This window comes from Saccopteryx bilineata, chromosome 3, assembly GCF_036850765.1.
Source record: "Saccopteryx bilineata isolate mSacBil1 chromosome 3, mSacBil1_pri_phased_curated, whole genome shotgun sequence".
Lineage (NCBI taxonomy): Eukaryota > Metazoa > Chordata > Mammalia > Chiroptera > Emballonuridae > Saccopteryx > Saccopteryx bilineata.
Window position 1 is genome coordinate 230912110 of NC_089492.1, and position 64409 is coordinate 230976518.

General features: G+C 40.7%; 1 protein-coding gene across 1 annotated transcript; it reads right to left on the bottom strand.

Moving 5' to 3' along the window:
- Nucleotides 1-14099: 14099 nt before the first annotated feature.
- CTH (cystathionine gamma-lyase) lies at nucleotides 14100-37331 on the bottom strand. The gene is made up of 12 exons (XM_066268898.1): nucleotides 36970-37331; nucleotides 34164-34245; nucleotides 31443-31538; nucleotides 29452-29561; nucleotides 27277-27408; nucleotides 23364-23421; nucleotides 22673-22750; nucleotides 21410-21562; nucleotides 20790-20911; nucleotides 18662-18714; nucleotides 15138-15276; nucleotides 14100-14516 (listed from the first exon to the last, which is right to left on the bottom strand). The coding sequence occupies exons 1-12, from the start codon at nucleotides 37135-37137 to the stop codon at nucleotides 14496-14498; spliced, it is 1212 nt and encodes a 403-aa protein (XP_066124995.1). The 5' UTR covers nucleotides 37138-37331; the 3' UTR covers nucleotides 14100-14495.
- Between the last annotated feature and the right edge of the window lie 27078 nt (nucleotides 37332-64409).

Consider the following 64409-nt stretch of genomic DNA (forward strand, 5'->3'; position numbering starts at 1 on the left):
ACCCCCTCCAGGACAAATCGTCTTTCTGGCTTTCTACCATTCCACACTCCAAATAGACTCTGGAATGTAAAAGCAAAGGGAGACAAATTATAAAGCATGTTCAGAGGAAATAAATATGACCTTAATACAGAAATATACACAATGGGTTAGCTGGGGGTTTTCTTCCTGTACCTTTAAAAAAATGTTTAAGGAAATTTTTTAGGATAAAGAAAGCACACGAAATGTGACTTCACAAATGGCTTAAAAGCATTTCTCTCTCTCCTTCACAAATCACTCCCCTTATTAACTTCAGTAATAATTTATCTTCTTGGTAAACTGTCTTATAGATTTCCTTCCACATCGGTTTTGATTCTACAACCAAAGGAAATATTACTAGGGCACAATGGGACTATCCTTGGAGTGGCAGCCAACCTCCCACGTCATAAACACCAGATGATCCATCTCTTTACCAAGAGTCAGATGCAGAGAAAAAATTATGCCCTGAGGGAAGATGTTCATCTTTCAACAACAAAAATATTCAATAAATCAGTATAGATGCCAAAACTTACTAGCTCATAAAAACCGCTATTTCATGTTTAATAAATTTGTGTTTTGTTGTTGTTGTTTTATTCACTACATTTCACACAAAATTCACCATTCACGCCTCCTGGCTTTTTTTCCTATGAATAAATATGCTCTCAGAAGTAACTGTAGCATTTTAGATGATGTTGGTGAACGAAGAGTCTATTAGGCAGAGAAATTAGCAAATGTATATTTATTTCTCTAGATCTTAGAAGGGAACCAGTTGAAAAACACCAGGACAGAAATTGTCAAAGGTCCTGGAAGTGGGAGAGGACCAGCTGAGTGACAACAGAAAAGCTCTGAAAAAACTGGATGAAGGTCTTCCATAATAAAAACAAATAAAAATGGAGAGCTGAGTTCTATTAGAAGTAACTAGGACATCATTAGAAGTAGAGGTGATGAAGTTACAAGTAGTCTATATCATGTTAGCTTAAATATTTAAGAAATATCTTTTTATGTATTTATTAGTTTATAGTGGATGTATAGTTAGTGGTCATTTTTCACAATATTATTTTTTTCCATTGATGGAATAAATGTAAGAAGACTGGTACTGGAGTCATTTTTGAAGACCCCCAATACAAGTATTTTTTTTCTTCTTTTCCAAGTAAGAGGAGGGAAGATAGAAAGACAAACTCCCAAATATACCTCACAGAGATCCACCTGGCAACCCCCTCTGGAGCTGATGCTCTGCCCATCTGGGGTCATGCTCATAACCAAGCTATTATTAGCACCTGAGGAAGAGGCTCCACGAAGCCATCCTCAGCACCCGGGGCCAATGCCCTCGAACCAATAAATCCATGGCTGCAGGAGAGGAAGAGAGAGAGTGAGAGAGGGAAAGAGAAGAGAGGAGAAGCAAATGGTCACTTCTCCTGTATGCCTTGACCCAAATCAAACCTGGGACATCCACAAGCTGGGCGGATGCTCTACCACTGAACCAACTGGCCAAGACCTACAAGTAAGTAATTTTTAATAAATAGAATCTAAATTTAAAATACATACTGTCAACCAATGGTTGTTGGCTAATTCAAACGCCAACAGGAATCTCCAATCTGGGGTGCAGTGAGGAAGAAAACTTTATTTAGTGCAAATAACTCAATGGTAATAGAGCCTGCCTGTGAAAACAGCACTGCTGTGCACCAGCTGCACAGTGCTACAGTGCAGCTGTGAAAACAGCAGGCTGTGCAACAGTTTAATGAACACAGCACAGCCCTGCGGCTGCCCCAGGGCTGGCTGCTCTTCAGCTAGGCAGCTCCACAGTGGTCCCTCCGCTCTGCCCTGCTTCCCGCGGAGCTACACTGGGCTGCACTGCTCAGCTTGGCTCCAGTGAGATGTCTTTGGTGTTCCAGCTCCACAGCTCTCAGTGTGTTGCGAAGATTTATTTACTATCCTGCCTCAGTGTATCTTAATAAGATTTATCATAGCCAGAGATGGTACATGATAGGTTCCAGAAAAAATATGTGTGGCTCAGAGAACAAACACTCTTGAGTCTTTATGATTGTGATATATTAATTTCAAAAAGGTCTCCAATTATTTACCCCACTCCCTGTATCCATACCCTTTGCAATGTGACTTTCAGTTCTTTCATAAAAAGGTGGGATCTGTTTTCCCCCTCCATAGATCTGGGCTACCCTTATGACTTGTGTTGGTCAGTAGAACGCATTGAAAGTGATGCTGTGTCAATTTTTGACGAAGGTCTCCAGAGGTGTTTACTCTCACTTAGAACCCGCCCCTGCTCAGTTAACAAGTCTGAGCTATCCTGCTGAATGACAGGAAACATCTGTAAAAGATAGAGTTAATGCTGAGTAAAAAAATTAAACAAAAATATCTACTGGCTTGGCTCAGTGGTAGAGCGTCAGCCTGGCGTGCAGAGGTCCCGGGTTCGATTCCCGGCCAGGGCACACAGGAGAGGTGCCCATCTGCCTCTCCACCCCTCCCCCTCTCCTTCCTCTCTGTCTCTCCCTTCCCCTCCCGCAGCGAGGCTCCATTGGAGCAAGGATGGCCCAGGAGCTGGGGATGGCTCCTTGGCCTCTGCCCCAGGCGCTAGAGTGGCTCTGGTCGCAACAGAGCGATGCCCCGGAGGGGCAGAGCGTCGCCCCCTGGTGGGCATGCCGGGTGGATCCCTGTTGGGCGCATGCGGGAGTCTGTCTGACTGTCTCTCCCCGTTTCTAGCTTCAGAAAAATACAAAAAAAAAAAATATCTACTAGGTGCCTGGCCTGTGGTTGCTCAGTGGATAGAGCATTGACCTGGTACACTAAAGTCACTGGATTGAAGCCCTGGGCTTGCCAGGTCAAGGCACATATGACAAACAAGCAAGCAATGAACAACTAAAGTGAAGCAACTATGAGTTGATACTTCACATTCCTACTCCCGACCCTCTGTAAAATCAATAAATAAAATTTTCAAAAAAATATGGGTATTGATAAAATTTGAATTTGAGTAAACAGAAGTGAGAATTAAGAAAAGTAGAATATGACATTTATTTATTACCTTGCATTTACAAATCATCTTAGACATTTTGTGAGAAAATTTGTATAAATTTGCTATAATTATTTTGTGTAAATCAACAGTACACTTTGTGTATATTATAGTTGTATAGGTTATTTGATTTTCCCTTTTATATATTTACCAAATATTATCTCCTAAAATCAATTATCTGGAAGAATGATTAAAACAAGAGAGAAATTAAAAAAAAAAAAAAAAAGAGGTTCCTAAAGTAATCTCTCCTGGCAACTGAGGAGGATATGTTTATCTAAACACAGACTGACTGACAATATAATTTATTGGATGTGATTACTGAAATATGTGATGTGATTAGTGAATATGTCTCATCAGTGACTTGTTTTCTCTGATATTAGGGGCATTTTGGTTAAATAGTGCCCCAAACCCCCAATGAGTTAACTGTAGTTTCCTGTTTCTGACACTATATTAATAAAACTCTGGGCACTAGACTAGAAATACTTGAAGATTTAGCAAGGATTATTCATCAGTCTTTTTGAAAACAATCAGAAAAACACATTATCACAATTTCTAGCAACTTCATAAACATTACCAGTTTGAAAAAGTAAAAATAACCAGAAGAAAAATGGATTTTGAAGTTTCATTTGCAATAGCAAAGCAAAAATGTAGTCAAATTTTATTATAACTGATTTGAGGTGTGGAGAGACAAGCTATATACTTCTCTCCTATAGATTTTACATAAAACTGGAAGGAAAAAGAAATCACTCTACATCACTTCTAATACAGCCTATGTGGAGACTAAGAAACAAGACTAGATAGATATCAAGATAGAGACGGGAAATGGGCCCGGGTATTGGATTCTAATGAGCTATCCAAGCACTTTCAAGTCCCTTCTCAAAATGTGCTCTTTCAATAACGAGCCCTTCTGTCCATTTGTTAAAGCAACAATATAACTCCCTGGCCTGTGGTGGTGCAATGGACAAAGCATTGACCTTGAACACTGAGGTCACCGGTTCAAAACCCTGGGCTTGCCTGGTCAAAGCACATACAGGAAGCAATTACTGTAAATTGATGCTTCCTGCTTCTCCCCCCTATTTCTCTCTTTTCTCTCTCTAAAAATATAAATAAAATTTTTAAAAAAGAAGAAAAACAATATAATTGTAGTATTAACAGTCACTATTTAGGGAATGCTTAGTATATGACAGACATTGTGCTAAGTACTTTATAAGTATTCTATCTGTTATTGTTCAAAATAATTCCAGGAAGTAGGTGCCATTATTATCCCTATTTTGGAGATGAGAAAAACAGACAAGAGATGAACTAATCTGCCTAAAGTTACATGTGAAGAAAAACCAGGATTCAATTTAGGCCATACAGCTCTAAAGGCCATACTAGTAACCCTATTCTGTATTTGAAAAAAAGGATGATGTATTCTAGAGGTAATTAATATGTTACAAATAATAGGAAGTATACCTCACAGAATTACAAAATATGTGATCTTACTAGTTAAAATAATTACAGTTCATAAACAGTGATGTGCCACATAATGATGGACCATTACAGGTGTTCCCATAAGATTATAATGGAGCTGGAAAATTAGTGATGCTGTAACACTGTAGCACAATGCATACATGTCTGTGGTGATGCTGGTGTAAACAAAACTACTGCATTGCCAGTTGTACAAAAGTGTAGTACATACAATTATGTACAGTACATAACACCTGATAATATTAATAAATGACTATGCTACTTAGTTATTTATCTCCTATAATACACTTTTTAATCATTATTTCAGAGTGCATTCTTTTCACTTACAAAATAAACAAGGTTTTGCCATAAAATAGTATACCATGTTACACCAGAAACAACCTCATACATCTTGTGTTTTCAAAAGACCTTGATTGCAAAATTTTCTCTTGTGCTTGATTTAATCTCCTGTTGTTTTGTAGAGTGACATGCTATATAGGTTTGTAACCTAAGAAAATAGGCTATACCATATAGTTTAGGTGTGCAGTAGACTACACCATCTAGATTTGTATAAACATACTCTGTAATATTTGCATGACAAAATCGCCTAATGATGCATTTCTCAAAATGTTTTTTTTTATCTTTAGGCAGCACATGGCTGAAATTATATCAAAACTGTGCCTAGAACAAGTCCACATTTCTGATAATACATTTTCCAACAGATTGGTAAATGAGGAGTAGAAGGATATCCAGATCTGAGTGTTCTAATTTTTCTTCTCCATATAGACTTATTTCTTTCTTGAATTTAGAAAATCTGGCCTCTGACATTCAAGTTAAAAAAATCAAAATCACTGTTTCAGACCAGTTCTTTTAACATTGTGTCTAAATAGGGGAAACCAAAGTGCTGTCTCTCCAAAAGTCTTGTCTTGTTTTTGTTCATTATGAATTTCCATAAAATAAGAAAAATGTTAAAATTGAATGGTTGTGGTAGGCAGAATAATGTCCCCCTCAAAGATGTTCCTGTCCTAGCCTGACCAGGCAGTGGCGCAGTAGATAGAGCATCGGACTGGGACACGGAGGACCCAGGTTTGAGACCCCGAAGTTGCCAGCTTGAGCGTGGGTTCATCTGGTTTGAGCAAGGCTCACCAGCTTGAGCCCAAGGTTTGCTGGCTCAAGCAAGGGGTCACTCGGTCTGCTTTAGCCCCCCCCCCCCAACCCCCCAACCCAGTCAAGGCACATATGAGAAATCAATCAATGAACAACTAAGGAGCCGCAACAAAGAACCGATGTTTCTCATCTCTCTCCCTTCCTGTCTGTCTATCCCTATCTGTCCCTCACTCTGATTCTCTCTGTCTCTGCCACAAAAAAAAAAAAGATGTTCTTGTCCTAATCTTCAGAACCCATGATTATGTGACCTTAAATAGTAAAAGGAAATTTGCAGAAATGATTAAGGTCAAGGGCCTCGAGATAGGAGGTCACCTTATCATCAAAGCTCAATCTAATCATATGAGCTCTTAAAAGTAGAGAATCTTTTCCAAATAAGTCAAACAGATATGATTTTTTTTAAAAAAAGGAAGAGAAATTCAAAGCAGGAGAGGGACTTACACTGTTGCTGACTTTGAAAATGAAGAAAGAGGGCCATGAGCCAAGAGATGTGGTGACCTCTAGAATCTGAGAACAGCCTTCAGATGACAGCCAAAAAGAAAATGGAGACCTCGCCCTACAACTGGAAGGAACTGAATTCTCCCAGACAACGAAAATGAGCTAGAAAGTGAATTTTCCCTTAGAGCCTCCTGAGTAGAGAACAAAGCCTGGCTGATAATTCCTTGATTTTAGTACACACACACACACACACACACACACAATTTGTTTTGTTTCTCTGGAGAACCTTAATAAAATATCAAACCTATAAATAAAGTAATATTATTATGTGTAACTTGTAAATGCGAAAATATAAAGATAGGTAAAATTTTATTACCCATTATAAGTGAATTATTCTTTCATTTCAGTATCCGATGGGATGCTTTCAGTTAATAAGAGTTAATAAGACAATAAAAGAAAAACCGGCTTAAAGAAAAAAAGAGGCGGAGGAGGCAGCGGCAGGAGGAGGAGGAAAAGGAGGAGAGAAATGTGCTGGCTTGTGTGACTGTACTGGCATAGGTCTAGGCTCCGAGACAACTAGATCCACATCTCAAAAACAGCACCAGGGCCCAGTTTCTGTCCATGTCTCAGAGACGCTTCTCCCTGGTTTCGTTCTCAGATGGGTGTTTCCCTCATGGTACAGAGATGTCAGTAGCAGCTTCACATTATATATTTGCAGATTCAAATCAAAAGGGAATGAAAATGCATCTTTTCTGATCATCTCATAATAGTTCTTAGATGCACTCTAAGTGGTCTGGCTTAGATCAGGGGCTCACTTGGAACCCTCACTATGACAAGAAGATAGATATATAGACTGATTTAGGTTAATCTGAGCTCACCACTAAAGCTGCCCACCAAAACCAGTAATCAATAATAGAGACAGGGAAGATTTCCACAGGGCACATGCTGCCTGAAGATGGTTCAAGGGGTGCCAGGCAGTCATAACAAGAGGTGGCCACTCAAATTGCTTAACAAAATCACTCATTGCAATTTGGTTATTTTGCTTTTTACAAAAACTTTTAATTTTGCCCTTTCATTTTCAAGAGTCAAAACATAAGAGGACACCTGGAATTTAATATTTTTCCCTGATAAAATTTTCCAACATGAAATATGTATAGCAGTGAATTTCCTTTTTTGTCTTCTTTAAGACAAGAACAATCTCACACCTTTCCATCAAATTTCAATGATCATTATTGCTATTTGGTGATGATTAAACTTTCAAACTTGCTTTTATATTTTCAAAATACTTTGTGATCATTGTATTAGCCACCACACACGGGCCAGCCAGATCCTCTGGCATTCTTTCTCAAATATTCAATTTTAAAAAATCCTCATAAAGTATCAGTCTGGCATGCTGATGTCCCGGGTTTGATTCCTGGTCAGTGCACACAGGAGAAGCGACCATCTGCTTCTCCACCCCTCCCCCTCTCGCTTCTCTCTCTCTCTCTCTCTCTCTCTCTAATGAATAAATAAAATCTTAAAAATCTATCCTCATCCTGTTGACTGAAGCAGCTTGTGGTGGGCGAAAATGAACACCACACCCCCTCCTCCCTTCAACCAGGATAACCGTGTTACTGCTACCAAGTAACAACGGCAGAGTGCTCTAAATCTAGACCACAACAGAAGTTGGATGGACAATTTTTACTTGTCATGATTCCAATACTCAAAACACTGTATGTAATTTAGAGAAAGGACTCAAAGGCATGCACACAGAAATTTTACAATGGTCATTACTGAGCAAAACATACAGCTTAACAATGACTGAGCACCTATTGCACGCATACTTTACATGTGTTACGTCACTAATTCTCGAAACAACTCTGTGACACAAACATTTTATCATCTCATTTTACTTAGGAGGATAGATAGTGAAGCTTACAGCATTTAAATAAGTTGCTCAAAACATAGCTAGGAACATCTGTGCTGGGTTTTGAACTCAGAAAATTTGATTTCCACTTTTCTATAATAGAAGCCTGTTTTAAAATCCTTCATTCCAACTCCCTTAATTCACTAGAAAAAGTCATTTTTGCAAAAAGAAGATGTTATGGAAGGAAGGAAAGAAAGCAATTTCATCATAGTTCAATAATTAATCACATTATAACCACATTTACTTTTCTAGACTAGGTTGAAGGTGGTTGGATATAAATGGACAGCATGATTTACTTGCAGGGAAAGCAGGAGTACACCCTGTATGCTGTAGTCAGCATCAGGTCCCCTTTACAAGGTTAGGGCACTCATCCTTCTCCAGAAAACTGCTATCAGTTTAGAAATGTCTTAGAAATGATACGAAGTAAGTAATAACTTTTTTCCCCATCTCTACTGACTCTATTTGCTTCATAATACAACTACAAACTTAGAAAAAAAATAAGTATGATAAAAAATGTAATAGCTCTTGACCAGGTGGTGACGCAGTGGATAGAGTGTCAACCTGGGACACTGAGGACCCACGTTTGAAACCCCGAGGATGCCTGTTTGAGTGTGGGATCATAGACATGACACCACGGTTGCTAGGTGGAACCACTTCACCATGGAGGTTACCCAGATCCCTACCAAGCACCACCACCTTCCCTGTCCCTCCCTAGCCCTAGTCCATAACTAGTAATCGAATAATACCTAAATATAAAAAGGCAACCATCTTCTCCCCAACTCCACAGGGCATTTATTTCAGAAACCAAACCTCAAGCAGACCAAGACTAAACTTTGCTAGACTATTCTTCAAAATAAAATAAGCTTTGTAACTAAAATATATGTCCCTTTTATAGAGTCGCTGTCCTATTCCATTTCCAAACTAGAAAGTAGGGTTTTCATTATGATAGCCTTGATTACATAATAACAATTCTCAAAATTTCAAGAGAGTGGCTTGCTGATCTGCTTGAAAGTTCCTGTACTGGGATAAGAATGGTGCACTGGAACAGTGGAATGGGAGGATGGAAGCCTTGAGTTCCTGCCCTGGTTCTGCCGGTTATTTGTATTAGCTTCTCTGTAGATGATGGAGTATATCTGTACCTGCTAATTCAACAGGTAGGTATGAGATAAACTGAGCTAATAAAAAAATATCAGGGCCCTGGCCGGTTGACTCAGTGGTAGAGCGTTGGCCTGGCATGCAGAGGTCCCGGGTTCGATTCCCGGCCAGGGCACACAGGGGAAGCGCCCATCTGCTTCTCCACCCCCCCCCCTTCCTCTCTGTCTCTCTCTTCCCCTCCCGCAGCCGAGGCTCCATTGGAGCAAAGATGGCCCAGGCGCTGGGGATGGCTCCTTGGCCTCTGCCCCAGGCGCTAGAGTGGCTCTGGTCGCGACAGAGCGACGCCCCGGAGGGGCAGAGCGTCGCCCCCTGGTGGGCGTGCCGGGTGGATCCCGGTCGGGCGCATGCGGAAGTCTGTCTGACTGTCTCTCCCCGTTTCTAGCTTCAGAAAAATACAAAAAAAAAAAAAAATTCAGATCTGGACTTTTTCTGATGAAGAAACCGAGAGTAAAGTATTAAAAACTAGTAATGAACTTAGAAGTCTCTAATGCCAGTGCTATGCTGTATGTGTTCTGTTGAAATATCAAGAACATTTGCAGCATCAGTTCTCAATGGAAAAATTTTAAATTCATTTAGGAGCTGTAGGGCAACATTGAATCAAACATGATTTTAAAAATATACATATATCAATCGTTCCTTCAAATAATTTTCAATTTCTGCCCTAAAACCTTTTTTTTTTTTTTTTTTTTTAGTGAAAGGGACAGACAGGAAGGGAGAGAGATAAATATCAACTCATAGTTGTGTTACCTTAGTTGTTCATTGATTGCTTCTCATATGTGCCTTGACTGGGGGGCTCTAGCTTAGCCAGTGTCCCCTTGCTCCAGCCAGCGACTTTGGGCCTAAGCCAGTGACATTGGGCTTCAAGCCAGCAACCATAATGTCATGTCTATGATCCCACACTCAAACAGGCATCCTCGGGGTTTCAAATCTGGGTCCTCAGTGTCCCAGGTTGACACTCTATCCACTGTGTCACCACCTGGTCAGGCGCTATTACATTTTTTATCATACTTATTTTTTTTCTAAGTTTGTAGTTGTATTATGAAGCAAATAGTCAGTAGATAGATGGGGAAAAAGTTATTACTTACTTCGTATCATTTCTAAGACAAGTTTCCTTATTTTGAATCAGCAATACTTCCATTATCCCTTGATTAATTTGGTTTAATCATGTTTACCCTCTTTTTTTATGCTGAGTAGTATTTCATTGTATGATATGCCTCTTTTGCATGCACTCACCTATTGATGGACATTAGGGTTGTTTTTCAGTTTGAATAAAGCTGCTATGAATATTCTCACACTAATCTTTCTATGGACATACACTAACCTTCTCTTGGATATATACCTGGGAGTGAAACTGTTAGGTTACAGAGTAGGCATGTTTAACTTTATTAGAAATTCCTACACCCAGTTTCACATTCTTTTTATTTTTAATTTTATTTTAAAAATTAAATTTAATGGGGTAACATTGGTCAATAAGAATATATAGGTTCCAGATAAACATCTTTTTTTAATTGATTGATTGATTTTAGAGAGACAAGAAGGGAGAGAGGGAGAGACAGGAACATCAATCTGTTCATGTATGTGCCCTGACTGGAGATCGAGCTGGCAACCTCTTTGTTTTGGGGCGATGCTCTAACCAACTGACCTAACCAGCCAGAGCTCCACATAAATATCTTTATAACATTTGAACTGTTGATTGTGTTGTGATCCTTTTTATTTCTCTTGATTTTGACCTCCTAAGAGAAATGTCTTATGCAGCATTTTTGTTCCCTTTTCTCTTCTTTCTAAAGTGCATTATAAGCTTTATTTCCTCTTATCTGATATTTTCTTCAGGCCCACCTGAGCAATCAAGTAATCATTATTTTCACTTTATAAAATATAGGATATTAATTAGATTTCCATCTTTACTTAAAATAAATCTGTGGTTACCAACTGTTTCCTCTGTAGAATTTAGGTCATTTAAGGCTACTTACTGTGCTGTTAAAAAGGATGTCTTAATTTAAAAAAAATATTCTAGAGTCTATTGTTATTTTTTTATTTATCCCTTACATCTCAGAACTAGCAGTTTTGGCACAAAATTATAAAATAATGGACCATCTTCTCCACTTTACCTATAATAAGATTCACTAGAACTAAAAAAAAAGTACAAGGAAGAGTACAGCCCCACTTCTTTTATTACATAACTTGAAATTAGCCAGAAGTCAACTACGAATAAGCTCTCAGGAACAAATACATGAATAAATTGAGTTGCCAGCAAAATGAGCTTGTTATACTTCATTGGCTCCATAATAAGGTTTTCCATTAAATGTCACCCAGCTATTCAAAATAAACATGATGTTGTGTGTCTACTTTAAAATAGTACACAGTGGCTTTGATGTGAGATATTGATTTCATTCAGAATTTCAACAGTGAATATAGTAAAAAAAAAAGAAAGGTTAGAATAAAATTTTGAATAATGTGGCATAGAAAGCCACTCAGTGAAAATAGTATCCTGGAAGCCTGACCTCACTCAGCCCGACTAGAACATGGCTGTCCGGTTATGTTTCCATGTACAAAGGCAGATAGAAACAGGGCAAGTGTGGTTGGTGCATTGCTTAAATACTGAATCCTCATCTTGGTGTGAACTATGCTATTGGAGAGGGACATTCTTGAAGATAACCAAAAGTTTCAGATAAACTTCATAAATCCAAATAAACATAATGGTACTTTCTCAGGCAGTAAGGAACAGTACCTAGAACATGGTTATAATGCTTAATTTTATATGTCGACTTGACTAAACTATGGTACTCTAGCTATTTGGTCAAACACCAGCCTAGATGTTGCTGTAAAAGCATTTTTTTTTTTGGATGTGATTAATGTTTAAGTCAGTAGACTCTGAGTAAAAGAAGTTAGTCTCTGTAATGTGGATGGGCCTCATCTAATCAGTTGAAGGCCTTAAAAGCAAAGCCTAAGGTTTTCCAAAAAAAAAGCAAGACTGCTTTAAGACTGTAATAATTCTTACGTGAATTTTCAACAATTATGGGACCATAGACTTCAGGCTTACCAGCCCCTCCAGTCATAAGCCAATTTCTTAAAATCAGCCTCCCTCTAAACATATATAATGTACTTATATGTATATATGTATATGCACATGTATATATATGTATATACACACACACATATCCTATTGGTTCTGTTTCTCTGGAGAACCCTAACAATGGTAGCTACTTTCTGCTCATCAGAATCTCTGAGACTGAATATACAAATGGACAATAGATAAACTATATATAAAACTAAAACTTTGACTTACAATCTACAGCAACCTTCCCAGAAAACCAACTCCCTTATTTATAGTAAACAACCCAGGAAGCCAGCCTTTTAGGAGTCAGACTTGCGGGAAACCTATTGCTATCTCTATGACAATCCAGGAAGCTAAACAATCACTCCTGGAACAATCTGTCCCAAATGGCTAGGACTTTTTTTTTTTTTTTTAGAGTCAGAGAGAGGGATAGACAGGGACAGAGAGAGAGATGAGAAGCATCAATCATCAGTTTTTCGTTGTGAGACCTTAGTTGTTCATTGATTGCTTTTCTCATATGTGCCTTGACCGTGAGCCTTCAGCAGACCGAGTAACCCCTTGCTCGAGCCAGCAACCTTGGGTCCAAGCTGGTGAGCTTTGCTCAAACCAGATGAGCCCACGCTCAAGCTGGTGACCTCGGGGTCTCGAACCTGGGTCCTCTTCATACCAGCCCGACGCTCTATCCACTGCGCCACCGCCTGGTCAGGCATCTAGGACTTGATAAATAACGAACAGCTTCCCTAATTTTTGCCATTACTTTCGAATCCACCCTAGAAAGCCATATATGTATCCCTAACTGATCACATAAGATGCCTCACTTCCAATTAGCCTGCCTACAGACTCCCAAATATCAGCAGAACACTGATTAGGCATATCTGAAGTCTTCCCTTTTTTATATTAAAAGGTTTTTCCACTCCTTGGTCTGCCCATGGTGTTTTTAGTGCTTTTTTTGAACATTTTAACAGTGATTTAATGTTATCCATTTGAGAGTCATGGGACAGTCTTAAATATGGAAATTTTAGTTCTCATCCATATCAACAGATACTAAAATGTCTATAACTCCTTATGTTCTACTTGCCTTTGAGTCTCTGCCAAAATACAAGTTATAGTAGCTGACTCACTTGCAAGCTCAGAATAAATAGCCTTTGCTTTTCTCATTTGGCTGGTCTTTATTTAATTACAATTCTAAGTTCCTGAGATGGCAAGAAATCAGGTGAGCGAGAAACCATAGTGTGACATGACTTACCTCAAATGCTGCTGCCTATAGAGAATTTCCAGACTCTATACATGTAATTCAGAATGTGTACAAAGAAGAATGTTTATTAGTATGAATTGCCCTCCTACCCAGCACAGTTAATCAAGTTCAATTTTTTTTTAACTAAAGCAAATGGCAATAGTAAACAAATAACTGAAAGCTTTAGTATAAAAATTGAAAAAAATCTAATTATTTGACTTATGCCTTATTATGCATTTAAGCTACAATAGATTCTGTTTTAAGTATTTCTTCCTTTAGCATCACAAATCTATTGTTTCAGATAAAGTCTTAAAAGTATTATTTCTTTCTATAAAAGTGGCTTTTGACCTGCTAAGCATAAAATTTATAAATAATCTGCAAACACTAAGATTATTTATACAATTAAATTTATAAAAATTAACCAAAGTAGCTGAGAATTCAAAGAGTTGAGAATTAAAAGGGCCCAGGAATAGAAGTTAATTCCACATACAGAAATATCCAGTGAAATATATGATAATTAGATTTACTTTTTAAAAATAGTAAATACAACCATAAATCAGTGGAATTTCACAGTAGACTTTATAAGCATTGATTTTGGCTGATGGTACCAAGTGTAAACTGTTGCTTTAAGTATCGATTTCAACAATATGAAAAATCACACTTGATTTAAAAACATCATTTAATAATTTAAATTCTTCAGAAAATATCAAAATGAATTATCACTATAATGTAAACATGATTGATATAAATCTTAAGCTATGAAAAAAAAACCACAATTTCAAACAGCAACACAAATTTCACCTCCTGACAAAGCAAATGTATATCATAATTATTAACAAAAGGATATTAACGGAATTAACCTGTCAATGATAATAAAGGAAAGAGGAAACTGTTTTCAACAGGGATGACCCCTGAACAATTACAGTCATGAAAGGTAATGAGGTGCCTTAAAATTTTCACTTGAAAATTCTGCAAAAGTTCATTATTGATCCATTCAGTTTTTCAGAAGACGATGTCTCAGGAAGCAACTTTTAATAGCAGTTCTGCTATACTAGGCTCAACGTGCATTTGGAGAGTGCTGTAATAACAGTGCACATGAAATATAGGTTATTAAACATGCTGGCAATGACTTCACCTCCTCTAAGGATTTTTTTCTGAATACTACCATCTTTTAAACCTGTACTTACTACTGAGTTCCCTGCACATTTATACACCCTGTTTATGGTAGGGAGGAAAAAAAAAACCTTTTCCATATCGAGGCCTCACTTTATAAATATAATGAAGCTTGGCCCTGTCTGGTGGCTCAGTGGATAGAGCGTCAGCCAGCATACCGACATTCGCAGTTTGATTCCCGGTGAGGGCACACAGGAGAAGTGACCACCTGCTTCTCCCCCTCCCCTCTACCCCTCTCGCAGCCAGTGGTTCTACTGATTTGAGTGTGGCCCCGGGCACTGAGGATAGATAGCTCCATTAGAGCACATCAGCCTCAAACACTAAAAATAGCTCTGTACTCAAGTATCAGCCCAAGATGGGGTTGCTGGGAAAATCCCAGCTGGGGCACATGTAGGAGTCTGCCTCACTAACTCCTCTCCCCCCCCCAAAAAAAAGGGAAAAAAATAATATAGTGAAGCTCACTCCTAAGATTAAGCATACACCTTCATGAACACACACCCACAAACACAAAAGTAATAAAACTTACTGCTGCTTTCAAAGCTTGATCTATATCTTCCAATAGGTCTTCTTTGTCTTCTAAGCCCACAGAGAGTCGAATCAGTGTGTCACTAATTCCAAGGGCATCTCTTTGGCTCTTGGGCACTGATGCATGAGTCATAATTGCCCTAGAAGGAAGGGTGAGCTAATTTTTGATCATTGTATTTTATCAGTAGAGGCACAGTTCTGTCTCATAAATTGCAATTATCTACAAATTTTTTCTACTCTAAATATCAAATTCTTCATATGATTATAATTTTTCATAGGCAAAAAATTAAGGAATTGCTAATATTATCTTTTCTATTATTTAAGTGAAATCCAAGATTTATTTTAGAGAGAGAGAAAGCATGAATTCCTTCACTTAGTTGTGCCATTGATTGCTTCTCATGTTCCCTGACCGAAGCTCAAAACAGCAACCTTGGGGTAGAGTCAGCACCATCAGGGTCAAGTCAGTGCCCTTGGGATCAAGCAAGGCCTAGGGAATGAACTGGCGCCATTGAGATGGGAGCTGGTGACCTCAGGATTTATGACCCTGGGATCAAGAGGGCGACTCTAGGCTCAAGTCAGTGACCTCATGCTCTGGGATGATGCTTTACCCACTGGTCAGGGAAAAATCCAAGATCTTTTATTATTTTTATACTATCAGTAAGGTACACTCAATTCAGACACTGAAGGTGCCAGCCAAGCGTCCCCACACATGAAGGAAAGCCTTCAGTGTGTGAATGTTAACACCTTGCCTAAATGAAGCCGAGGCCAGAAATCACATATCCCATGACCAACCAGCTGGACTTACAAGAGGCTTCTTGGACCAAGAGCCAGCCAGAATTCATTTCCTCTAGATCAATGAAATCAATCCAGAACTGGACCTTCTGAGGCAGATCCAGAAAAAGCAACCCAGGATCACTAGCAACAGCCAATGTGCATTAGAAATTCCAGCACATAGCCCATGTGTAAAGCTAAAGCACCTACTATGGCTAAGGCACTATAGTAAGAATCGGAAAACCAAGAAGAATGAGATATTCCCTTAACCCTAGATAACAAGGCAGGAGGTTAAAAGACTATGATAATCCACAGAACAGAATAGTCAACAGCAAGTGCCAAGCCCATATGACAATAAGGACTGCCAGAGTTCAGAGGAAGGAGAAATTTTTGTGGGCTGAGACATCACGGAGGAGTTTATAGTCTTCTGAGCCCTAATATGTACATTGCCACCAACAGTCGACCATTCCCTACACAGTACCCCCAAAATCAATGCCTCAGCTGCCTTCTGCTATCTCACTTCAGAACCATGGAAAGAAAATCTTAGTCATGGTCAATGTAAATCGCTATCTTCTTTCATCACGCTAAAGAAGTTTTACACACAAACATCCTCCTTAAAATGTTCTGCCTTTTCAGCCTCTTTATTCCTTGAAGGAGAGTATACAGGTAGAAATAAGAACTTAGGCCACTGAAACCAATAGATTTGAGTGTGAATCTTAGCCCCTCCACATACTGGCTGTGTGGGTTTATAAAACTTACCTGTCCTCAGAGTCAATTTTCTTATCTGAAAGAATAGTTAACTATCACTTATTGAGTGCTTACCATGGGACAGGTCCTCTAGATCATTTATGTGCATTAATTCATTTTTTAATGAATCAAAATTGGATATAGCATCTATCTCAAAAGTTTGTCACAGTCATTAATGGAAGGAACATACAGAAAGTATCTACAAGTACCTGAAATGTACTTGTAGTATAGTAATGTAGTCGATGCCTAATAAAAAATAATTCAATTCATAATAGTAGTCAACATTTATTGGGCACTTAATATGAATCAAGGCATTAGCTTCGGAATTACTTTTCCCCATGCTCTCACAACAACCCTAAGAGCTGGGTGCAGGACTATCCACATTTACAATTGAGAAAACCGATGTTGAGAGGGGATAAGTAACCTCTCTAAAATCCCAAAATGAACACATGTTTTCAAGCGGGGGCGGCTAACCCAACACCCAGTGGCTCCGCTTCCTCTCCCTTATTGCAGTGCTGCACTCGTTGCAGCCAAGCTGGGAGACACTGAAGGAGGCTGACAGAATAGACAAGCTGTGACCTACATTCACTTGTCTACTGGCATCAGTGTTATGGCCTAGATGGAGCAGCTGAGGGCCGAGTAACTTTAAACCAAATCGCTAAACAAAGCAGGAGAGGTTTATTTTTGAGACCTACCTTAAAGTAATATACATGCCATTACTATGAAAAATAACTGAATTTCATATGCTGAGTGTGCCCTCTTGTGAATCCAGACTTACTAGCAGGCATTTCCTTGAAAGACTAAAAAACCTATAGGTGTTACCTTTAATTATTTGAGTCATTATTTGGGCATCATGTTTATTTAACCTTGTGAAATTGCATAACTCTCCCCAGAAATTGTAAACTACTATTATGAGAGGGCAGAAAATGTGCCTAAATTTTGGAAATTTCTGACATCCCTTCAGTAAAATGCTTCCAGAGCATAGTTATTCCAGAATTGTTTATGGAAATTAAAACAAAGAAATATACCATGTGTATTTAGTACAGTTGAAAATTATTAGGTGATGCTGTTGATTGGCCCCCACAATAATTACAATATATGGTCACAGTAACATACAATGAAGTCAGGATACAGTTCAGGAATGCATGGTGGCACAAGTAATCAATAAAAGATAATCATTATTTTAATTATTAAGCGCATTTTATAGATAAAAAAAAATTGAAGCTCAAAGGCTAAGCAATTGGTAGAAAAGGTCTCAAATCCAGGTCCAGGATGCTTTTAAACCTCTCCTCATTGCAAAGCCTCAACAGCTAAGTTGCTAACATATTCCCATGTGACAACTGAGTAATTAGGAAAACTTTCTGAATCTTCATGTCCTTGTCCATCAAATAATGTGCTCTACTGCCTAATCTTAGGCTGCTTCATATTCTAATATCCTCTTGTGCCTTGAGAAAATTAAATGAGTTGAGTGGGTCAGATATTGAAAGTCCAGGAATAACAAGTTCGATTTTGGGTTTGTCTTGCAAACAACATGGAGCCACTCAAGATTAAACAGAAGGTAAACATATTTGATGGTATCTAGTTGGGCCTTTCTCTGACAATCAAGGCACAGAGGCGTTTCATCAGAGACACAGTCCTCATTTCCCAGAGAGCCTTGGAATCAGCCCTTCCAGGACAAAGTCTCCAACCTCCCTTCTAGGGCAGACTGGGATAGAACAAGCAGCCCTGGGCCAAAGGCCAGAAAGCCAACCATACAACTACTGCTGGGATCTCCTCAGAGAGCACGGGGTGGAAGCAAAATTTGGGATCGTACTGATAATTATCTCCATTAGATTACATCAGAATCTCCAGTCTTTTGAGTTAGAAACCATTCCGATTAGACAGTCCTATGCTGTTCTGATTATTAAATATCCCAAATTATTTCTGATTTTATCATACTCCTTTTGCAAATGATCATTAAAGCTGACATCAAAGTTAAAATACTAAGAAAGAGGAAACTATACTTACGGAAGCTCAGCAAGACTCTCATATCCTCCCAAGCTCTCGGCCAGAGCAAATAACTACAGCAAAGAAAATATTAATTTAGATCTTCCACTAAAATAAAAATATAAAAATCTAAAATATATATATATATATTTTAATAAAAGGGCCTGAAAGAGAGAATGGAAAATAGTGATTATGAATAAACTGAAAATTGGGCAAGAAAGTCAGAGAAAAAAATGAGAAAATCCGTAACAATGATTTTATTAATTAGACATATTATGTGTAAACTTTTAAAACATTTAAAGTTGATAAAGGAGAATCCCTTACATCTTCTTAATTGGCCCTATACTTAAGTAATTCTTAACATGAGCTCTAAAACCTCAGAATTACTACATCTGAAACCTAATTTTGTGGTCTCTCTTTAAATAAAAATATATAAATGTCTAAACACTTATTAGTATGTATTACTTATTAATTCATTTATTTAACTCACCCTTGGAACAAAAGAAAAAAAAAGTCAGTTTTTGTCTTTAGTGTTATAGTATCATAGAAGTTTGTAAGTATTTTATTTTTTATTTTATTTTATCTATTTATTTAATATTTTGCTGACTTTGATAGGGAAAAATCAAGAATTAAAATTTTAGCTTTTGCTTGACCAGGTGGTGGCACAGTACATAGAGCATCAGACTGGGACATAAGAGGACCAAGGTTCGAAACCTTGAGGTCATTAGCTTAAGTGTGGGCTCACCAGCTTGAGTGCGGGGTCACTGGCTTGAGCATGGAATCAGATGTGACCCCATGGTTGCTGGCTTGAACCCAAAGGTCGCTGGCTTGAGCAAGAGGTCACTTGCTCTACTGTAGTCCCCAATCAAGTCACATATGAGAAAGCAACCAATGAACAACTAAGGTGCCACAATGAAGAATTGATGCTTCTCATTTCTCTCCCTTCCTGTCTGTCTCCCTCTTTGTCTCTCTCTGTTACACACACACACACACACACACACAAATCTAGCTTGTGTCATAGTGGCTTTAATTATACTCAATAGGTTTAATGGCTAATGCAAGTAAAAGCTTTGTTTCAAAATTGGGATACCTGACCAGGTATACATGACTTATTGAGATCTGAGAGAGATCCATTTTTGTGCCCCAGGGATCTGCAAAGCCTTTGTGCTCCATGGACTGAACTATGGTGCAATTAACTTTGACTATAATCTGTTTAACTCTCCCTTGAAATTCCAAAACTTTTACCTACCCTTTTCTTCACTTTATAAAAAGGTTGGCTCAGGATGAAGGTTTGGGATGGCTTTGGATACATGACCCTGTCTTCTCAGATTATCAGACATTTGAAAAAAGTGCCCATAAAGATTCAATCCCTGTCTCTACTTATTTGGCAGGGTGGTGACAGGCAGCATGAATACAGATATTTCCAGTTTCATTTTTGCTGAAGTGACACTGGCCAGCAAAACCATATAGGTTTCAGGTGCACAATTCTACCAACATACCAAGTTACTCTCATGGCCATATTAAATTATACATACACTACTATCTTTCTGATTTTAGAGGTAGACAAATTTTAGATACCAGTAGGGCTTTGACTAATCTGGTAGCATCCAATTCTTTAGACCTGACCTACAGTATTTAAATCTCAGTCTACTGTGTGAAGTCAATGTAAGCTCAGTGTGTGGTTGGAAGACCTCTCCGCCAGTGCCCCTGAGAACTTCCTGCCACTGTGAAATTTAGATCAAGGCCTCCTTTCCTTCACCCCAGGCAGATGCAGTCTGGGAGGCATAAGGTTTGGAAAGCTATTCTTGTACTAGACTTCAGAATAGCCTCGTGCATTGCACAAACAACATACTACACTTTGAAGTCTCACATATTATTTCATTTGGAAAAGGGGTTTACTTCTAAATACAATTGAAAACCAATGCACTAGAACATTCTGTCTCTCAAATTAATGGCAGTATCTGAAGAGTTAAATAAGTAAACATATTTAGATATCTGTTCTCTAACCCAATGCTGTGTATGATTAAGTGGTTTGTGGGTGTGACCCTGCAGGTACAAAAACATTCACCTGATTTGGGTAGAAGTGAGAGATAATGAACTGCTGTGAGGTCTTATCACTACAATTTGAAAACCTGTTTTGAAGGTTTACCTTTAGGTTCTTGAGGAAAGTCTCAGCGTGCTGAAGAGAGCCCTTTATATAAAAGGTGATCATCCCTGGGCAACCTGTGCACTGACGCTTTGCCAGCTCATGCTGAGGATGAGAAGGAAGCCCTGTAATAAAGGCTTAGAGTCAGCTATGCACTTTCAAAACAAACCAAAAAAAAATCACTGTTTGCTTAAGTAAACTACAAAGAAGCCAAATAATGATCTTTACACAATGGCTACTTGTTCTGGCCCCTGCCTCTATCTCTCTAGCTCCATTTTGACCTATCTTTTCTACGCTCTCCATGTTCTAACCACACCAGAAATACCACGCTCTATTTTCATCTCAGGATCTTTGCCCCTGCTGTCCTACAACCTGGAACATTCTCCACACTGACTGCCCTACCCCTTGTTAATTATATCCTTCTGGATTGCTCTTGCTTAGTATCTATCTTATGCACCAGGCTAGTTTCATGAGAAATCAATTCTCATGCAGTGTTCAATAATTAATGAAAACATAAAAATATATGAAAGCCCCTAACTTACAAATAAAGGTTATATATGCAAGATGCTTAGGATAACCCTTAGAATCCCAAGAAAAGGTGATTAAAAATCAGATTAACATACCAGGATAAATAACCTTTTTTACCAAAGGATTTGATTCCAGAAACTGAGCAACTGCCATTCCATTTTCAAAATGCTTCTGCATTCGGATCTGCAGAGTCTTCAGACCTCGACTGCAGAGGTAACAGTCAAAAGGAGAGGGGACTGCTCCAATAGCTGCAAAATAAGCATATCCTGAGTGAGTGTGAAGGTGGGTAGGAACCCACATGCTCTGACCTCTCTTTTTCATTACAGTGTTTCTAAGAAGCTAGCTACAACACCTAATGCTTGAATTTTAGAGGGCAAAATTAATATATCAAGTCAGAAGCATAAGAATGAAGCATAAAATATTCTTAGATAAATGGGCTTTAAAATGAGAGCATGTCACGAAAACTATGTACAAACACAATAACTTTTTGAATATGAACATAAATAGTCCGTTCTATAATCTTAATAAAATGACATACTGCACATGGCTGAACCTTCTTCTTTGAACAAGTATTATAGCATATAGAGAATAAAAACAATTCAGCTCCCATTACTGAATATTTTACCATAATTCTATTTAGCTTTGGTCTAACACAGCCTAAGACTTTACACACCTCCAGGATATGGACTGCACTCCTATTTTGTATAAATGAAACTTATTAAGCAATAATTTTTGGTTTCCCTTCTCAGTGCCCCTTTCTGTTATTTTAATACTTATTTCCAAGAAGGGCATTTTTATTCCTCATTATTTTGTATTTTATGTGTCTTGTATCTTATGCGACAAACTGCAATTATTAATCAAAGTCTCTTTAAATAGCTTCAACTACACTGAGATAATTAAACAATCCAAACTAGAAGCGATGCATAGACACCTGTTGAAATGCATACATAAGTTTATATCTTAAGTGCTATTTAAAATTCACCATCATTCCAGATATAAAAAGTATAGTGTAAAAAAACCATCATACAAAATGTCTTTTTGTTTAAAAATAAAAAATCCATTAAGTCTTAAAACTAAAAATTCACTTGGGCTTTACCACATTATAATAAAAATTAACATGGATTTGAAAAATAACAAACTCACCCTGTGTGTCATACTGTAAAGGCCTGTCATGCTGCAACTGTATCTTTATAACCCAGTTTTTCTACTTTCCTCTAAATGTCTAAGTTTTTTATCTCTAGTTATCATTTCTTTCTAGATCAGTAGAATGCTACCACTTCACAATTTTTAGTTGAAATACAAACATTAAATATAGCCCCTCTGAGAGCATAAAATAATCCCGAGTTTTTAATACTTACAATTTTGCAGGAATCGAAGCCTATCATGGAGGCTCTCAGAATTAAGAGACACTAAGCCCATTACAACATCACTGTGGCCTAAACAAAACAAAAATTAAGTTAAAAATAATGTATGTTTTTCTTCAATTTATAATTTCTAAATGTGGCTTTCTCTTAAAAAAAAATCTCTGGAACAAAAGCCCTATAGAATAAGTTTACATAAACTATTCAATTTGACAGTAGCAAAAGCCATACCCAAAGAAAACTAGATAGAGGGTGACAGAGGACAATCTGACTTTGGGTGATGGGTATGCAACAGAATTGAATGACAAGATAACCTGGATATGTTTTCTTTGAATATATGTACCCTATTTGTTGATGTCACCCTATTAAAATTAATAAAAATTTATTTATAAAAAAAAACCATACCCAAAATAAAATAACAAAAATCATATACAAAGTAAATGTTTCTTTTTAAGCTATAAACAGGATATACTCTTTTATAGTAAATGTTAATCCTCTGCTCATAAATCATGAGCATAGTTTTGTCTGCTATTAATAAAATCTTGTATTTAATGAAAGTAGCATTTTTTTACTTTCTACATGAGTCAGAGAAAACCTGATTAACAGTAAAAGAAAAGGGATTAAAATGTCAAGCCCTATGTTATTTTCATCGATCCATAGAAAAGAACAAAGATTCTGCATTTCTTACCATTCATATATTTTGTAGCTGAATACATACAAATATCAGCTCCCAAAGCCAAAGGTCGCTGAAAAAAACAAATGTTTTTATAAAATAAGATCACTTAAAAATATGATTCATTACTTGCCTATTTGCTAGTGTAACCACAATTCCTATTCTACCTTTTCAAAAATATGTACATATTAAAACATTTCTGATTAAAATCTGATATTATTGTTCCCTTTCTTCCCTGATCCAAATAAAAATACAAAGTAGTGGACCCAATAGTCAATTCCAGAGGCACAATTTTTTTTAGAAATAGCAGATAAACTCAAGGCAACAGGTCTCCTGAACCTGTTTCTTTAGAGAAGTTGCTGTCTGGCTTCTAAATTTATTACCTACAGCAGGAACGCTGGCATTCTTGATTCAGTAAACACATAAAAAATTAACATTAACATTCAGCAATTGTTAAGTCAGATAAAACTAATCACTTCGATTTTGAATCATTAAAATCTGACAATATATGCTATGCTTATTTGTTTGGTTTGCCATGATCTTGGCTCTTTTTTTTTATATACCTTTATTTTTTTTTTATTCATTTTTTAGAGAGGGGAGAGAGAGAGACAGAGAGGGAGAGAGAGGAGAGAGAGAAGGGGGGAGGAGCTGGAAGCACCAACTCCCATATGTGCTTGACCAGGCAAGCCCAGGGTTTTGAACCGGCGACCTCAGCATTTCCAGGTCAACGCTTTATCCACTGCGCCACCACAGGTCAGGCCGATCTTGGCTCTTAATTACTCTTTTATTTTACCAGTTTGCCAAGTTTAAATCACTTATAAAGAAATTTGTTTAGATTGTTTTCCCTCACTCAGTTGTCCTAAAAATTAATCCTTTAGTCTTAAAATGTCTTTGATATAATCAGCTTATTCACTAAACAACATACAATCAACATCTTTCCATTTATATTTCCATTGAAATAAAATGGGGGGGGGGCAGCAGGGGTGGTGTATGTTTTAAATCGTTGGTCATTTAGTCTTTGGAAGGTATTCATGTAGAGGGCTATGCCTATTTCATAAATAGGTTTTAAGTAAGATACTGCTCCAAGCACTCTCTCCATCTCTGTTTGCTCTTCTCTAAAGTGATGGGATCAAACTAGATGACGTCTAAGGTCTCTTCTAGGACTATTATTCTGTAAATTCTATGGTAAATAGAAAAACCAATAACTAACATCTGTTGATCTCATTATGTGCCAAGAACCATGTTAAATATTTGATATAACCCAGTGAAGCACTGCAAAATACTTCACTAACTCAATAAAATCAGTACCTTTATGAATCTAATTGTCCAGATGATGAGAAGGGATGAAGAAAAATAAAATAGATCACTCAGACTAACAAACTGGTAGAGCCAGGGCTCACACCCACACTACCTGAATCCAGAGGCTCCACTCTGAAACTTTATGCTGGTAAATCTGTCCATTTTGCTTTTTGTAAGATTTATAGAAGATCCAAAAGAGAAAAGGTGGGCAAGAAAGAGAATATATCCAGTTTTCATGAGGATAAAACAGTGGGAGGACCTTTTCAGGTTTGCTTTGTGGAATCAATACATGTGGTTGCCTAGGAACAATATGATTCTGATTAATTTAAATGAAATGAATCCAGATTGAAATGAGGCCAATTGCCATCCCTGTCATGAGCAATGTGATGAGAGCTTCAGGAAGGTAGAAAAACTGGACCTATTTTTGTGACAGTAATAAAAGAAAGAGGGCCAAGGCTGATGAGTAACCTGGGTAGGCCTAGGCTAAAACAATCCATGCCATCTCTTTGGGAATATACAGGACTCACTGTGACTCAGCCAGATCAATCCTATGCTGATGGCCTACTCTAAGTGGTATATGGGGTAAGGAGCTGAGATAAAGAATGTAAGAATGAAAATCACTGTGATACACAGATAATGCCAGGAGACATTGACTTAGAAATAGACAGCCTTACCAGGTTTTCTGTTACAAAATGATACAAGAGCCTGACCAGGCGGTGGCGCAGTACATAGAGCATTGGACTAGAACACAGAAGATCTAGGTTCAAAACCCGAAGGTTCATCTGGTTTGAGCAAGGCTCACCAGCTTGAGCCCAAGGTCGCTGGCTTGAGCAAGGGGTCACTCAGTCTGCTGCAGCCCCTCGGTCAAGGCACATATGAGAAAGCAATCAATGAACAACTAAGGTGCCACAAAAAAGAACTGATGCTTCTCATCTCCCTTCCTGTCTGTCTGTCCCTATTTGTCCCTCTCTCTGTCTCTGTCACACACATACAAAAAAAATTATACAAGAAGCAGCTAAAGAAAGAGTCAATGCTCTATATGTATGGTCCCCATTCACAGACCACAGAAGGAAAATATATTTTTTTAAGTTACACTGTTGCTGATATGTACTATGTAATTAAGCTTAATACGGTTGCATCTGTACTAAATATGTGCAGACTTTTTTTCTTGTCATTATTCCCTAAACAACACAGTATAACAACTATTTACGTAGCATTTACATTGTACTAGGTATTGTAAGTTACCTAGAGATGCATTAAAGTATAAAAGAGGATGTGCACAGGCTATATACAAATCCCATGGCATTTTTTTAAGGTACTTGAGCATCTGTGGATTTGGGTATCCACAGGGGTTCTTAGAACTGATCCTCTTGGACACCATGCGACCACTAAATATCATGAAGGTTAAGTGGCCCATGAAACCGTCTGAATGTAATTCAGCCAGGAAGAGTGTCTCAGGAAAGGAAAATAAACACGGTAATGCCTTCTGAATAAGACAAAGGAAGGTGAAGGACCAACTTATGCCAATTGCCAGGGAGTCAGCCAGTCACAGGAAGGCAGAAGCCACGCCCAACTTCAGGGATGCAGAGCAGGAGAGGGGAAATGTAAACAACTGATACTGTAAACCTACGTTTAAGTGAAGAGATAAAGAACATGAGCTGGGGTTTCAGGAATTCTGCATAATAAAGTGAACTACATGAAATGTAATAAGAACGACCACAGAATACAGGTAGGAAGGAAAGAGCAGGGAAAAGGTAATTAATTCTCAGTAAGGAAAGGACACAAAGTTAGGGTACTCAGAGGAAAGAGCTGGAGAACTGGGAGGGGGTGGGGTGGACAACTCCTCGATTACGGAGATCCCTAGATGATCTACCAAGAGAAGCAAACAGAACAGAAAGGAAGGAGGATCTGGAAAAAAAGCAAGAGAAAAATTGGAAAGAAATGAGGATAAATGGGAAAGTTTGTACGTGGGGTAAGATGTATATAAAGGGGTGGGTAGGGACGTATATAGGTTAAAAAGAGCTCTGTAAATACTTATAGCTATAATGTGAAATGTAAAATTATAATACAAATAATAAATTTATAATGCAAATAAAGTAAAGGACTACGCATAATCTATGGGTACTGAGGGAAGAGAAATAGCAAGAAGGAAGAGAAATCAAGAAATAATCCATGTGTGACATACATTGAGATGTCACTGAGTACTGCTTTTCTTTTCCTTCTATTTGGAAGATCGGTCAGATAAAAACATATTAGGGATGACTGAAAAATAATATTACTAACTTTGCAACTGGCACATAAAAATTCAAGTCCCTATTATGTGCAAGGCACAGACAAAAACGATCACAAAATAAGACCACTTCAGAGTTTACACATCCTAAGAAAACCTAAAAGCTTTACTTAAGATAACATTTAAAATATACAAAGTTACATACAAGATATTAACCTAAGGAAAGGAAGGACTTGTTTATATTAAAATCATTTTCAAACTCTTAAAATTTAATCATAGTTATTGATTAGACAAATAATTATAATTGGGCCTTCTTTACCATTAGTTAATACCTTCTCAGACCAATTACAGGTGTCTGTGTAGTCCACCAATCATATCAAAACATTTATTTGCATTTACCTGAAAATATGCTGACATAAAAGTGTTATCGACGACCAAAATAATATCTCCATGTTTATGGACAGTGTGTGCACAGGCTTCAATGTCAATCATCTTCAAGTTAGGGTTTGTGGGAGTTTCAATCCAAACAAGCTAAAACAATTCAGTAAAAGACAATATAAAAAACACTGCACAAACATACATCCCATATAGTATAGCCACCTGGGAGGCTACATCAGAAGAAACTGGACGATGAAGAGGCTCAAATCTAAATCCCAGTCCCCATAAATTTCCAAGAGGTCGTAGCCAAGTAACTTGCCCTCTATTTTCCTCAAAGTCTTCATCTGTACAATGAGGTTGGTAATGTTTACCTGAGAAAGTTGTTATAAGGATCAAATGAGATAATATACATATAAGCAGAAAAGTATGCAAGTTAATTTTATAGTTATTTTTCATAAAAAAGAGACAGTATCATATATACCTGTATATTCCAAAATTTAAATAACTAATCTAAATAACTAAAATCTTAGATGCTTGATAGTTATTGAAAAAAACAAAAGGAATTGTTTGTTAAACAAGGTGCCACTGTACTAAATCCCATTATCTACTGATTTCTTTTTCAAAGAATTAATATTTCTTTTTTGTTATCTATATAAATGGGCAAAAACCCTATAAAGAGTTTCACTGTAGAAAAGATAAGGTAGTTAAAGTAATACATATTCTACACGAATTGAATTATTTAAAGAATATTAGCTCGACCTGGCGGTGGCACAGTGGATAGAATGTTGAACTGGGATGCGGAGGACCCAGATTTGAGACCTCGATGCCACCAGCTTGAGCGCAGGCTCATCTGGCTTGAGCAAAAAGCTCACCAGCTTGGACCCAAGGTCGCTGGCTTGAGCAAGGGGTTACTCGGTCTGCTGAAGGCCCACGGTCAAGGCACATATGAGAAAGCAATCAATGAACAACTAAGATGTCACAATGAAAAACTGATGATTGATGCTTCTCATCTCTCTCCGTTCCTGTCTGTCTGTCCCTATCTATCCCTCTCTCTGACTCTCTCTCTGTCTCTGTAAAAAAAATAAAAAAGAATATTCCTGGGTTAGAATTTATTATTCCCACTCATTATAAAAAATAAGTAAATAAATACAATTTTACATGCAAAAAATCTACTTCAAATGATGAGACAAATATTTCAGGGGTAAAATGTATTAATTCAAGTCCGTAAAATGACACTATATACAGTTCTGTCGACAATAATTAATATACTCACAATTTGCTTTTTCTACTTTAGAAAGATGCAGATCAGCTATTTACATAAGTATCTTTTCTCCGAAACAAGATTAAAAAAAAAACAACAAAAAACTTCTTTTGAAAAAATAATCCTTTATCACTCAAAGTTCACCCTCGTGTCAACCTTTAAAGTATTTGTGTAAGAAAAGATTTTCATTTTTTAGCAGTCACTGCAACATAATCTTGAGTACAATTCAAACCTTATAATCATTAGCAAAGTTGGAAAGGGCTGGCTTATAAAAGACACTGTTCCTTCTTTTACCCATTCAGAATTTAAATGAGGTCCCAAGAAAGACTATCACTATGCCTTTCACTCAAGCACAAAACACCTTCCGGTGGCACATAAGCTTCCCAGGATGGAGGCTAAAGATTGCTAGTGGTCCATTCTCTATTTCTATTATCTTGCTGAAGTATCATTTAGAACACTATAAAAGCTACTATGCTTAAGGTTTGGGGAGCTTGGCAGGCTTCCTTTTCTGTAATCCAATTTCTGTGATGACTTCTGTTACCAATACTAGCTTGGTAATGCAGTTGATTGTGTTCTTTTGCTAACAAATTTTTTACCAGTTTCAATGTACTGGAAACCATACTAAGCATTTCACATGCCTTATCTCCTTTAATTCACACAACCACTTTTCCATAAAGGAAGTACAATTATCCCCATTTTGCAAATAAAGAAATTGAGACTTTGGTAAAATAATTTGCCAATAATCATATATCGACTATGATGCAAAATTAGAATTTGAATCCCACTCCAGAATTTATGTACCTAATCATTATGCTATCATACCTAGGAGACACCAGACCTATCTTATTTTATTGATGATTTCCAATAAAATTTGTTATTCGGATTTAAATTATGTCCACAAAACATCACAAGAAAAAAAGACAAAACTGAGTTACCTTAGTTTCTGGTGTAATGGCCTCCTCAAGTAATTTAGTGTTGGAACAATCAACAAAAGAAATCTTTAATCCAAATTCAGATGCTACCTGTCTGAAGTACCTATTTGTACCTGAAGCAGAAGAGAATCAGATAAAATGGAAAGGACATTGTATTAAAAAATGTTCCTCACTCTCTCCCCTCGCTTCTTTTTGCTTTTAAAACAAACCCCTGAGTTCGTTTGGGGCAGCAAGTTCTTTAGGATGTGAATCTACTCGTGGTCACATGCATTAAATTAAAGACTCCTTAATTTGGCTATTTAATTGTATGGCAAAACGTTTGCTTCCTCACTATGCAGATATAACAATAGTAACGGAAAAAACTGGTTATTATTCCTTGATCTTTTTGTTATATGATTCGGAAAGCATTAACAGAAAAATGAGACAATATAAATCAAACTACTGAAGATTTACAGTGAAAGAAGATAAATCATAAATCATTCAACTTAGCATAATTTCTTTTATAAGCACTGTTCTGAAATTTAAATTTACATATGCAAAATTTAAAGGGAAAATTGCTATTATTAATAGTTGACCAAAAAAGGTTAAATACTCTGATCAAAATATATTAAGACTTTTGAGTAGTAGAGACTGACCTTAGATAATACAAGACTGAAAATAATATAAATAATTGTTAAAAATCAGCAGAAATTTTCAAGATTTTGTGCTACATTTGCAATGAGGTTTTTATAATGCATTATAAAAGTAACTAAAGTTTTGAGATTTAATCATTTTAATTTAAAAACTATCATAGGGACCAAAGATAAAATACACAACACTTTGTAATTTCTGATGAGTGGTCCCTTTCTTTAAAGAACTTACAGATTTAAGTTTTTTGTTCAAATATGATAATACTCTAGAAGTCACATTTTAATTATTTGAAAGCATTAGAAATATACATGCATATTTACAGAAAATTTTGTGTTGTTTTGAACACAAAAATCAGTCTTGTTTGTAAAGGTAAGGGCAACCTGTCTTCTTTACCTATTCACTTGCCATTTTAAATAACTAGCATTTAAACTTTTTAGAATGAAAGTTCTTAAATTTGGATCCATTGACAAGGTCAGACAACTTGATCCTAAAATTAAAATGATAAAAGTTGTATGTCATCTTAAGTACACTTTTCTAAGGAAAGGGTATGTAACTTTCAACAAATTTTCAAAAGGTTCCCTAAAAACAAAAGGGTGGAAGATAAAGGGATGGGTAGAGTTAAGCTCTTTTGAGAGTGATCTACCTACCAGGGCTACAACAGTTAATCTTCACTGCTAGTGAAAATTTTAAATTACACTAGGATAGTCTCCTTTTATCACTGTCTTCCCTAAAGCAGAATATGTCTAAAAGTTGATCAAGCCCTACATCCTCTTTTCAACAGCTTAAATAAAATTATTATTATTCAATCTCTCTTATAAGCAGTTACTAAGCATACGCCTAAGTATGTATGTTCCTCTTTTACCAAGTCTGAGCCACCAAGGGGTGTCCATTACACCTTTAAAAGACAATAAATAATCAATAATCTTGGCAACATTGTTAATATAATTCAGGACCCACTTTATTATCTTTAAATACCAGTTGAGCCTGACCAGTGGTGTTGCAGTGGACAGAACACTGAACTGGGATGCTGAGGTCTCAGGTTCAAAACCCTGAGGTCACTGGCTTGAGTGTAGGCTTTCCAGCTTAAGCATGGATGGGGTCGCTGGCTTGAGCATGGGATCATGACTCCATGGTCGCTGGCTTGGGCACAAAGGTCGCTAGTTTGGCTTGAGTCCCCCCTCCTCCCCAGATCAAAGCACATATGAGAAGCAATCAATGAACAACTAAAGTGACACAACTACAAGTTGATGCTTCTCATCTCTCTCCTTTCCTGTCTCTCCTCTCCCTCTCTCTTTCTCTTGAAAAATATATATATGTGTATATATGTATCAGTTGACACAACATGAATGTGAGAGGTCACCTACCTCCATACACATCATCCATGCAAATAATTTGGTCACCTGCTTTCAAGAGATGGGTAATAGTCGTAGTGGCTGCTAAACCTGAAGCAAAGGCCAAACCTAAAATAAAAACCAAGTTAGAGTAAGTCAAAAAGTCAGACCGAAAGGTTAAAGACACCTCCAGTATTCACTTGCATTATTTTATGTCCCTCTCCCTACTGATAGGAGAATCATCACTGCTGAGTCACCAGAAGTAACATGATGAACCCCACTACAAAATCCCTTTCTCCATTTCAAAGATAAAATATCTATAAATATATAATAAAAATATATAAATCTGCTTTGGTTATAACATTTCACTGAAACACTTCAAGACAATTGTTTTTCCTGAGATAAAACTGGGGTACAACATTTCTCTGAAACACTTCAAGGAAATATATATGTTTTTAATTCTGAGATATGCCCTGATCAGAAGTTGGTTAAAGCATCGACTAGAAGCACAGAGGTTGTTGGTTCGATCCCAGGTCAGGACACATATAGGAACAGATTGATGTTCTAAAATTAAAAAAAAAAATTAAAATAAAAATTCTGAGATAATTAGCAGTGCAATGTCAATCACATTACAGTTTAAAACTATCAGGCTCTAAAGAAATTTCAAACTTGAGGAATACAGCTAAGATATGATTCATTAATTATATGAATATGTAATTGAGCATATAATTTAACAAAAATCAGACCAGGGACATGTTTGATAATTTAATAAATTTATTTTTAATTTTTGAATGTTGAACATCTTTTTAAACAAATGTGATCTCATGTTGAACAAATATAATAAATAATAAAAAAGTAACTGGAATTGTGCACATTAAACACCGTAAAAGAAAATATCCTAACAAACATCAATAGATCATCTTGATGATAAAAAAAAAAAATCACCTGTGCTTGGCAGAGGAATAATCCATTAACTCAGAAAAAAAATGAGATTGCTGTGAAATCTTTTAGAAATCTTTAGGTTAGGATTATAGTCTTTTTACTATGGAGATCTGTAGTCCAATAGATAATTCACATAAAAGGCTAACTTTCAAAACAAAGTTAAAAACAACCATGTTTTCTGGATCCTACTTGAAAAAGTGTCTGACATGACACTCAGTCTTTATACCTCCTGCAGAAAACAATGTTCCCCACACAACACTAAATTTCAGTTTTGTGTTTAATCTCAACAAAAATACAACCAACCCTCTCCCCCAAATCCCTAATAAACCCAATAACATATTATTAATATTTTTAGCCTGACCAGTAGTAGCACAGAGGATAGAGCATTGACCTAGGACACTGAGGTCCCGGGTTCGAAAGCCCCATGACCGGCTTGAGCAAGGGGTCACTGACTCAGCTGGAGTCCCCCATCAAGGCACATATGAGACACAATCAATGAACAACTAAGGTGCTGCAACTACAAACTGATGCTTCTCATCTCTCTCCCTTCCTGTCGCTCTCCCTTTCTCTCTCTCTCTCTCTCTCTCTCTCTCAAAACTATATATTTCTAATTCCTATACTCTTGCTGTGAAAAAACTACTAAGACTCTTATTTTCTAGTCAGTATTTTGCCCTCATTTAGTATCATTTATATAAAAATACAAAGATGATTTCATAGCAATGCACACCCATAAAAAAAATGTAAGGATTAATCCATAATCTCTGACAGCACATTATCATTGGCACCTGCCTATTGAAATGTACCTTGCTTGCTTTTCTCAGGCACAAATAATCAGGTGAATGAACCAAATAAAAAAAAGTTAATATTTTCATAGGTACCGTTATATAACTTAGTTTTTATCTATTTATACTAACAGCTCAGATAAAGAGTATCTAGCCTGACCAGGCGGTGGCACAGTGGATAGAGCATCAGACTGGGATATGGAAGGACCCAGGTTCATGACCCTGAGGTCACCAGCTTGAGCGCAGGCTCATTTGGTTTGAGCAAAAAGCTCACCAGCTTGGACCCAAGGTCGCTGGCTCGAGCAAGGGGTAACTCGGTCTGCTGAAGGCCTGCAGTCAAGGAACATATAAGAAAGCAATCAGTGAACAACTATGGCAGGGGTCGGGAACCTTTTTGGCTGAGAAAGCCATTAACTCCACATATTTTAAAATGTAATTCTGTGAGAGCCATACAACGACCTGTATACATTAGGCATTATCCAATAAAAATTTGGTGTTGTCCCAGAAGACAGCTGTGATTGGCTCCAGCCACCTACAACCATGAACATGAGCGGTAGGAAATGAATGGATTGTAATACATGAGAATGTTTTATATTTTTAACCTTATTATTTGTTTATTAAAGATTTGTCTACGAGCCAGATGCGGCCATCAAAAGAGCCACATCTGGCTCACGAGCCATAGGTTCCCAACCCCTCAACTAAGGTGTCGCAATGAAAAACTGATGATTGATGCTTCTCATCTCTCTCTGTTCCTGTCTGTCTGTCCCTATCTATCCCTCTCTCTGACTCTCTCTCTGTCCTGTAAAAAAAAAAAAAAAAGTATCTACATGAATACCAAACAGAAAATTCTGCCATTTTGCCTAATTCATGGGATCCTGGGCAAATAATTCAATGTTTTAGTTAAGTAAGACTTTTGAACTAGCTAATCCTTATTTTATTCCAGCTCTATATTCAGTGCTCCTGTCTTTCTCTTTATATATGTAAGAGTAGATTCCAGATGTTAAAAAACTTGGAATTGGACACCACTTACTGTACTTAGCCCCATCCAGTGCTGCCACTGCTTTTTCCAAGCAATTCCTGGTGGGGTTTCCAGAACGGCTATATTCAAATCCCTGAAGAAAAGAAGTCAGAGTTCATCCTAAGAAAGGTATTGTCAGAGTTGCAAACACAGGTAACTCCACAACTATGAGTTTATTCCACTATAGTTTTTATTATTTATTCATGACATATCTCGCATTAAAAGCGTAACAGTGTAGTGATGTGGAGAAGCTGTGAAGTCAGCCAAATCTCTATTAGAATTCTGCCACTTTTGAGCTACATGCTAACAGGTAAGTTACTTAACATTTCCTAGAGTCAATCTCAATATCCATATATGGGAATAAAATAGACACCTAGTTCATAAAATTGTTGTGATGATAAAATGAGACAATATATATCCTCTCCATAGTGCCTAGTATATGCTAACAACTAGATAACTGGTTGTTTTATCAGCATTATTATTATGTTAGACTTACTTTACATATTAATCTGGGGATATCAGAGAAGGGGAGTCACCAGAGTCAACAGAGAAAACCTAATTCTAGCCTGTATTTCATTTCCTAATAAGTGATACAGTTCTGTTTAGCTTCCAACAGGAAGTTATGAACAGATTCTACAATTACTCAAGGATATCTTGGCTCTACAAAAGTGACTCAAAAAATAGACAGTGATTCTTGACAAAGTATGTTCACACAATACTCTTTAAAATTTTGCATTATGTTCCTTTCATGAGTATTGCACCATCTAGCTGTGTTCATCCAGTCATTTTATTTAATCCTCATGATTTTTTAATCCTTGTGAGAAAAGTAATGCCAAATATTAACACCAGAATCCAAACCTAGAATTTAAACACTGACAAAAAATTCTATAATTTTCTCCCTTCCACCTTCCACACAACCCCCAACCCTCTGCCTCCTGTAAGCACATAACAAAACACAACCACTCTTTATGCCTTTGTTTCTGATGCAGGAACTCCCAGTATTAGGTGTCTTTTTTGTTTGTTTGTTTTTTGCTTTTTTGGGGTGTGTGTGTGTGTGTTTTGTTGCTTTGTTTCCTTGTTTTTCAGAGTAGACATATTTTATAGGGCTCCAGATATTCTCGTCACTCACCACCATCACGTACTTGATGTGACTCTCCAGCTGTACTCAGCAGACAGGAAAAAAAATGGATTCATGTGACCACTGCCACAGAAAGGTACCCCATGCTTCTATAAGTATTCACTGCAGAGATTTAACTTTGCAGAGGGGGAGGGGGGAAGCATATTTTACAGGCAAATTCCTACTTTCTCACCCATTTAATAGCTTTCCAAATGGAACTGGAGAATTAGATGCTTCTCATTCAGCTCCTCAAAATCTCGTTAGTCCTCTTATCTGATTTTTAAAGATATTAAGGAGTTTGTTAATTATACCATCCCTGCTGGCTCTCTGATAACATTTAATTATTAATATTGTAGCTAAATAGTAACTTTTGTGCTGAAGCTCCGCCTGCAGCCACAGTTCACAAAACCTTGCCCCAGGAACAAATCACGTGCTGGGAAGACAAGTTGTATGTACACATATTGATTCAAAAATATAGTAGCTAGAAGCATCCTAAACCAATTGTAGAAACACCTTAAATACACTAACGAGGTTTTTGAAGATTAACCAAGTTTCAGGAACTACAAAGTTCATTTAACTAACTTTTTCTCAACTTCAGAAACTTTTAAATACGTCAAGATCCATCAAGTATGCTACCAAAAAGGGAAAAAGATATATGATTAACAGAGGGGGATCTTCCATAAGCCTTACATATCATTTATCTTTGATTCTGGGTCAGTTCCTTTTCGATAAAAAGTACATAATACCTGTCCTGCCCTCTGACCTGGTTGTCTTGAGGATCAAATGAAAAAAATATAAATGTAAACACCATGAAATACCAAACTACTGAGCAATTATAATGTACCATACAGCTTAATATAGATATCAACAATTTAGGTGGTAAGTCTCAACCTGAGGCTTGAACAGGTTAAGTAACTTTGCTCACAGTCACCCAGCTCAGAACAGGTGTGTCAGAATTCAAACCTAGATCCTGACTACATGATTTGTGCTTTTCAATACTAAGCCACACTGCCCAAATGATGCAATGAGTTAGATTATTGCTAGCATTAATGGAGCAGAGCACAATGTAGCCTAATGCCTAAATGTGGGATTCCAGAACAGAGCTGGAATTTCAGCTCCAGCACTTAGCCTTGAGCCTTGGGCTAATTTCAGTTTTTTTCATAAAATGAAAACCTAGTTCAGACTAGGGGTGTTTGTTGTCAGTATTATCTGAGGCAACCCACGTAATACACATGATATAACATATGTAAGTATGTATCTAGCACATAGCAAGTACTTAATAACTATTAATAACTGAATGCAGCTATTGGAAATTATCCTGATTCTAGATGAGTTGTAAAACAATTTTTTAGCTGACTCATTATATCTTTATAATTGTTGCTGCTAAAAATAATTCAAGGAAGTTATGACCTTCAGTTTTGAGCTGCAAATTTGCCAGAATCACATGAATTTCAGTCCAAATCTAGATGGCAAGTTGGACAAACTATTCCTTCTAGTTCTGCTTATCAAAAGAAATATGATCACTGGACCATCCAAAACAAAACTTCATTGCAAAGAGGATTACAAGTGTAGCAAACATCCGTCCGGGCTGCATTTCTAATGAATATGCCATTTTATAAATTAATTGGGTGCCTTTTTAATTTGTAAGCCACCGCTCCTTTCCCGCCCAACGCTGGACCACCCCAGACAGACCCAGCTCACCGAGTGCTTGCCGGGAGCCCCTTGCTTGAACGTGGTGGACATGGAGATGGGGGTCACTAATGCCTGGGAGGTCCATTGCTCTGGTTCCTGGCCCACATGGATGGCCTGCGTGGCGAAATGTTGGAAGCTAGGCAGGAAACCGTGTGGGGAGACGTCTTTTTTCTGCATGCTGAGCTGAGAAGGATGGAGAGAGAAAGAGCGAAGAAAATAAAAACTAGGAAACCGGTGCGTGAGGGCTTGAGAAAGACTCCGAAGAATCAGACGAAAGGGAGCTAAAGAAACCCTAGGACCTGCAGCGAACACGCAAAAGCCGGACACGGTGACTGGGTGGCTGGGACTTTAGAGGCCTGGAAGAGCTGCGTACCCCGCGAGGAGGAGCCAGCACACCCAATGAGCGAAAACCCTGACGCGGTCTCCGCTTCTCATTGGCTGGCAGTGGAGGCGTTGCCCGTAGCGTCGCTGGGGTACGCCCTTCCCGGAGGAGTTGCTGCCAGAGTCGGTGACTCCACGTGGTGTTTGTCCCAGCCGGCGAACTTCCCTAGTCCCTGCGCTGCGTAAACTGCCCTCCTAATTCCTGTGAGCCTTCTGGGCGTTTGTGTGACAGTGGGCCGGAAGTTCACGGGAGACGTGGAGAAAAGCTGGCTTGATGTTGAAACCAAGTAACGTGTAAATAGGCCACATAAATAACCTCCTGTCGCTGCAGCATTTGCCCTTGACCCCAACCCCCAACTCCCCAGCCCAAGCACCCTTTGTCCTGAGGGCGGTGCTGACGTACGCAAGCGACAAAGTGCAATGGAAGTTCCTTACAAAAGCCATGCCCCAAGTTTGTAGCTTGGATTCTCATTAACCGAAGGCAGCCTGCTTTTTAAAGTACCCTAAATTCCGCAATGACCAGTTCTTGCCATAATAAAAACAAGAGTAAAGGTCTCCAAGCAGAACTCTGGCAGCCTCCTAATAGCTATTTAAACTTGAGCTTTTTCAAGCATCATTATCTTAGTTTGAAGTGCCCAGAAAAACTCCCTGGTTAAAAGATAGTCTAGCTTTAGAAAACTTATTAGGGTCTCAAATCCTTACCAAAAAAAAAAAAAAAAAAAAGAGCTTTTATTATCGCACAATTGACATCAACATTCGTGTAGTGAACAGGAAACAGTCCCATGTCATCATTTACCAATTACCTGTAATCAGAACCCTACTCTTACAAGGATCACTCTTTTAAAGCAAATAACAAAAATCTCCTTGTTCCTTAAACAATACAGATTTGACCTATTGTGGGCAGCCCTGTTAGGTAGGCTTGCTCCTGGTTTTACCAGCTGCAAGCACTTTACTTTCTTAGTGCATGAGCACTTGGCAGAGGCACGTGTGGATAGCCTATGTAAGGCTATGGGTGCTTCCCCTAGGTGGCAATTTTTCCGGATCGCTATCTCGCCACCACCTTGAGGTGTGGATTTCCTTGTTTCCTTGCTCTTACTGCAAATAGCAGATTTTCATGTGTTTATTTCGTCTTTCCCTTTTGTTGTTTATTTGCTCACCTATCTTTGTGAGCCTCCAATGCAACACTTTTCGGCTCCTCAGTTTCTCTATCTGCCAGAATCCAATAGGAACCTGCCTGGCCTCAGCCACCAATATTACACCTATTTACTGTTGTGACTATTTTCTAGGAATTTAAGAATATTTCTGTTCCTGCAAAGTCTTAGCTAAAGGTCTGAAACTTTATTAAACCAATTAAGAAAGGAAGATACCGGCTTGAGCCTAAAATAGGACTTGAAGGCTGATGAGTCTCACAGCTTGAGCACTGGGCCACTAGCTTGAGAGTGGAATCATAGACATTGTGAGGTCGGTTGGCAATGGTCACGTGAGGAACCAGGCCCCGGAACTTTGGCTGGAACAGCCCACACCCATGCCCACCAAAAAGAAATGGCGCAGAGCCCTTTGGAAAAGAACAACCACCTGTCAACCAATGAAATTTCACCACGTCATATCAACTCGCCATCACCCTACCAACCCTATAAATTACCACCACCACCCCCAAGGGGAGAATCCGCAGGACTTCTCTGGCCTGTCTTGGGGACCAGAGAACCTCATCCAGGATGCTCTCTATTAAATAAAGTTTTTGCTATTCCACACTTCGTGACTATGCTCTTCTTTCTTCCTTGGTGGGGAAAATACCTTACAGACATGACCCAACAACTCTGGCTTAAGCCCAAAGGTTGCTGGCTTAAAGCCCAAGGTTGCTGGCTTGAGCAAGGGGTCACTCGCTCACTCCCCCCACCCCCAACCCCAACCCCATCAAGGCACATATGAGAAAGCAATCATGAACAACTAAGGAGCTGCAATGAAGAATTGATGATTCTCATCTCTCACTCATCCTTCCTGTCTGTTCCTATCTGTCCCTCTTTCTGTCTTCCTGTCTCTGTTCGAAAGAAAAAGAAAGAAAGAAAGAAAGAAAGAAAGAAAGAAAGAAAGAAAGAAAGAAAGAAAATAGAAAATAAACAACTCTTAAAACTTTAAGACAGTGGTTCTCAAAGTGTGCGCCAGGGTGCACTGGTGTGCCCTAGAAGATTTCCAGGTGCACTCTATGGTATTCCAGGGAAATATGTGCCTATTGGGGACCAAAAGACCAACAGGGTTTTTGGAGTTTAGATTTTTGGGGGACAGAGGTGTGGGGAATTGGCTGTAAACTGACAATCTGCCCAACCCCCCACCTCATCTGCCTGATTAGGTTGCAAAGGCTGTTAAGCTGTGGTGCTGGATTGTTTACCCCCATGTTCCCCAGAAAGACTGGAGGCAAGTTTCTTCTATCCTTTGGTGTAAAGTTAAGATGATATGTATGGTAGGGGTTTTCTGCACTTGGTAAAATTCTTGGGTTGCCTTGGAAACATGATCAAAGATCTCATTGATTTGCTAATGATCCACTTTGCCCTATAAATAAAGCAAGATGCGATTTTGGGGAGCACTTTGTTCTTGCCAGCAGTAATTGCAGGGCCCTCCCGAGCCTGTATTTTCTTAATTCCACTTATTTTCTTAATTCTGCACCATTCCCACTCAGGACCTGGAATTACTAGCTATGCTGGTTTGCGGCATGTGCTCAGATATAAAAATATAGTTACTCTATTATACCATTTCAATATGGAAATATTGCTCTATTTGTTAACACATCATTATTGTATTTATTATTAACACATCATATTATCATATTTTTAGATAAATATACCCAAATAAAATGGATAGATTTCTCAAAAAGAAGTGTGATATTAAAGAATCCAATTCAGGAAGTGAGCAAAAGTTAAGTGTAAATAAAATAGGACTTGAAGGTTGATGGGCAGAATTTAATTTATAGCATTTTCTATCACTTAACACTGAACAATACGATTGGATTAGAAACCCATTCATGGAAGCTTCAAGTGATTTTGGTTTAACATTAACAGAAGAAAAAGAACTGGCAGCTATATCCACTGATGGTGGATTGATGATTAAACATAAGGAATTGTCTGTCTCTTAAAGCCTTTTAGATTTCTATAAAAAAAGAATATGTGGCAAGATCTAAAAAAGCTTTGAACATTTTACTACAATTTTCAACCTCCTATTTATGTGATTTAGGATTTTCTACCCTCAACATAGTTAAGAGTAAAAAGAGAGGAATTCTTCAATGTATTGACAAGGAAATGAGAGTTTGCCTTTCAAATATATGCCCAAACATTGAAGAAATCGATGGGACACATCAGGCTCATGTTTCTCATAAACAAAAGAATGAAAAAACTTAACACATTTACAGTGGGACCTGCCAAATTTACTAAATCTTACTAAGAATGTATCTATATATATATAAAGATAACTTTTTTGTCGTTTGTTTTTTAACCCCTTTTTTACAAATTCTAAAAAGCATAACTAAAAAAATGTAACATAAAATGTTTTTTAATGTCAGAATAAATTTAATTTTGTCATATTTATTTTGTTTAATTACCATAAAAGCACACTTGGACTTTTTTTCTTTAATATTTGACTTCATTATTATAACATATTTCTCAGAAACTTGTATATAGTGCACCTACAATTATTTGTAGGATTTTAAATGTGCCCTGACTTCAAAAAGTTTGAGAACCCCACTGACCATAACCAAAGCCACCCATTACTCATGCTAATATTTTAAATCTTGAGTTCCCTCTATCAATAGTTTTCTCAACACAGCAGCATTTAGTGATCAGTTTAATACGTAAGTCAAAGTACTCTTTTACTCTTAACACTCAGAGTAAAAGCCAAAGTCTTTAAATCGTCCTCTTAGACCTGAAATTGCTCTTACCTCCTACCACCTTCCATTAATAGTGGCCTTCCTGCTCTTTCTTAAATAAGCCATGAAATACTCTTGTATTAGGGACTTTGCACCAACTATTTCCTTATTCCCTCTACCAGGAGCACACTTTCATCAAACAGTCCATAGCTGATTCCCTCACCATCCTCGGGCCTTTGCTCTTATGGCACCTCCTCCTCAATGAAACTACCTTGACCAAACTATTTAAAATCTCGACCATTTCCTCCCCAAACCCTAATCTCCCTTACTTTTCCCTACTTTCATCATAAGGAAACTCATCCCTTTAAGGAAAGGGCAGAGTTAATTTACTTTTCAAATTAGCTTCAGATACATAGTCTGAAGCTTGCAGAGGCACAGCAAAATGTTTTGCCTAGCAGAAACAAAAATGGATGGATTCCAAAACACTGATATACATGGATATATATTTAACTGATATTTTTTGTTAAAAATATTGCCTGTTGTCAACTGCAACTTATCTCAAGAGTTATATATAACTGTACATGGATATGTTTATATGATATGCTTAGGAATGAGGGGGATTTAAAACAGTCCTAATTCATTTTCCTGCTAATATTTGTGGGCAAACTCTGGGTTGTATAAATATGGATATTTTATTTAGTGTTACATTAATAAGAAATCCTTTAAAAGAGGGCACCAATATAAATGCTTTAAATTAAGTCTTTTTTACTCTCATAAGTTGAGGAAACTTTATTAGTTGGTAGCTTAGTATTATATATCAAGGATTCCCAAGACTCAGCAATTTTACTCGCAGGAATTTCCCATTCCTATATGTATGTGAAGATGAAGAAGGATGTTCTTTATACCTATCTTTGCCATTTTTAACAGCAAGAGAATGCAAAATGGCTTAGATATCCCTCCATAGGAGACTGGCTAGTCAGTCTGCAGAATGACTGAGGAGCAGAACATTTATATACGCCGGAATGCTGTGATCTCTATCTCTAATCTCTGAGACTGATAAACAATGTAGAAGCAATGTATATGTTATTCGTTCACTTTTTTGAGAGTGTATACCATGTTGCATTGATTTTTGACAGATATGTATGGATTAATATGTATAAAAGCTACTTATACCATGAATCTGCAATGGGAAGGTAATTTTGTTCAAGTTTTGATGACTTTTGTGTTCAAGTTTTATACTATTGGCATATATTATTTTCTCAACACTAATAATACCAAAAATCCTAATTGAAAATTGCAATTAATCAAGTTGTTTAGAAAAACAATTTTAAATAAATCAAAGATTCTTTATATATTATAAATGCTATATATTTTGGGGTGCATGCTACTTTTTTCCTGTAAATTAGCTTGTAAACAACAAAATAGGATTATCGTAACACTGAACAAATATTAATTTCTCTTGGGAATAGGATTCAGCATGGGTATATATTTTAGAGAAAATACATATGAAGAACTTTAGGAGAAATAACATTATCTTGAAGAATATGGTATCTAGGAAAAGGAAAGCTGAACATTTTAAAACAATTCTTTGTTAAGGTTAAATTGGCTTCTTTAAAAACTCCCCTCACCCAACTCCCATTAGAGCAACTTCTTTAGTAAACATTTTCCTCACCCAACCTCCCTCTTCACTTAAGCAACACCATGCTCCCTGGGAAGGTTCTGAAAAATGTCCTTGAGACAAGGCCATCATGAGCAGCTTGAGGGTTGGGAAAAGGAGACAGTCTGTAGCCAAGGCAACCAACCCCGCTATACTAATATGTATGTCCAGGTGGCAACCCCGATATCAGCAACCCCTATATCTAATGCTCTCTCCTGCAGCTATTTGGGGTTGACACCCTCTATGACGGAGACCCTTGGCCAAGACGCTTTGCTGACACCCTTTGCTGACACCCTTTCACTGGTCTCAGCTGGCTGACACCCTTTCTGCTGAGACCCTTTGGTGACACCCTTTGGCTGGTCTCAGCGCCCTTGTATCTAGTATGCAGGTGCTTTTAAAATAAACTTTCCTTTTGGAACACACCAGCCTCGTGTTTTCAGGTCATCCTGCAGTTTCTGCCCTTTCATTCTTATTATGTAACCACCCACTGATACTGTGCATGAGCCCTCCATTTATTTTTTCTTAATTTATTGGGTTGACATTTATTAATAAAATTATATAGATTTTAAGTGTACATTTCTATGGTACATGATTGTACAGGTCAATGTGTGTTTACCACCCAGAGTCAATCTCCTTTTATCACCATACTTTTTACCGCCTTTATCCTTTACTACTTCCCCCTCCGACACTCCCCTCTGCTAACCACCATACTGTTGTCTGTGTTTATGCGTTCTTGTGGGGTTTTTTTGTTTGTCTGGTTTGTTCATTTGTTGTTTTCGGTTTTGTAGCCCACATATGAATGAAATGATATGGTTCTTGGCTTTTTCCTTTTAAACCATCAAAGATACAAGTTTTTTTTTTCTTTTTTTCTTTTTCTTTCTGAAGCTGGAAACGGGGAAAGACAGTCAGACAGACTCCCGCATGCGCCCCTCTGGGGCGTCGCTTTGCCGCGACCAGAGCCTGGGGCAGAGGCCAAGGAGCCATCCCCAGCTCCCGGGCCATCTTTGCTCCAATGGAGCCTTGGCTGAGGGAGGGGAAGAGAGAGACAGAGAGGAAGGAGGGGGTGGGGGGTGGAGAAGCAAATGGGTGCTTCTCCTATGTGCCCTGGCAGGGAATCGAACCCGGGTCCCCCGCCCACCAGGCCGACGCTCTACCGCTGAGCCAACCGGCCAGGGCGATACAAGTACTTTCACTACCTTCCACCACTCCCTCTCTCTGACTTACTACTCACCCCCCGCCCCCACTCGTAGTGAAACTGGAAATACCAGTATTTGTACTGCCTGTCACCATTTCGGTCAAAAAAGTAGGAACAGGGATGAATCTTTTATGGGTACTTTATAAGCAATCTGAGGAGACTGGAGTTATGTTCCCAGAGTCATTTCCACCCCCTTTTTATAAAAGAAAGAAAAAGGTAGGTAAGGGTTTTGGAATTTCAAGGGAGAGTTAATCAGATCATAGGTAAAGTTAATTGGATCCTAGTGAGTGTCCTGATCTTGAAGCACAAAGGCTTTGCTTGCAGATCCCTGGGGCACAAATGTGGGCTACTTGCTGTCCCCTGGGACACAAAGGTGAATTGCTGGTAGATCTCCAGGCACAAAAGTAGACTACTTGCAGATTCGCTTAGGCATCTCAGCTCCTGCAAAGCCTCTACCTGTATTAACCATTAAGCCCACTGACCCGTAACCAAAGCCACCCATTACTCATGCTAATATTTTAAATCTTGAGTTCCCTCTCTCAATAGTTTTCTCAACACAGCAGCATTTAGTGATCGTTTTAATATGTAAGTCAAAGTACTCTTTTACTCTTAACACTCAGAGTAAAAGCCAAAGTCTTTAAATCGTCCTCTTAGACCTGAAATTGCTCTTACCTCCTACCACCTTCCATTAATAGTGGCCTTCCTGCTCTTTCTTGAATAAGGGACTTGTATTAGGGACTTTGCACCAACTATTTCCTTATTCCCTCTACCAGGAGCACACTTTCATCAAACAGCCCATAGCTGATTCCCTCACCATCCTCGGGCCTTTGCTCTTATGGCACCTCCTCCTCAATGAAACTACCTTGACCAAACTATTTAAAATCTTGACCATTTCCTCCCCAAACCCTAATCTCCCTTACTTTTCCCTACTTTCATCATAACATTTGTCATGCTCTAGTAGACCATATAATCTACTTATCTATACATATTATGTTTATTAAATTCTATGTGTCTCTCCACTATAATGAAAGTCTGTAGGGACAGTACTTATTTCTGTTGACTTAAATACCATGTGAAGTAAAAGTAAATTTACAGTTGTTCATAGGGAAAATAATACAATAATTAATAAATAACAATACAAGAATAAACTGTGTTTCACATATTCACAACTATAAACCTACTTTTGCCACATTTAAAATGGTACTTTCAATTTCAACATCCTGACTTACCTCAATAATTTCTGCTGGCACAATGAAAAGTGGTCTAAAGTTCCCTATGCCCAAGCCTTTCTTGCACTCAGATCACGACCCACTCTCTGTGATTCTTTTTTTTTTTTTTTTTTTTTTTTTTTACAGGGACAAAGAGAGAGTCAGAGAGAGGGTTAGATAGCGACAGACAGACAGGAACAAAAAGAAATGAGAAGCATCAATCATCAGTTTTTCATTGTGACATCTTAGTTGTTCATTGATTGCTTTCGCATATGTGCCTTGACCGTGGGCCTTCAGCAAACCGAGTAATCCCTTGCTCAAGCCAGTGAACTTGGGTTCAAGCTGGTGAGCTTTCTTTTTTTTTTTTTTATCTCAAGCGAGATGAGCCCATGCTCAAGCTGACGACCTCAGGGTCTCGAACCTGGGTCCTGCGCATCCCAGTCTGACGCTCTATCTACTGCGCCACTGCCTGGTCAGGCCACTCTCTGTGCTTCTTGCTCTCCCTCTCAAATATTCCTTCTCCACTTAAAACCAAGGATCCCCCTGCTCTGGAGGACCTTTCTAGTGTTTCCTCCTTTGATCCATCAGACTATGGACCCCTACTCCGGCCTCGTCCTTCTGCTCCTTCTGCACCTCAACCTCTTGACCCCCAGGACACCCCCCCATCACAACCAGAGCCCCCTCCCTACTCCTCTCCACTTCATCCCCTACTTCCCCCCAGGACCCCCAGGACACTCCCCCCATCACAACCAGAGCCCCCTCCCTACTCCTCTCCACTTCATCCCCTACTTCCCCCCAGGACACTCCCCCCATCACAACCAGAGCCCCCTCCCTACTCCTCTCCACCTCATCCCCTACTTCCCCCAGGTTTCCCTGCAGCTGCCGACCCTTTCTTCCGCAGCGCACACCTGCTCTGGGATGGTCTTTGGCTTTGCTCCCTCCCCTACCATGGCCCCTGTCTTAGAATGCCCTTTATGGGAGATAGCAGAGGCCGAGGGCACTGTCCAAGTCTATGTCCCTTTTTCCCTAACTGACCCATCACAAATATGTAAATACCTCGGTTCCTTTTCCACTGACCCTACCAAGTACAGAAAAGAATTTGAATATCTTATCCAATCCTATGAATTTATTTGGTGTGATCTCCATATAATCCTCTCCACAACTTTAACACCCAATGAGAAGGACCATATTTGGACTAATGCCCAGGCCCATGACAACTCTACCCATCAGCAAGCTCCTGGACAACCAGTAGGCAATGAAGCTGTCCCTACCCATGACCCCCATTGGGACTACCAGGCAGAAGGGGCAGGTAGAAGAAACCAGGACCACATGATTCTCTGCCTCATAGAGGTCATCAAGAAGGCAGCTCACAAAGCTGTAAATTATAAGAAGTTAAAAAAGGTCACCCAACACCCCACTGAAAATCTTGCTCTCTTCCTCTTGCGCCTCATGGAGGCCCTTAGGAGATATACCACCTAGACCCCTCTATTGCAGAAGGACAACTAACTAGTCCTTCACATGAACTTTATTTCCCAGTCTGCACCTGACATCTGGCACAAATTACAGAAGTTAGAGGATGACCTTCAAACCCCTCAACAGAATCTCTTAAAGCTGGCCTTTAAGGTCTTTAATAAGCAAGATGAGGAGGCAAAGAAACAGAAGGTAGCTGAATACCAGATGCTTGCTGCTGCCTTCAAGGGCCCACAGGGACAATGGGGCCAACAGCCCCTAAACATCCAAACGGACCTCAGGCCAAGGGTCAAAATAATAATAATGCTCCCACCCAGCACCTGTTTCAAGTGCAGCAAGGAAGGTCACGTGGCCAGCAAGTGCCTTAATCAGGCCAACCCCCAAAGCCTTGCCCCCTTTGCAGCGGACCCCATTGGAAGTTGGACTGTTATCAGACTTCTCTAGGTAAGACCCCATCCCTTCCTAGGCTGGCTGGCCCTTCCTTTCCAAAACTGAAAGGTCTGGCCACTGAAGACTGAAAGTGCCTGAGGGTGGGTGCCACAAGGGTCATCACATCTTCTGAGACTCAGGTAACCTTGATGGTAGCAGCGGACACATTTTTTTTCTCATTGACACGGGGGCAACCTACTCTGCTTTGTCTGAATATAGAGGTTCCTTAAGACAGTGGTCCCCAACCTTTTTTGGGCCACAGACCAGTTTAATGTCAGAAAATATTTTCACGGACCGGCCTTTAGGGTGAGATGGATAAATGTATCACGTGAGTGAGACAAGCTTTACGAGTGAGTCTTAGACCAGGGGTCCCCAAACGTTTTACACAGGGGGCCAGTTCTCTGTCCCTCAGACCATTGGAGGGCCGGAGTATAAAAAAAACTATGAACAAATCCCTATGCACACTGCACATATTTTATTTTTAAATAAAAAACAAAATGGGAACAAATACAATATTTAAAATAAAGAACAAGTAAATTTAAATCAACAAACTGACCAGTATTTCAATGGGAACTATGCTCCTCTCACTGACCACCAATGAAACAGGTGCCCCTTCCAGAAGTGCAGTGGGGGCCGGATAAATGGCCTCAGGGGGCCGCATGTGGCCCGCGGGCCGTAGTTTGGGGACCCCTATCTTAGACGGATGTAACAGAGGGAATCTGGTCATTTTTTAAAAATAAAACATCGTTCAGACTTAAATATAAATAAAATGGAAATAATGTAAGTTATTTATTCTTTCCCTGTGGACCGGTACCAAATGGCCCACAGACCGGTACTGGTCTGTGGCCCGGGGGTTGGGGACCACTGGTTTAAGAGACTCAGGTATCTCAACTGTGGGATTGACAGCCAGGTCTCCCAGCCTGTTCGACTGCTCCTCTGTTTTGCTCTTTAGGGGCCCAGACCTTTACCCATGCCTTTTTAATTCGGCCCTCATGTCCCACACCACTCCTAGGATGAGACATCCTGTCTAAGCTACATGCTATCCTTACTTCCTGTACTCCCCCTGGGGACATGCCAGACCCTTCAGGGTCAGCTAACTTCCTACTCCTCTTACAAACAGCTGGGAACCACTGAACTGAACCTTCCCTGCCTTTTCCCAGCTCCCTGGTCACCCCTTCAGTGTGAGACATTGAAACCCCATCAATAGCCTATCACCTGGCCCCAGTTCAGATTAGGGTTACAGACCCCAATCAGTTCCCATCCCAGGAACAGCATCCCATCCCATCCCTTGCACAATGAGGACTCAAACCCATTATTACTCGCCTGCTCCTTAACAGACTCCTCCGCCCCACTAATTCCCCTTTCAATACCCCAATCCTTCTTGTAAAAAAAAAAAAAAAAAAACCTGACAAATCCTATTGTTTGGTTCAAGACCTTTGCCTTATCAATCAAGCAGAACAACCCTTACACCTGGTTGTTCCAAACCCATATACTATCCTCTCCCAAATTCCAGCTGGGACTTCCCACTTTACAGTACTAGACATAAAAGATGTTTTCTTTACTATTTCCTTACACCCTAATTCACAAGACCTTTTTGTCTTTACCTAGACTGATCCTGACATACACCTATCCCAGCAGCTTACTTGGACGGTCCTTCCCCAGTGGTTCTGGGATAGTCCTCAACTCTTTGGACAGCCCCTAGCAACCTATTTACAGGTTTCAGATTTAGGACCCTCTACCCTTATACAGCACATTGATGATTTACTCCTCTGTAGCCCCTCAAAAGAAGATTCAAAAAATTAAATGTCTGCCTTTTCAACTTCCTTGCAGAATGAGGTTACAGAGTATCTCCCAAAAAGGCATAAATTTGTAACACAACAGTCACCTACCTAAATCTAGCCCTCACCCCCACCTCCCAAGGAATTACCTCTGACCGGCTCTCCCTCATCTCTTCCTTGCTAGTCCCCAAAACAAAGCAAGAGGTCCTCTCCTTTCTTGGTCTAGCAGGGTATTTCTGGTTGTGAATTCCTTCCTTCACTCTGTTGGCCATGCCACTTTACCAAGCCACCAAGAGAAATTTATCAGAACCAATTGATCCCATCAAAACTTCCTTTCTCCGGTTAAGACAGGCCCTCATCTCAGCTCCTGCTCTAACCCAGACCCTTCTAAGCTATTCATACTCTATACTGATGAACGACAGGGCGCTAATGTCAGTCTCCTGGGACAATTAAAATGACCCTCACTACAGGTAGTAGCATTTCTTTCCAAACAACTGAACCCTACAGTCCTGGGATGGCCCCCTTGTCTAGGAGCATTAGCAGCGGTGGCTGTCCTCACCCTAGAGAGTCAAAAGTTGTGCCTCCGTAGCCCACTAACCTTCTATTCGTCTCACAACCTAAAGGATATGTTTTCCCAGCACCATGCCCAGAGCCTAATGTCACGCTCCAGGACCCAGCAGTTACATGTTCTCTTCCTGAAATCTCCACAGGCTGCTCTTGGCATCTGCCCACCACTGAATCCAGCCACTCTCTTACCTCACCCTCCTGCTCCAAACCTCTACATTCCTGCTGTGACCTCCTATTCTCTTTCTTTACTCTGTCTCCCCATCTGACATCCCTCTAACTGAGGCAGATCAGACTTGGTTCATTGATGGGAGCTCCTACTTACACAAAGGTGAATGCAGTGCTTGTTATTCTATTGCAGGGGTCCCCAAAATTTTTACACAGGGGGCCAGTTCATTCTCCCTCAGACTGTTGGACGGCCGCCACATACAGTGCTCCTCTCACTGACCATCAATGAAAGAGGTGCCCCTTGTGGAAGTGCGGCTGAGGGCCGGATAAATGGCCTCAGCGGGCCGCATGCTGGCCCATGGGCTGTAGCTTGGGGATGCCTGTTCTATTGTCTCCAACACAAAAATCATTGACACTTTCCCCCTCCCTGTTAGCACCACCTCACAGGAGGCTGAATTAATAGCCCTTACCAGGGCCCTAACCTTAGCAGAAGGGAAAAAGTTAACATTTACACTGATTCTAAATATACCTTCCACATCCTCCATTCACATGCAGCCATCTGGTCTGACTGTGGTCTGCTAACCACAAAGAACACCCTTATCAATGGAAAATTAATTGCCCAACTGCTTGAGGCAGCCCACCTCCCTCAGGCCGTGGCTGTTATCCACAGCAGCTTTCACCAGGCTCCCAGCAACCCCATTGCAGCTGGAAATAACTTCCCTGACAGGACAGCCAAGCAGGCTGCCCTCGAGCAGCTACAGGGACAGTTCCTCTCCCTAGCCTCATTTTCCCCTTTCTATACCTCAGAAGAACAGGCAGAATATACTGTGAAGGGGTTCACAAGACAGAGTCAGTGGTTCCTACACAATGGCCGCTTTATTCTACCTGAAGCCCAGGCCACTGCTATTTTGCAATCTCTACATAACTCATTTCATGTTGGGCACAGACTCCTCCTGCAGCTATTAAGGCCTGTCCTCACCTGCCATCAACTATCTGTCCACCTGCTGGGCATAACTAAGGCCTGTAAAACTTGCTATTCTGTCTCCCCTCAGGGGAGTCTCAAAGTTCCCTGTAGGTAGAGCGCAGAGCACATTCCCAGCAGCTGTGGCTGATGCAATGCTGTGAGAACACTCCAGCAAGGTTAAACCCTCCTAGGCATACCCAGGAGGGAGCTCAACCACTGTAGAGAAGTGACTTAGTGCCAACCACGCAGCTCTCTGATCTTGTCAGCCATTGGCTTTGAAGAACACCCTGTAAACACCCTATTGGCTGATCCTGTGTATATAAGCTAGCTTACCTCCTGAATAAAGCGAATCTGCGTCACTGAACCTGGTCCCTGGAGTCGGGTCTCTGCGTCTCCATCGTCCTCACCCCCGGTGGGCCTTGTCCACATTCTGGCGCCTCAAACAGGGACCCAACTGGCATCCAAGGGACTGGTGAGTGACCCTCTGCAATGGGAAACCTTCTCACACCCTATTGCAGAGTAGGCGAGTTAAAGTTAGTGACCTACTGGGAAATCCTCTCAGGTTTCAACCCTTGGCTCTGGGACGTGCCTCTTTGGGACCCCAATACATGGGCCCGAGCTTTCCGGTATGTCTGTTCAGCTGAAGTACACGAAGGACAAACCTTCCCTCTCGGCCTCATTCCTGCCCTGCTAGCGATACATGCCCGCCTGACCGGTGCTCCTGCTCAGGACCCTCTGCAGGTCCCTAAGGTCCTACAGGTTACTCCTCTTTCAGAGGAACCCCTACCTCCATATTTGCCTCCCCCTGTAGAGGAAGAAAACAGTTGAGCCACCAAGTTTGATGACTTGAAGCCCAGCACACAGAAACGAAACTAGATACATTAGAAACCGCGCCATCAGCTCCACCACCTGAAGAAGTGGAAGTCGCTACTTCCTCATTCCCTGCCGGGGCTTAATGCCCACCCCAGCCTCTCAGACGCTATTTTCTACCCCAGCTTTAACTCCAACACGTGTTCCTGCTGCAGACTATGGACCAGCCTATACACTCCTATGTGTCTTTTTTCTTTCTGTCTGTCTGTCTTGTCTATTTTTCTGTATCTCTTGCTCTCTCTCTCTTCCCAGCCCCTCTCTCTGAAATGATGCTGGAAGGACCCAGCCACAGCACAGTGGCAGGGATCACACCCTCTTCTAACACAAGGAAGAGGTTATGCTTGTGTTTTTCAGCCAATTTGGATCCCAGGAACCCCCCCAACCTGCTTGACAGGGTTTCTTGGGCACCTACTAGGTGGTTCAGTCTTCACCTGTCCAAAGCCACAGCCCTGTCTCCTCCACACCGACTACACCTAAAGGGAGGACATCCTCAGCGCTCTAGGAGAAGACCTTGCAACCAACGTGCACACAACATCACCTGGGGAGGGTCACCTCTCTGTTCGTTCCTGTATGAAGAACATCTGAGGGCACTCCCGAGGGAGGGAATTCCCTGGAGAGACTGCCGGCTTGCATCTGGCCCAGACGCGCAGGCTTCTAACCTCGGGGTTTGGCATTGGAGGCTAAGAGATGGGATGCAACCTTATGCAGTACGCAGCCCACGGCAAGCTATCTGTTCTGTGTTTGGACGCTGGGCCTGTTTGTGGGAAGGGGGCATGCATGGACCTACGTCCATTTTTCATGATCAAAAATGGGACTGTTTAATGGTACTTGGAGGGTCTCTACGGGACAGTGGGAGGAAAATGTCTCTGTACACATCAATGTATCCTGTCCCCTGGGAGGACAAACATTGAAAAGCTTGCCTCCCTATTTAACCCAGACAATCTGCTAGCATATGGTGTTATAGGTGTTAATGGTACAACAACAGCAAGCTATCATTCATCAAGTCCAACTGGCCCTAATTAAAAAAGAAGGGAGAAGTGTAGGTAAAGCACAGAGCGCATTCCTAGCAGCTGTGGCTGATGCAATGCTGTGAGAACACTCCAGCAAGGTTAAACCTGTTGGAATCCATGGAAGTCCGAGAAGACCAGAGTAACAGGCCTTATTGAAGGGAAGAAAGGAACGCTGCCGGGCACGTCTCTGGGGAGAAGAGCACCAGTTACAGACTAGGTGCGAGTTATATAGTGTTTGGGAGAGCCAGAGGGGATACTGAGGCAAAAGTTCTGGTATGTTCCCTTTTATGGTTTTAGGATTTCAGCTTTCTGGAATGCTCCTTCTTGGGGCAGGTTGATTAGCTTTCTGGAATTCCTCTGTCTCAGGGACGATAGTCCAGTAAGGGTGAGGTCTGACAGATAAGCGGAACATCAAGAGGGCTGTTTGGAATTCACGTATCATTTCTCAACTCTGTGGTTACATATAAAAGAAAGATAGTTATTAATTTTATAATATACGATGAGAGGTGATGAAGGTTAAAGAGGTCATCAATTGCCTGACCTGTGGTGGCGCAGTGAATAAAACGTCGACCTGGAACGCTGAGGTTGCCGGTTCAAAACCCTGGGCTTGCTTGGTCAAGGCACATATGGGAGTTGATGCTTCCTACTCCTTCCCCCTTCTCTCCCTCCTCTCTCTCTAAAAATGAATAAATAAAAATTTAAAAAAAAAAGAGGTCATCAATTTCCATGCTGTTAGGTCTGAACCAGGCAATGTCTCCGAAAACCTGAGTGAGGAAGTAAAAAAATCTTGGGAGGTAATAATTGTGAATTGCTTGCTGCAAGTGCCAAGTGGACAGAGTGACATGGTGATACATGGTCTCCTGGATGAGCCTCATGAGACGTGCTGGTCTGGTTCCTCTCGAATGGGAGGACATGTGGAGATTTTTAGAGACAGTGAACCTGATGGTGTAAGTTTTTAGAAGGACTGAATATGTGTGGTTTAAAAGGAAGGGGGTTTGGAGAACATTCAGGAGGGAACTTCTCAGGCTGAGGGGCAGCTTCTTCCTGCTGTCATCCCTACCTATTTGATATTTCCCTCGTGAAGTTCTCCTTGGGGTATTGGGGAATAGGAGTGTAGGAGCATTTGATTGTAGGTAATCCTAGAGATTTCTCTCATCCGGGCCTGTAGGAACTTGATAAAGAAGGGGGCAAGTATTTGGAGATCAGGAATGCAGAGATAAGGAGGGTTGTATAGTGGGGGATGAAAGTTCTTCCATGGTAAAGTTAGAGATAATCTTTCCTGGCAGCCCTGGAGAGAGCAGTTAGTTTGAGCTAAAAGAAATGTTTCATGTCTGTTTGTAGGCTCTTCTTCAGCCAAGAAGACCCAGCGATCTTGTCCCCTTACTATGTGAAGGGTAAAAAGACTGAGAAGCATTAAGAGGTGAATGCTATTCATTCTCCTAGTTCTTCAGGGATATGGGAGAGCTTTAGAGTTAGGGAACCTGTAGGAGTTGAAAGATAGGATTTAGGAGGTTTGCTGATAATAGGGTTTCAGATTTTTCTGTTTCACGAGGGCAGGTGTCAGAGTTGGTGTGTAGAGTTAGGTAGATTTTTTCAATTTTCTGATTGGTGAAGGTCTGCATGTGGTTCTGTAAGAAACTAGTGAACAAATGTAAGAGGCAGGGTTTAAAAGTTAGAAAAATAAATAAGAGAGTGAGTGGACTAATAAAAGGCAATAGTCAAGACACCCAGTTTGTGTGAAACCAGATTCCATGTTTACAAATTCATTGGGCTTCAGAGAGAGAGAGAGTAGGAATAAAACAGGGAAGTGGCCAGTCCCCCTGCCCCTAGACCTACTTCTGTAGAGATTCCTAAAGCAATAAGAAGAGGGATTACCTGTACAGCTTGTTTGGTCCTTAGATTGATGGGTAGTGTACTAGGAATTGAAAGAGGCTCATGAGGAGGGATTAGGTTGATATGTGGGGTGAGATAGATTAGGGTACAGGTTTTTGTCCAATTAGTAAGGAGACACATATAGGTGTTGGTCCCACATGAGTAGAAAACCCCTGATTGGTTGATACAGGATAAGAGGTGAATAGAGAATAGAAGGACAAGGGGTCGGTTTTGTTTCTCTGTTTCTGAGCTCCAGATGGTCAGGGTGGAGGAAAGAGTCACCTTTAGCAGCAGTGGGAATTGTCAGGATCACGGTGTGTGGACCTGTCCACATGAAAGTCAGTCCTTGGGTGATGTACTGCTGGAAGTGCCTCTTGGACAGTCTTTGAACAATTTGCTGAGTAACCTGTAAATCTTGCAAGTACTTAGGGAAAGGGTGGTTACATTTCTACACTTTGCAGCTAGAGTTTAAGTCCTAGTGACCACTGCTTCTAGCTGGAATTAGCAGCAGGTCCCATCCTAAAATAGGCATGGGGCATTGAGAAAAGAGGAATAACGGAGGTAGTATACATTAAATCAGCGGTTCTCAACCTGTGGGTCACGACCCCGGCAGGGGTCAAATGACCAAAACACAGGGGTCACCTAAAGCCATTGGAAAATATATATTTATTATACAATACATTTTTAAATAAAATACATTGTATTAAATAAAGTAACAAAATCAGACTGTCAATACCCACAGTAGAGATCTTCGAGGGATAAATAAAACTCAAATATTCAAGTGAGGCATAGTAGATGGCCCTTGTGTTTATAAGAAATGAGATTAGCTTATCTGCTATTTGGAAGAAATACCTTAGGCTCCTGAACGATGTCCTTGGGCCTTCAGTGGCAATTCTCAGCATGCTGGGCAAGGTCAGGTCACAGGTAGCTGGAGCAGGGCTAGAAGAGACTGAACCCTCCCTCCATGGAGCAAGGGGGCAGCTTACCTTCTCGTGTCCCTCTTTCCACAGCACAGGTGTGTCCCTTGATGGGGTTGGGAAGCCTGGCAGACTTCAGTTCAATGACCTTTCTTTCCACTCTGGAGCAGGGCCCTGATGGAATCCTATGAAGCCTTTTAGGGCGCTGGAGTCTTTAAGAGCATATGTCAAAAGCTGGTATTTCCTGACTTCTTTTGGGCCTTATTTGCCTTTTCTGTTACTTCCTTGGCCATTATAGACCTTAAAAGCCATGCTCAGAAGATCTCACTGAGGGGCTTGACTAAGAGAGTAAAATTAGGAATCCAGTGTCTAAAGAAGCCTATTAGACCAAGGAAAGAAAGGATTTGATATGTGGTGGTAGGTGGCTGGAGACTGCGGAGGGTCTGAATTTGATGTAGGGTGAGACCTCAGGTGGTGGGGGTTAAGGTGATGCCCAGATAGACTATGTACTGAGAGTGAAGTTGACCCTTAGCAGAGAAGACACAATATCACTTCATAGTGAGGAAGTTAAGAAGGGTAGAGGTGTGTCTTCTTGAGGCAGTCAGAGAGGGGCCACAGAGGAGTAGGTTATTTACATATTGTAAGAGAGTACTAGTTTTGAGATTGCATGCTGTTAAATCCTGAGCTAGTGCCTGCCCAAACAGGTGTGGGCTCTTTTGGATCCCCTGGGATAAGACAGTCTATGTAAGTTGCTGGGCTGTATTAGTGTCCAGGTCAGTCCAGGTGAATGCAAACAGAAAGTAAGAGTCAGGGAGTAGAGGAATGGTAAAAAAGGCATTCTTGAGGTCTAGGACCCTGAAGTGAGTGGTGTTTGAGGGAATGTGTGACAGTAACTTGTAGAGATTAGGGACTACTGGATGGAGGGGAACTATCGCCTCATTGACTAGATATAAGGCTTGTATGAGGCGATAAGCTCCTGAAGGTTTTCAAACGGGAAGGGTGGAGGTATTGCAGGGAGAGTCCTTGGGGATGAGTAAGCCTGGTTTGAGAGGTGAGTAATTATTGGTTTAAGGCCTTAGAAACAGACATAGTTACACATTAAACAAAGACTTTATGTATTATGAATTAAATGAGCGTGCTTTACTTGTTTCAATTAAAATTATACTAGAGAGCCCTGGCCGGTTGGCTCAGTGGTAGAGCATCGGCCTGGCGTGCAGAGGTCTCGGGTTCAATTCCCGGCCAGGGCACACAGGAGAAGCGCCCATCTGCTTCTCCACCCCTTCCCCTCTCCTTCCTCTCTGTCTCTCTCTTCCCCTCCCGCAGCCGAGGCTCCACTGAAGCAAAGATGGCCCGGGCGCTGGAAATGGTTCCTTGGCCTCTGCCCCAGGCGCTAGAGTGGCTCTGGTCACGACAGAGGGACAACAGAGCGACGCCCCGGAGGGGCAGAGCATCGCCCCCTGGTGGGCAGAGCGTCGCCCCCTGGTGGGTGTGCCGGGTGGATACTGGTCGGGCGCATGCGGGAGTCTGTCTGACTGTCTCTCCCTGTTTCCAGCTTCAGAAAAATACAAAAAATTAAAAAAATAAAATAAAAAATAAAATTATACTAGAGATATTTTCCGACAAACAAAGAGACAAGATGGATTACTTACATAGCTTAATATACAATTCTACTTTTTTAAGTTTTTCAAGATGACAGGGAGTTGCCAGCATAGAGGGGAGGAAGAGAGAAAGCAGACGAATGGACAGTGTGAGCAGCTGGATGGAAAAAAGGAGGGTCAGAATCTGCAAGAGGAGGAGGAGGAGATTAAAGCACCACGTGGTCAGAGGAATCAAAAAAGATTTAGAGCTCTAAGAAGAGGGGAGAGGGCGAGGAGTAAAGAGGCACAGTCACAAGTTTGTAAGGAGGGAGGAGGGGTCTGAGAAGAGACAGAACTGCAGTTTTTAAGGAGGGAGGAGGGATCAGAAAAGAGACAGGCACTGCAGCCAGAGCCACAGCTTCTAAGGAGGGGGGAGAGGATGAAGAACACAGTGGAAAAGGGAGGGGGCTCTTGGAGGGAAGAGACTCAAGTGGAAAAGGTTTGCAGAGGGACCAGAGAGGGGTCCCGAGAGAGGGGTGCCCTCGGGGGTCAGGCAGGAGGGAGAGAGTTGGGAGTAGCAGAAGGAAAGATTAGGAGCGGAGGTTTTAGGTGAGATTTCTCTGGCCAAAAACGGCCTGTGTGTAGAACAAGCAGTACAGAAATTAAGGACAGGAGTAAAGGGAGAAGAAAGGCCTGCACATAAGGAATCTCTGATGCCCTCCCTGTCCGGTGGCAAAAGTTGTCAAGATAGGATATTGTAGAAGCAGGCCACTCAGAGTAGAAACCTCCCAAACTGTGAACCTCAGAGAGTAGGGTGAGTAGAGGAGTAGTCTTTGAGGCCTGAGATTGGGAGGAGCCCATGTTCTGAGGGGAAACTGGCTGGACAGTTTGGACTGAGAGGAGCCCAAACCGTAGAGGAGACTGGTGAGAGAAGGGGGTGTCCCTGCCTTCAGTCACAGTTCCGAGAGGAGAAAATCTCCGTAGAAAGCGAGTCTCAGACAGGAGGTCGTCACCCCAAGGATGAGATCCTGGAATGTAGGAGAGTGGCCTGGCTAGGCACGCCTAGACTTCATATGTAGAAGTCCATAAAGGAGTAGAGGCAGACCACCATAGATATGGGGTCCGAAGTCAAAACCATCTGATCAGGAAGGGGTGTTTTTAGAGAGAAATTTGGAAGCCAACTGGGGAAGGGGAGGGAGAAACTCCTTACCTTTCTCTGGTTCAGCAGGGGCTCAGGACAGGGTTAGACTGCCAGCCAATTAACCTAGAATTACATGTTCAAACAGAATCAGGGAGTAAGCCCTGGATGAGCTGCTGCTGCCTATTGCTTCCCTGGTTGTAAGTTTGGACAGCAAAGAGGGATCATCCAGGCAGTTAATATCCTATCCTGGGTTTCGGCACCAAATGTTGGAATCCATGGAAGTCCGAGAAGACCAGAGTAACAGGCTTTATTGAAAGGAAGAAAGGAACCCTGACAGGCACTTCTCCAGGGAGAAGAGCACCAGTTACAGACTAGGCGAGTTATATAGTGTTTGGGAGAGCCTGAGGGGATACTGAGGCAAAAGTTCTGGTATGTTCCCTTTTATGTGTCGGGAGCCGATCCACTAATGCTGGCTAACTAGGTCACAGCAGGAGAAGATCCACAACTGCTGATTGACAAAGTCACAGCAAAAGAAGATCAATGGCTACTGGTTGATAGAGTCACCGCAGTGAAGACCAACAGCTGTGGGTTGACAAAGTCACCACAAAGGAAAGGCACAATGACACTTCCCCCTTTAATCTTTTGAATTAATTTGGCCTTATATCCCCCCCTTTTCTGGGTGTGTGCTATTATTTATGGCACAGGGATAATAGTACCGTGTTTTCCCTGTAGATTTGTAGTAATTTCTTTGGAAATGAGACAGAAGGTGTAAGTTCCACAGAAAAGCCTGTAAGCCCCTTGAACTGGGCTCATAAACATAAAAGGCTGGCCATGATATCCCTCATAAAGGGTTAAGTTTGTAGGAGAATTTCTTCTTATTAATCATGTTAGAAAGAATAAAGTTAGAACTTAACTAGTGTATGAATATAGTAAATGTATAAAGTTTAACTAGACATTAGAATCTTAGGTAAGGTGTAGTAGAGTGGCCTGTTGCATGGCCTTGGATAGGAGTGCAGCTGGCAAGTAAAGAATGTTTTGTTAAAAGACTTGTTTTGTCACTGAAGGCAGTTGCTGGGCTTTTCTCAGTAAAACATTCTCATGAGATTTTTGTATCTTCCAAGAATAAGGAGAGGAAAGTAGTGGGATTCATAGCAGCAATAGCAATTAATGCCTTCTGATATTATGTTGCTACTAGCTATCTTGCAGGTGCACTCTATGTATCTTTAAGTAAAAGTTACTCTTAATGCTATGTTAGTTTCTTAAATAGCAAGCCTTTTGTAGTCTTGTAGAAAAAGAATTAGGACACTACATAAACTCAAGGCTATTTGCCTGAGCAAGCGGTGGTCCTTTGCTAGTCCTTGATGATTTTGTCTGCTATCTCTTTCTGCGCCCTTGACTCAAAACAACAGTAAAATAGAGTTATTAATTAGTACTAATCTTTTAGAAGTTTGTACCGATATTGTTATTACTATTCAAGTTATTATATAACTGTACTTTGAATAACTTACCACCTGACTTGTAGCTTATAGATATGAATTAACTGTTATCTGGAAATATGTAACCATAGTGAAACTAAAACAATGATGTATTCAAAATACCATGTGATTGTAACTTAGTGTGTGTGCATAAAAAGTAAAGTTAGACCAGCCATTGGCGGAGATGCCTGGCAGTAAATGCTAACCAGAGAATAAAGAGAAAGAAAAGAATTCGGCTCTCTCACTTGATTCGTGCCAACACCGTCTCTTCCTGTGGGACCCCTGGATCCCCCCCCCCAGGGCTGGACCCCGGCATTTATGGTTTTAGGATTTCAGCTTTCTGGAATGCTCCTTCTTGGGGCAGGTTGATCAGCTTTCTGGAATTCCTCTGTCTCAGGGGCGATAGTCCAGTAAGGGTGAGGTCTTCCAAATAAGCAGAACATCAAGAGGGCAGTTTGGAATTCACATATCTATCAAAATCCTCCTAGGCACACCCAGGAGGGAGCTCGCCTACTGTAGGGAAGTGAGTTAGCGCCAACCAGGCAGCTCCCTGATCTTGTCAGCCATTGGCTATGAAGGACACTCTGTAACACCCTATAGGCTGAACCTGTGTATATAAGCTAGCTTACTTCCTGAATAAAGTGGATCTGTGTCACTGAATCTGGTCCCCAGAGTTGGGTCTATGCATCTTTGTGGTCCTCACCCCCAGCGGGCCTTGTCCACATTCTGGCGCCTCAAACAGGGACCCAGCTGGCACTCAAAGGACAGGTGAGTGAACTCTCTGCAATGGGAAACCTTCTCCCTTACTCCCGAGCCCTCTGTGCCCTATTGCAGAGTAGGCGAGTTAAAGTTTGTGAAAAGGATCTGCACCACTGAACCTGGTCCCCAGTGTCGGGTCTCTGCATCTCCGTCGTCCTCACCCCCGGTGGGCCTTGTCCACACTTCCCCTCTCCCCCACTCATCAGGCTTGAGGCCACTTTCCTGGCCAAGACTGGCAGGTCGACTTCACCCACATTCCCCCAGACAAGAAGTTACACTACTTATTAGTTTTCGTTGATACCTTCTCAGGATGGGCTGAGGCCTTTCCAGCAGTCTCAGGAGGGGCAGACACAGTCACTAAGACATTTCTAGAGCACATTATCCCCCAATTCAGTCTTCCTAACTCTATGCAATCAGACAATGGGCCAGCCTTTGTCAGCTGAATCACTCAACAGTGCTCTCAAACCCTAAGCATCAAATGGTTCTTACACACTTCATATCAACCTCAGTCTTCAGGGAAGGTAGAAAAGGCTAATTCTGCCATTAATTCCCAACTAACTAAACTGTCCCAAGAGACCAAGTTATCCTGGACTACCAATGTACCCTCATGCAAATGAAAGCCACGCCTAGGACCCCCGTCTTTTACAGCCTCTTTGAACTCAGGTACTGTCAGTTGTACCTTTCTGCTAGGTCTCCCCCAACACCCGACCCTGACCCATTAGGGGATTACCCTCCTTTCCTCCTCACCCGCACCGTCCTTTGGGAGGCTGCAGATCAGAGTATGCCATCCCCCACTCCCAATTCTACTTTCACACAGGTTTAGAGCTGCATGAGGAGAGTGTGGAGGTGGTGGCCGAGAGAGAGACACTGTGAAAAAGCAGACCACACCTCTGGGTCTCAGAGGCCACACCCACCAGACTCCTGGGGGCTGTACCCTACTGAGGTCTGTGAAAAAATGTCTGGACAGACTGACACCTGGGGCCATGTGGTGGAAGCCACACCCACCACCCACCCTAATCCCTGAATTGCCCCAGGCTCTACGAGAGGTTTTTTGTTGTTGCTTTTTCCAGTGGTCAAGCCCAACAAGCATCCAGCAGAAAGAGGCTGCAGGAGATGTCTCTCGGGAGACCTTGGGCCTTTTGCTGACCTTCCCCCAAACCCACTGTGGGTAAAAGCCAGTCTGGGTGTGTGGCTTGGTATTTCATGTGCACCTGGACCCAGCAGAGGCAGCCACAAACTCTGGATTGCTTGTAAGGGCCAGTCACGGGCAGTGTCCTCTACTGGTCTGTGCCAAGGTTCCTCCTGGGAGGTCCAGGGCCGGCACATCCAGTTGCTAGCTGTGGAGAACATCAGTTCAGGATCTAATGACTCTTGCTGGCAGTGTGTCCTTCAAGAGGGTTCATTGGACACTGGGCTCAGCTGAGGTGAGTTCTGCTCTCTGTGATCAGCACGAGCACACTGACTTGCATGCATTGAACAGCGTAGAGCTTCACAGTTCACCAGCCCAGATCCTGGATTTAGGGCCCCACTGGGCTAGGTAGCATAAGAGGAAGGGAGAGAGAGTTGGAGCACAGACATTTAAGGTATGAGTTTCCTGGAGCCTATCGTTGGGTCCAGTTGAGGGGCTTAGCCACTTTCTGGGGGGGGCACAGTCAGCCCCAAGGGAGGATGCCCTCAGTCTTCCTCCCTGAGACCAGGGCATCTCCAGCTGGAAAAACTGCAATCTGAACCTGCTGCTCACCTCACAGGGAAGAAACAGAATTGGAGTATCCAGCAGTGTCTGAGGGATTAGGATCTGAAGTAGGGGCCACTTTTCTCTTACTGAGCTCCTGACCAAGGGATCCCTGAAGTAGATGGTCCCACTGACATTATATTCCCAACCTCAGCTGCCCTAACCCATCATGCTTACATCCTGTAGAGGGGTTTGTTGAATGAGGTCAGTCTGAGCCCACACTGCAGCCTTTCTACAGAAGACTCTGTGGGAAGACCAGGCAGCTGCAGGAGGAAGTGGAGTAGCTGAAAAGTAGAGGCAAATCTTACAAAGCTTGCAGCTTTGACAGAGCTGCTTTCATCTCTAAGCAGGAGGAGCTGGTCCTTATACACAGATTGGCCCCTCCCACATTACCAGGCACAGAAAATGCAGGCACAAACAGCAAACAGAGCAGTAACACCAGACAGGTATCCCACGGTGAGTTACAAACAACTGCTGATACCAGCCCAAGAGGACCCACAACCAACACAACCAATAGTGGGTGGCAGACTGTACCATTGCTAGACTCAGCTAGCTACACAGGGAGCTCACCCAAAGGAGGAGTCCAGCAGACACTAGACACTGAGAAGAATAAATATGCCCAACAAGTATACATTGTACACATGATCAAAGCTGACCCTTAGAGCCAGTCAGCTTGAAGAAATAACCCCACCCACAAAAGGGTCAACTGCTTTCAATACTCACATACAACAAGAGGGTAAATGTTACTCTCAAGAAGCATTCCTGGAGCAACATACTCCCTGGAGGTCAGTACAACTGAGCCAATCTTCTTCATAAAGATACCACAACATATTTCAAAGTCAGAGAAGAGCTACCTAATACACAGACAAAACAGGCAAAGAAATATGACCCAAATGAATCAACAAGAGAAGTCCCCAGAGCCTGACCAGGAGGTGGCACAGTGGATAGAGCCTTGGCCTGGGATGCTAAGGACCCAGGTTTGAAACCCCCAAAGTCACTGGTTTGAGCGTGGGCTCATCCGGCTTAAGCGAGGGCTCACCAGCTTGAGTGCAGGGTCACCAACTTGAGCATGAGATCATGGACATGGCTCCATGGTCACTGGCTTGAGCCCAAAGGTCACTGGCAGTAACCCAAGGTTTCTGGCTTGAACAAGGGATCACTGGCTCAGTTGGAGCCCCCTGATCAAGGCACATATGAGAAAGCAATGAACAACTAGAGTGACGCAATTGAGTTGACACTTCTCATCTCTCCCTTTCTGTCTGTCTGTCCCTGTCTGTCCCCTTGTCTCTCTTGCTAAATGAGAGAGACACAGAGAGAGAGAGAGAGGAGAGAGAGAGAAATCTCCAGAAAAAATAATTAAATGAAATGGGAGTAACCAAACTACTAGACGCAGAGTTTAAAATACAGTTGTACCTTGAGATACGAGTTTAATTCATTCTCTAACTGAGCTCATACGTCAGTCAACTCGTATATCAAACAAATTTCTCCCATTTAAAATAACTGAAATAGATTTAATCCATTCCAGCCCTGTAAAACATCCCCAAACCATCCTAAATTATGAAAAAGACATGTTTTTAATTAAGAAACACACATGTATATTTTACCAGTGCATAAAAAAATATATAAAATAAAAGAAAAAAGTACTATTTAGTACTGTATTCTTACCTTAGAGACAGATGAACATGGCTAACAGAGGTGAATGGTGGAGGAGGATGGAGGGAGGAAGGGATGCAGGCACTGTAGACATGTAAACTAAAACTGCACTTTCTAACACTAAATGTAAACTAAAACTGCATTTTCTTTAAACAAAACTAAAACTGCACTTTCTTTACTTAAAATGAAACCACAAAAACTTAATTGTAAAAAAATGCACTTTCTTAACTTTATTTTTTTTGTAATTTTTCTGTAGCTGGAAACAGGGAGGCAGTCAGACAGACTCCCGCATGTGCCCAACTGGGATCCACCGGCATGCCCACCAGGGGGCGATGCTCTGCCCCTCCGGGGCATCACTCTGCTGCGACCAGAGCCACTCTAGCACCTGAGGCAGAGGCCACAGAGCCATCCTCAGCGTCTGGGCCAACCCTGCTCCAATGGAACCTTGGCTGTGGGAGGGGAACAGAGAGACAGAGAGGAAGGAGAGGGGGAGGGGTGGAGAAGCAGATGGGCGCTTCTCCTGTGTGCCCTGGCAGGGAATCAAACCCAGGACTCTCGCATACCAGACCGATGCTCTACCACTGAGCCAACCGGCTAGGGCCCACTTTCTTAACTTTAAACTTAACCTAAGCTTAACATTACATATTTTTTCATTTAATCAACTAGCAGCAGCTTCCCAAATTGTGACTCATATCTTGGAATTTTACTTGTATCTTGAACAAAAATACGAACCGAGTCACAGCTCATATCTTAAAAAAAAATTTGTATGTTGGTCT

Coding starts and splice junctions, on each gene's coding strand:
- CTH (XM_066268898.1), bottom strand. CDS start 37,137: ATGCAGAAAAAAGACGTCTCCCCACACGGTTTCCTGCCTAGCTTCCAA. Junction 31,539..34,163: donor ACTGGATGGGGCTAAGTACA/GTAAGTGGTGTC, acceptor TTTTTATTTTAG/GTTTGGCCTTTGCTTCAGGT. Junction 29,562..31,442: donor CATGGATGATGTGTATGGAG/GTAGGTGACCTC, acceptor CTTCTGCTTCAG/GTACAAATAGGTACTTCAGA.